The following is a 70,544-nucleotide window of genomic DNA, read 5'->3' as shown; positions in this document are numbered from 1 at the left end:
ATTTGCCCTGAAGCTCGCATCTTATGGTTGGGTGACACCTCAGACACCAGCTGGCCCTTGGCTCCCACCTGTGAGGAACGGGAGCTAGTCCTCCAAGGGGACAACCTGCTCTGGTCACCAGTAGGAGGGTGGCTGAGCTTTGAGTGACTGGGTATTGGAACTCCCCGTCCCAGGCGCTTCCTTCCCTGCTGCCGCCCGCCTCCGGAGCGGACTTCCCGGAGACAGAGGGCACCCGGTGCTCATTCCAGAGCTCAGTGTCCAAGGCTCTGGACCCTCCGGGGCCATAGGCCTGGATTCCTTGATAGGCACGCACTCAAGAGTGGAGCAGGAATCCCGACCCATCACCTCCTCCCAAGCTTAGCTGTGAGGAGGAGACGTGAAAAGCCCTTAGGACAGTGCCTTCTGCACACCAGGCAGGGTTTTCTTGTCAATTATGCTTCCCTTGGAGGAGAAGTCTCCAGAACCAATCAAGGAGTAAGTGGATGTGGAGAGGCCGGGGTGGGCCTGGGTCCTAGAAACTCCCAAATCTGTACCTTGCAGCAGTGTGATTCAGGGTGCAGGGGGAGAAAGGGGCTGGGTGGTTGGGTGGGAAGAGTTTAACTCTACAGATTCAGTAAATGTGAATACTTTTGACCAGCGATTGCCCCAGAGAGCACACCTGGGCTTAGGAATCTAATGAATCTTCATCCACATGGGGGATGTGTCCACTCCCCTGGACCAGGACCGCACTCCCTCCATCCTTGCAGTTTCCACGCACCCCCTCCCCCGACCCCGCCCGCTGTCGGGACCCTCACCATCCGTCTGGGTCTCCTGATCCACGAGGAGGACGCTGCCCCGCGCCCTGGCATTGTGCCCTGTGCTGGCGGCGGGCTGGACGTCCAGGGCGCAGTCCGAGCGGCTGGGGCGGAACACCGCCGTGTGCACCTCCACTGAGGGGCTGTGCGGCGCGAAGGCGCTGCAGAGCAGGGTCTCCATGCGGCGGCGCGCCTCGGCCTCCTCTTCCGGCTGCGGCTGCACCACGATCCCGACGAGCGCAGCAGGCGGCTGGCGGTGCCGCGCGTGCACCTGCTGCAGGAGCAGCTGCAGCCGCGGCAGGTTGGAGCGGAGCGCCGACGCGCGGCACAGCACCAGGAGCAGCCGGGGGCTGCGCTGGGGCGCGGGGCAGGGCACCCAGCCTCCCGACTGCGGCTCCTCCGCCGCCTCGCGGCAGGAGGTCTCAGACCCAGCCGGAGCCGCCCGGCACTCGCACGGGTCCGTGGCCTTGCACCTGTCGCACCGCCTCTCTTTGGCGCAGCGCCTGGACTTGGCGGCGGGGCAGTCGGCGCCGTCCCACCCGCTGTTACCGGGACGCTTGCGCTGCCGCGTGGCGCAGCTGCTGTGGTAGCTCGCGGCTCGCGTGAACGAGGGCCCGGCGCAGTGATCGTCCGGAGCCTGCTCCAGAACGTCCTGCACGGTCAGGCAGCCCTCATCCCGCTTCCAGAGCTCGCCGAACAGCAGTATCCGGCCGTGGCCCTCGACGGGCTGGGCCCAAGCCTGTTGCTGAGACTCCGCCTTCCTGTCCTTCGGGGCCCTGGAGGGCCCGGCCCCAGGCTCCATGCCCGGTCCCGGCTCTCTTGCCCCTCTGGGCCCCGGGCGTCTGTTGGCCACGGGACAAGCCGCCCTTCCCTGGAGCATGTCACAATACCCCTGCGCCCTACCTCTTCCTGTCCTGACCCAGGGCCTCCGCCCTCTATTTTTTGGAAATCTTCCAACATAGGGAAGTCGCTGCTGCTTGCCGCGGAAATGCCAGCTGTGTTCAGTTTCTCTTGTCATTTTGTGTGTCTTCGGTGTCAACAGGGGAAGTCCTTTTATCTTGGGGATGGACCATTATGCCCAAGCCTCCAAGTAAAACAGATTTTCCTGCACCTCACAGGTACTTAAAAAGCAGTGGGGGAAAAAAAAAAAAAGATAGCAAAAGGCAATGGATCCTGGTGCTCACTGCACCTTGGACACCTGAAAAGCTGTAAGGAACAGAGCCTGGGCTACGTGCTGGATGAACTGGGAGCCAGGGTCCTGGTTCCTGCCCGAACTGGCTGGGGCTGCAGGAGATGGTTCGCAGTCCCCTTCTTCTATGGGTATGTATTTGAAAAATCCAGTCTTTTCCTTCTGTATTTCTCCTTCGCTCTTTACACATTCGCTCTTTACACAGAACTGTACTTAGCCATTTCTGGTCACCAAATATGTGTGTGTTTTCCCCACACTGAGCAATTCTGTGACACCAGCTGGGTGTCCTGCAGTTTAACTCAGTTCTGACACTGTCTTCCTAGGGATAGCATCAGATCCTCAGATCAAGGGTGGTGTCCCGAAAGACTGCCCCCCACTTTCAGATGCCAATTACAAGTCCAGGTTGTTACCCCTGCTTCTGAGCAATTGGCTATAAATCTGAGATTCCCACAGTCCCCTCCTCAGGTTCAACTGATTTGCTATGAATGGCTCACAAAACTCAGGAAAACAGTTTACTTACTGTTGACCAGTTTATTATCAAAAGATATATAGAAGGAGTGCCTGGGTGGCTCAGTAGGTTAAGCGTCTGCCTTCAGCTCAGGTCATGATCCCAGGGTCCTGGAATCGAGTCCCACTCGGGACTCCCTGCTCAGCGAGAATCTGCTTCTCCTTCTCCTTCTGAGCCTCCCCCTGCTTGGGTGTGTGTGCTTGCTCGCTATCTCTCACTCTCAAAGAAATAAAATCTTTGAAAAAAAAAAAAAAAGGATCTAGAGACCCAGATGAATATCCAGAGGGAGGAGACTCACAGGGCAAGGTGTGTGGGACAGGGCGCAGATCTTTCATCCCACTTCTGCGCATTTCCCTGAACTTCCATGTGTTCACCAGCCTGAGAGCTCTTGGAATCCCAATACTATTGGGATTTTATGGAGGCTTTCTCATGTAGGCATGATCAAGTATTAACTCCAGCTCCAATCTTCTTGACCCTCTCTAGAAGATGGGGGATGGGGCTGAAAATCCCCAACTTTTAATCATGGCTTGGTCTTTCTGGTGACCGGCTCCCATGCAGGAGCCCATGCAGAGTCACCTCATTAGAAAAAATCCACTCCCATCACCCAGGAAATTCCACCAGCTTTAGGATCTCCATGTCAGGGACAGGGTTAGTGACCAAATATTAGAACAAAAAATGCTCCTAATGCTCTTATCACTTAAGAAATCAAAGGGTTTCAGGAACTGGAGGCAGAGACCAACAGGTACCTCATAGGGCACCAAAAAGCCAGAAAGATCTTTAGCAAAATCAAAACAAAAAAGCATAAAACTCCTTATCTGCCCTGGGGAGGTGGGACTGAGGTATTCAAGAGAGCCACAGTTATTGGAATTCAAGGGTAGGGAAAAAATTTTCCCTTTGTTAATTGTTAAAAAATGACCTTTATTAGGTTGTTTTAAAATTATTTTTAAAAATATAAAAACTAGGGGCACCTGGGTGGCTCAGTTGGTTAAAGCCTCTGCCTTTGGCTCAGGTCATGATCCCAGGGTCCTAGGATCGAGCCCCGCATTGGGCTCTCTGCTCAGCGGGGAGACTGCTTCCTCCCTCTCTCTCTCTCTGCCTGCCTCTCTGCCTACTTGTGATCTCTGTCTGTCAAATAAATAAATAAAATCTTAAAAAAAAGAGTGTTCCAGATTATTTGTTTTGTATATATATATATAAAAAACTCTGAGCCAGAACCTCTAAGCAGGGATCCTGCTGAAAGCTGCAGGACCCCTTGGGCCAGGGAATTGGGAAGGACGGGGTAAAGGTAGAAGACCCCACAGCTTTGCAGAAGCAGTGTGGACAGTATTGGGGGACTCTTTCCCTATCCTGGTTTTTCAGCCTTGGACCAGAGACTCAGCTCACCTTTCATCTGGATAATGTTGGCAAGAACACTTCCAGCCCCTTCCTCCTCCCTCGGCAAATCCAAAAGTTCAGAGTCAGGGACTCATGGGCGACCTTTCCTTAGGGTGCTGGGTCACTGTGTTATAAATTGATGCTAGTTTCATCTAGGATGAATCAGATCCATCAACCTGGCCACACAGGTGTCTGTTCACCTTTCCACAGGGAGACCTGATTGTGGGAGTCTTTCTTTTTTTTTTTTTTGAAGATTTTATTCATTTGAGGGAGCACAAGTGTGGGAGTTGGCGGGGAGGGTAGTGGGAAAGGGAGAAGCAGACTCTCCACCGAGCAGGGAGCCCCAGGGCTCCATCCTAGGCCCCCGAGATCATGACTTGAGCTAAAAGCAGATGCTTAACCAACTGAGCCACCCAGGTGCCCCTGGATGTGGGAGTCTTAAAATTTGTATCACCGTGGGGAGGAGGCGACCCTGCCTGGGCTTGACCTGAACTTTCTTTCTTTTTTTTTTTTTTTAAGATTTTTTAAAAAAGATTTTATTTCTTTATTTGAAACAGAGAGAGCCAAAAAGCATGAGCAGGGGGAGGGGGAGAAGGAGACTCCCGCTGAGCAGGGAGCCTGACATGGGGCTCGATTCCAGGGTCCCCGGATCATGATCAGAGCTGAAGGCAGATGCCTAACTGACTGAGCCACCCAGGTGCCCTTTGACCTGAACTTTCTAAGCCAGCTTTTATCAAGTTCTGAACTGGGGAGGACCAGTTAGGAAGGACTAGAGGTCCCAGACTCCCAAAACGTAGATTGGAACTGAACTGTAAGGAGGGAAGACTGTTTCCCTCTCTAGCTCTGTCCCCCTTGACTGGGGTGAAAGCAGCCCGAGGCTGCCAGGGGCAGGCCAATGCTGTGTTCCTCACCCTCAGCTCACTGAATCAGACAGTTATCCGAGGACCCTCCTATTTAACTGTCTGACATGGTGGGCTGTCCTTATTCAGAAGGTGAAGACTGAGGTACCACTGACAAAGGGCCCACGTAGGCCACGCCCCTGGGCACAGTGAAGACGCAGCATGGGGACAGGAGCAGGGAGTGGCCCAGCTACCAGCTTCAGCGTGACCTTACAGAGGAGGAGGATGGTGCTGGAGTCCAGGCATCCCTAGCAACCCTTCTGGGTTTTTGTTTTTGTTTTTTTCCCCTGGAGGGAGAGAGACTTATGGCAGAAGTGGCCCTAGAGGCGGGCCCTAGATGTATGAGTGTACCACGTGAATTCTAAGACTCCTTAGCATACACTCGGGGAGGGGGGGAACAGAATACATCACCCCTAAATGTGTCACTTTGGCATGTGGATTATTTTGAGCTGAAGGCAAGCAAGACCCAAAAGACACAGGAAAAGCTTTTTCCCTCTCCTTTAACTGCCTAGAAGAATTTAGATAGGGGGCCTGACCCAGAAAGAGAGCTATTACCAAATAATTTTTTTTTTTTTTTAACCAGAGAGAGTTTTCCGCATGACAGAGCCAACACCCGATTAGCAAATACCTGCTTTTCTCATCTTTCTGGGACTTGTCCTCCTCCCTCTGGAGCCCCAGGTCCCTTGTCCCGTTCCTCAGCTCAGGACGGCATGTGAGCCTCAATTGCCCGACTACCTTTGAGTCTCCTATTTTTATGGGGCTCCCATATGTAAAAAATTAAATTTTTTTTCTCCTGTTACTCTGTTCTATGTCAATTTAATTTTTGGACCAACTAAAGAACCCAGAAGGGAAGAAGGGAACATTTTTCCTCCTCAACAACTTTGGACTCCTTCATGGTTCATCTAAGTTGATGTCACAAAGAGATCCAAGGATATATTGGCTTAGAAATGACATTTTTTTTTTCTATTGAGGTCAGCCATAGATGCTCTGCCCCCTTCACAGGTGGCTTCCTTTCCTGTCTCCAGGGTAGCTGGCCCAGCACTCTTTAGCCCCCAGACAGAGGATGCAAAGATGGGAGGGAGGGAAAGGTCGCGTCCTTTCTAGGGCATGATTTGGAAGTTGGGTGCATCAGTTCCCCTCATGTTCCATTGGCCAGCACTAGCCACGTGACCACCTTGGCTGTGGGAGAACCTGGGACTTGTGGCCTCTGGTCAGGCACCCAGTTAATCCTTCTATTACAAAAAGGAAGAAGGGATAAAAAGATATTGAGGGACATTTAACAGACTCCCCTTTGTGTCTAGTAATAATTGTCCCCATTAATTGAGGTCTTTCCGTGTGCTGGGTATACGCATATGTTATCTTTTTCTGCAATCCAGCAATGGGTAGGCACCACCTCCAAGTTCTAGATGCAGAAACCAAGGGTCAGAAGGGTTAAGTAAGTTGGCCAAATTCAATCAGCTTGTGAGTGGTAGGTCTGGATCTAAACCCACATCTGACTGGCCACAAATGGCTGGGATGCAGGAAGGAACATGACATCCTGAGGCTGAGATGGGGCTAACCCTCCATCATTCTGGCTTCTGGAGGCTAATCCAGATATAGGTCATGGGGTGAGAGGGAGGGAAGGGAAGGTTGGGTGAGGAAGAGGGAGAGGGAATCGCCTGGAACAAGCACCCCCTCCCACCAATTGTTTTAGGCTCTCAAATGGTAAAGCTTCTGGGCACAGAGTTTTAAGGGCACAGTGAGAAAAGGTTGGTTCTAACCTAACCAACCTGTTCTGACCAAATGACTAACCCTTCCTTTCTTCCTTTGAAGGTGGGTAACTTTCTGACTAAAATATTTATAAAATATTTTCATAATAAGGGATATTGAGAAGAAAGATTTACTATTTCAAATATCATAATTCTTATTGCCAACCTTGAAAAGTCAGAAAGGTCCTGCTTGGATACGGGGTTGAACCCAGAGGTTTGCAAACAAGTGTGAGAGGTGTGTGGCAGGACTTGCATTCATTTAAGTCCCTTGCCTTTGCGTCTGGTTGCCATATTGGAGTTCCCCATAAAATTTCATTTAAGGAAAGGATTCTGCAGATAATGCTTGGAAACTTCTGAACTAGACCAAATAGAATAATGTTATGCCTGATTCTTACTTATTTTGAAAAATCATTTAATTATTTTAAATAGGTAATAGAGATATATGGCTAGATTGAACAAAAAAGCCCACATTGTAGCTTCTGTTTGGCTCTCTTGGACTGCTCTCTAGGGGAGCCAGCTGCCACATAGTGAGGACACTCAAACAGCTCTGTGGAGGGGTCCACATGCGAGGAAGTGAGAGGCCTCCTGCCAACAACCACAGAGGCAGCCATCTTGGAAGCTTTCAGCTCTAAGCAACCTTTCAGATGACCCGACCCTTGACTGATACCTTGTGAAAGACCAACCCTGGGCTACTCAGCTAAGCTGCTCACTAATTCCTGACCCTCAGAAGGAGGTGAGATAATAATATTGTTTTATGCCACTAAGTTTTGGGGTAATTTGTTATTCAGCAATAGATGACTCATGCAATGTCATCCCTGAGCCCCACTCTAACCATCATAGGAATTCCACTTTATAGAGAAACAGAGATGCCAACAGACACATGAAAAAATACTCAACATCACCAGGCATCAGAGAAATACAAATTAAAACCACAATGAGATACTACCTCACAGTGGTCAGAATGGCTAAACTTAAGTCAGGACACAACAAATATTGGCAAGGATGAGGAGAAAGGGGAACCCTCTTGCACTGTTGGTGGGAATGCAAGCTGGTGCAGACCTTCTGGAAAACAGTATGGATGTTCCTCAAAAAATTAAAAATAGAGCTACCCTATGACCCAGCAATTGCTCTACTAGGTACTTATCTAAAGGATACAAATGTAGTGATTTGAAGGGGCACGTGCACCGCAATGTTTATAGCAGCAATGTCCACAATAGCTAAACTATGGAAAGAGCCCAGATGTCCATCAACAGATGAATGGATAAAGAAGATGTGAGATATATCTATATCTACCTATCTATATATTTTATATATAAATAAATATTATGCAGCCATCAAAAAACCCCAAAATCTTGTCATTTGCGATGACATGGATGCAACTAGAGGGTATTATGCTAAGTGAAATAAGTCAATCAGAGAATGGCAATTATTATCTCACTCATATGTGGAATTTAAGAAAGAAAACAGGAGTATAGGGGAAGGGAGGGAACAATAAGACAAAACAGAGAGGGAGAAAAACCATAAGAAACTCTTAACCACAGGAGACAAACTGAGGGCTGTTGAAGGGAAGGGCGGTGGGAGGATGGGGTAACTGGGTGATGGGCATTGAGGAAGGCACGGGATGTAATCAGCACTGGGTGTTACATGCGTCTGATGAATCACTGAATCCACCTCTAAAACCAATAATACAGTATATGTCAATGAACTGAATCAAAAGAAAAAAGAAAGAAAGAAAAGAAAAGACACAGAATCTTAGAAGTTATGTAATTACTCTAGGTCACGATGGGTCACGATGGGCAGCATAATGATCCCCCTAAGATGCTGTCCACATCCTAATTCCTGTAACCAGTGACTTTGTTAGGTTACCTGGCAAAAGTGAATTAAAGTTTCAGATGGAATCATGGTTTCCAGTCCCTCACTTTAAAATAGATTATTTTGGATTATCCAGAGAGGCACAATATAATTAAAAAGTCCTAAAAGGGAGGCAGGAGGGATGAGTCAGAGGGAGGTGTGACTCTAGAATGCCGAGAGTGTTGACTTTAAGGATGGAAGAGTGAGGCCATGTGCCAAGGAATGTGGGGAGCATGCAGTGGCTGGAAAAGGCGAGGGAATGGTCTTAGTCATCTTGGGCTGCTATAACAAAGTATCACACACCCCCGGTGTGTGATCCCTGGTTCAGGGATAGTCATCTTCTTGTGTCCTCACATGGTGGAAGGGGTGGGGGAGCTCCCTGAGGTCACTTTCAGAAGGGCACTCATCTCATCCACCCTCGAGACGTGACCCCCTCCAGAGGCCCCACTTCCAAATACCATCACATTTGGGTTTGGGATTTCAATTTTCGAGGACCACAAGCATTCACTGCACGGGAGAAATGGATTTTCCCCTGAGCTTTCAGAAAGGAACACAGTACTGCCAATAGCTACATTTTAGTCCAGTGAGAACTGTGTCCAACTTCCACCCTACAGAACTGTGAGATGACAAATTTGTGTTGTTTTAAGATGCTAAGGGTGTGGTCATTTGGAGCAATAAGAAACTACTAGAACTCACATAGCCAGAAAGGGGCAGAGCAGGGATCCACGTCTGGATTGTCTCATGGGGAGCTCACCCAGACATTGGACAGACTTCCCCTTTCCTCTGCAGGAGGAGCTCTCAAAGCTACTGATTGAGTTACCTGAGCCGGAAGTATGGGAGCTGTGTTGTTGTGGGGAGAGGCAAGGTAGGCTAATCTGGCTGCTCAGGAACCTGTGGTTAGAATGCAGGTCAGATTTGTTCAATTAATTCAACAAGGAAGCCATTAAGCTGGTGTGTCTCCAGTGCTGTGGCAACCTATGTCAGCAAACCAAAATCTAAACCCATAAATGCCTCAGGGTTAAGAAATCAAAATCCTAAGGACACCCAATCACGAACAGCCAACGAGGCTTTCAACTACACTCAATCAAATAACTTCCTTTCTCTGCTTCTGCACTTTCTCTGTCTTCTGCATGGCTCTGACCAGCTAGGTGCCATAACCACTTCCGGTTTAGCGCTGCCCAATGTGGGTTGATTTTTTGCTCAAATAAACGCTTAACATTTTTTAAAAAAGATTTTATTTATTTATTTATTTGACAGATCACAAGTAGGCAGAGGGCAGGCAGAGGCGGGGGGAAACAGGCTCCCCATGGCGTAGAGAACCCGATGCGGGACTCGATCGCAGGACCCTGAGATCATGACCTGAGCCGAAGGCAGAGGCCTAACCCACTGAGCCACCCAGGTGCCCCAACGCTTAACATTTTTAAGTCGCCTCAGTTTCTCTTACAACAGATCCTAAGAGCTTTGTGCCATCTCCCCTAGAGTGGACAGTCATACTCCTTCCTCCTGTAGGAAATCATCTGAAATTGGCTCATTTGGTCAACACATTTTTTGAGTGCCTATGATGTGCAAGCATGAAATGTATTCTATCAGGATATGGTGGTGACCATGATGGATCTGGAAACTTCTTGCCCACCTGGAGGTGATCGGCTCATGAGGCTAATCATCCCAGTAAACCTACCATGATTGCTAGCCACACTCTGCAATCAGGGAGGCTGCCGCGGAGAAACTCTAGGCAGTGTCCAAGACCCTGGTGCTGTGGCAGGGAAGGTTTTGACCCTGGAGTCTAAGTTCTGAGCCGGAGCCCTAGTGTTTCTCTGAGGAAGGACGCACTTGTTGTCACCTGTGTTAAAGTGTTCAGGCTGGTTCCTATAGCAAGGGCGGAGGACAGCGAGCCCGGTGGTGAATTCCTGGGAACCAGGGAAGGACCAGGGAAGTCAGGTCTTTGAAAAAAAGAAGGGGATCAGGACACTATAATTATGTTCAAATGTCTAAGAGTCTTCTAGTACGTCGGCGTGGAAAACTAGGCTATAAGAGAACATTTGATGCTATTAAAAGAGGTTCACGGGATGTGGCTAAATAGAAAAATGAGGTTGTAGAACAGTCTACCTTATGAACCTCTCTCCGCTTTTTGGGTAAAAAATGTACATACAGAGATTTAAAAAAAGCTGCATAAATACACTTCAATGTGTTAACTTGAGTGTAACTAGGTTATGGTATAGAGATGCCGGGTTTTGCAAATAAAAAAATAGGACATCCCGTTAAATTTGCATTTCAGATGAACTGTGAATAAGTTTTTAGAACAAGCAAGTCCCACGCAATTATTCGTTGTTTATTCGAAATCCAAATTTAACGGATGTCCTGTTTTTTTTTTAATCCAGCAACTGTCTATGTGAGATTTTGTTTACCAGTGTGGTTTTTTTTTTTTTTATGATGAATATACACTACTCTTGAACTAAAGAGGGGGAATCAAGAGGAGTCCTGCTGCAGTAAGAAGAGTTAGTTACAGAGATGTGCACGGGGGATTCCTGGATTCGCAGGGACCTAGTCACCTGCAGTATAAACTCTGTCCTCGCACACAGGGGCCCTGGCCTGCGCAGTCTCCCCACGAGATCTGAGCTACGCCGAACACCAGGTGGCGCTGCCGGGCTGCGGTCCCGAAGGACCCAGAGAGGGAAAGATCAACAGTGCCTCCTCTTGGATCGGGTGGCTTTTGGTCCAGCTGGCCCTGAGGAGTCCCCAGCGGCAGGGCTAGGGGTTCAGGAAGAGCTGGGTACAAAGTTGGAGCTCTGTCTCCAAAGCACACTCCTCTCCCCTTTCCCCCAGAATTGCTATTGACTGTGGATGAGTCCCAGAGGAGAACCGAGATGCAGCCACCTCCCCCCGCCCCGTGTTTCCTGTTCCCTTTCCTCCAACTCCACCAAAGGTATCTCCTCAATGACTCAGCTCAACAACCTCCGGGGACTCAGGCCTTGCCCTGGAATGGAGGGCAAGGACTAATCTTGTTTCCTGCTGGTCCAGGCTGGCAGTGATGCTGTGGGGAAGGAGGAAGAGGAGGAGGGGGCAGGGAGAGGTACCCAGGCACAGCCACCAACTCTTGATTCCATCTAGAGGGACTTTTGGGGGAGAACGTAATTCTGGGAACTGCCAAAGTATTGGGAACTGCCTGGCTGGAAAGAGGCCCAGGAATAGGAGTTCAGGTACCTGGACATCTTTGGATAGAATAGGGCGTGGTAGAGCCTCAGGGTCAGCCCAGCCTGAAAGGGAGAGGCAGAGAGAATGAGAGGGAGAACCAGAATCCTCAGTGATCCCCAGAAGGCCTTGGCGGAGCAGGCGTTGGGGAGTGTGATGGCTAATTTTATGTGTCAACTTGGCACCCATATGTTTGGTCAAATATTATACTAGATGCTTTTAGGAATGTATTTTTTAGATAGGCTTAACATTTATATCAGTAGACTTGGGTAAAGTAGACTGCTGTCCATAATGTGGGTGGGCCTCACCCAACCAACTGAAGGCCTTAAGACTGACCTGACTCAAGAGAGGGGGAATTTGCCGGCAGGATGCCTTTGGACTCAAATGGCAGCATCACCTCTTCCCTGGATCTCCAGCTTACCCTGTAGATGTTGGATTGCCAGGTTCCAGAATCATGTGAGCTAATCCCTTAAAACAAATCTCTCTCTCCCTCTCCCCATCCTATTGGTTCTGTTTCTCTGGAAAACACTGCCTGATACAGGGAGCACCAGGGCCCTGACTGAGATTGGCAGACCTGAGAATTCTCTGGGGCAGTCAGCACTGGATGAGCATCTACTATGTGATGACTTCTATGTCAGGCACCGGGCACAGTGACTTTCTGGAAAGGCACTGGACCTGGGCAATGACGTGAGGAGAAAGCCCTCTCTTGGTAGCTCGTCCCAGAATTCCTCTTGGTGAGAACAGTCTCTGCGTGGGAAAATATCTTAGAGTCACTTGGATTAGTGAGAGCCACGGGCGTGAACATCTCCCTTCCTCCCTACTTTGCCTCAGTGACTTTATGAAGCACCCGCTCTGCTCAGCCTTGCACAGAATGTTCTTTGGCCCATCTGAGGGGGGGAGATTAGGGGCATTCCTTCTGCACTCAGGGAGTTTGGGTCAGGGTCATGAGAAGAATAATACACAGGAGTTGCCATGCATAAGTGTATAATACAGGGAAGCCAACTGTGAAATCTGGAAATTGAAAAAGAAAAAGAAAAAGAGAGAGAGAGAGAGAGAGAGAAATCCCTCTTCCTTCCCCCCACCACCATTTGCAAATTAGATCTGTCCCAGGGCAAGGAATAGCCCACTTACAATGCAAGGAACAAATTGAGTTTTGGTTTAGAGCCTCAAGTTCTGGCATTTGGTGGTTTAAAGGTGATCTCTGAGCATGGTTCTGGCTGAAGGAATTTTAGTTTCCTGTACTGACCTTTGAACCTTCTGCTCACCCCTCAGGAAATCTGGGACTTCACAGAACACAGTCCAAGGCTAGCATGCCGAAACCATTAGCAGGATTAATTGCCAAATGGGTTTTCTCAGAAGCCTGGGTCCCGCATAAAGTGGGAAGCCTGCAAATGCAGGTCCAGGGTGGGGGTGGGGGGGGTCAAACAAGACTCTATGGGCCAAGGTCATAGAGTCCACTGGAAGATGAGCTAGCTGGGGTCTGGGGTGGCTGGCCAGAGTTGGGGGGGTGCTTGGAAGTGGGCCCTGAAGAGGGGGTATCATTTGCATAGCTGGGAAGGGGTTTGAGGCCCAGAAGCATTTCCCAGAATGCCTTCTGTTTCTTCTTGAGAAGTGGCGAGAGCCCGAGGGAGCAATGGGTTTCTCAGCGCAGTTCTGGTATGAGTGTCCCTGACCACAAGCTGCTAGTACCACGCCAGAAAGAAAGAAAGAAATCGTAACCGCTGCCTCCCATCCCCCGTGTCCTGTGAGAGTCTCATCCTGTAGTGGGCTGAATGGTGGCCCCCAAAAGATATTGTCCACATTAGAATTCGTGGGACCTGCGAATGTGACCTCATTTGGACAAAGGCTCTTCGCAGACATAGCTGAGGATCTCGAGATGCAGAGATCTGTCTATGGGATCATTATCTGGATGGGCCCTGAATCCAATGACAAGTGTCCTCGCGAGAGATGCACAGAGGAAAGACACCGAGACAGAAGAGGAGAAGGCCGTGGAACATGGAAGCAGAGAATGGAGTGCTGGAACCACCCGCCAGCGAATGCCCAGAGACCCCCGAAGCTGGGAGACACAGGAGCAGTGTGTCCTCTAGAGCTTCCGGAGGGAGTGTGGCCCTGCTGACACCTTGATTTTGGGCTTGGCAGCCATCCCAGCGGCAAGCCATTCACTTGCTGTGGTTGTGAGACTCCAAGCTGAGGGTCGCTGGTTGCAGGAGCCCCGGGAAATGAATTCTCATCCCAAAGCACATCTTCTCCGAATTCCTGGGGGTTCGTGCTCCTGACACTCTTCAGCACGTGTGTCCAATTTTGCCCCATTTTGCTCCATGGCCACCTGCAAGTGAGATGGTCCCCTCATCCTGCTCCTGCTCCGCGTGAAATGTACTCGCACCAAGAATTTCTTGTTCTTAGGAAACCGTGGGGCAGGAGTGTAGCAGAGACGGCTTCCATTCTCCAGCACAAACACTGAGTCTTCCCTCCTCCAAATTTGGCTAAATGAAACCATCCCCCACCTTTATGGAGTGAATCTGACACCCGTGGGCTAGCAGGTCCTGAGAAACGGAATCGTGCACACGAGTGTGTGTGTGTGTGTGTGTGACAGAGAGTGTTAGCGTGTGTGTTCCCCACGCCATTCCCCCCCTTCTCTTCCTCACCACCCTTGCTTCCAGGGGAGGAAGGAAAGGCATCCTTTCCAGCCAGGAAGCCAGAGCCTGGCCATGGGGTAGGGGATGTGCCCAGAGTCTGCTTCTGAGGACAAAGAAAAGGGAAACAAAAGAAGACTGCCCAGGACTGAAGAATTTCATGTGTCATTCTGGCCGTGGTGGTGGAGGTTTCTGGAAGATCAGGGCAGGCTCTGGCCACACAGAGCCTCCGCGATGACTCGCAGATCCGCGGCTCGGCTCATGCCTCCCCTTTGTGTGCCTGACTGTCATGTGGTGGCTGTGTAGCTGTTGGTCACCCCACTTCACTGCAGGCCTTTTCCAGGATGTCCCTTTGAGGCTACAACCATTTTGCTGGTTATACAAGTCAGAACCCTGTGAGTGCCCCCGAACCCCTCCTCCTTATCATCCCCCAAGTCCATCCCAGCCCCAGAGCCCCAGATTGTTTATCTTGCTTGTCACCAAAATGTCACCTCAGCAGCTTTCCTCTTATCAGCACTGTTGGCACCTTGTTCCTCCCTCCGTGACCCTTGTGATGGTTGCTGTTCGCCTTGAGAAGGGAAACCAGCACTGCTTGTTCTCTGCGAGTGTCCCTAGTGTCCCCAAACAGTGCCTGGTGCTCAAGAAGTACTTGTCAAATAATTGAATAAATGAAGTGAATGAATGAGCAAATGCTATGTTGAGCCAGGGTGGTCCTGGAAAGAAAGAGAAAGGCTTCCCCCGCAGAGTCCGAGATCCACCCAGGAAGAGCCCCAGGTGCCCCGGATGATAAGAAAGGGGAACCTCAAAAAAAAAAAGGGGAACCTCTGGCATGATAGGTAGACCCCTCCCCGCAACCTGAGCACAGGGCTGGAACCAGCCAGAAGCCTCACAGGTCCCAGAAGCTGGCACAGGTGTGGAATGCCCATCCCAGTGCTTGGGGCCTTGGGAAACCCTCTCCACCTGGCTGATGTTTGCCAGCTGTGTTTTCCATTCATTAAACTTTTCCAAAGGCTGTTGAGTTCCGAGTGTCTGTGAATAGTGGGTGCTGAATGGGGCAAGGGGGCTCAGGGAACGTGACATGTACACCCTTCCTGCTGCCTTCAGGAAGACTTCAAAGGAGCGTTAGTCCAATATAATTTAGGGAGTCCTTCTAACCTTCCGGTGTGGGCTGCAGCCTGTCTTGGGTCCAGCAGCAAGCCCTATTACAGCTGGCTCCGCCCACTCTGCAATTGTGCGCACCCCGACATTTTATTTTGAAATTGTCAAAATTGAAAGAAAAGTTGAAAAAAAGACTACATGAAATAACCCCCCCTACACACACCCTCCCCTAGATTCTCCAACTGTTAACATTTTGTCGTATTTGCTTTCTCTTACTCACCCCCTTTCTCTGTGTATTTTACATACTTTTATTTTGCTGAACAATTTGCAAGCAAGTTGCTGACATCTTGATACTTCTCTTCTGAATATCTCAGCATCTCCTCCTAAGGATGTTCTGCCACAAAACCACAAGACCATTTTCACAACCATAATAGAATCCAGTGTACTATCTGTATTCAAATCTCTACTGTTGTCCCCCAAATCTCGTTTAAAGTTGGATTTTTTTCTGCCACCCAGAATCCAGTCGAGGTTCCCGTATGATTTTGGTTCTGTCTCCTGAGTCTCCTGGGATCTAAAATCGTCTGTCACCTCGATGTCGTTGCTGTGGCTATTGGTTTGTTCCAGTGACCTTGGCTCTTTTGAAGAGTCCCGGGCGGTCAGCATGTGGGATACCCCCCATGCCAGATTAATCTGCTTATTTACTCATGGTTACATTCAGGTTTAAGACGTTGGACTAGGGTACGACCTAGGTGACGGTGTTTACCACTACTTGAATCACACCAGAGGACAGATGACGTCAGATTGTGCCCTCTGGGTGATGCTGAGTGATGTTCTCCAATTCCTCCTTTGCGATTAAGAAGTAGCTTGTGGGATCCTCATATGGGCCTGGACTCTACTGAGTGTCCTGTTCACCTAATAGTTTTGGAGACATCAGCGGCGAGCCTTGCCTGAATCATATACCACTGAGGGGGGCGGGCATTGCAAAGTGGTGGTGGTTCATTCTTTCATTCCTTCCACCTTTATGAGCTACAATTTCCCCCATCTCTTTCCCTAAAAAATCACTGCAGATTCATGGATTTAAAAAAAAAATGTGTTATAACCTGACACTATCATTATTCATTTGGGCGTTGACCTGGTCCCACATCGAGCAGCGGGAGTCCTTCAGGTCAAGCTCCCGTTACCTTGCACGTGATCACAATTTGCCTTTGGCTCCCTGAGATGTTCTGAGCTCCCCCTGTACATTTTTAGCTCCAGGCCTAGAATTAACCATTTCTTCAAGGGGTCCTGGAACCTAGAACGACAGCTAGAACACAAGAACACAGGGGTGCCTGGGTGGCTCAGGTAGTTAAGCATCTGCCTTCGGCTCAGGTTATGATCCCAGTGTCCTGGGATCAAGTCCCATATCAGGCTCCCTGCTCAATGGGGAGTCTGCTTCTCCCTCTCTCTCTGCCTGCTGCTCCCCCTGCTTGTTTCCCCTCTCTCTGTCAAATAAATAAATAAAATCCTAAAAAAAAAGAACAAACAACGCAGTGGGATGTGTGGTCATTGGTATAGGAGTGTTGTTCCTTCTAGGTCTGTCAGTGAACAGAAACTGGAAGCTCATTTTTACAAGATTTTTTATATTTATGTATTTGAGAGAGAGAGAAAGAGAGAGAAAGGATGAGTGTGTGTGGGGGTGTTGGGCAGAGGGGGAAGCAGACTTCCCGATGATCAGGGAGCCCAATGTGGGGCTTCATCCTAGGACCCCAAGATCATGACCTGAGCTGAAGGTAGCTACTAAACCAACTGAGCCACCCAGGCCCCCTGGAAACTCATTTTTCAAACAATCATGAGTTCAAACTGATATTTCCACCTCAAATTTAACATCGTAGGGTTTTTCTTTAACTTCTTTTACTTATTACTAGTTTTTTTTCTCTTCAGTAAAATATGTATCTCCTTAATACTATATTATGCATAAAAGAATTTCAGAATTACAAGACCAATGGTATTACTAATAATATACCTAGCAAGTAAAACCTATATAATCAATTTTGTTCTGTTTGTGTTTGTACTCTATGGTAGGGTTTGCTTTATCCCGTCCTTGCAAAATTTAATTTTATTTTTTTGTACACATGAAACATTAATAAGGTTCAAAGTTAAAATGACATAAGAAGATATACAAGAGAAGTCTCACCACCATCCCTATTTCCACATTGTTCCCTCCCACCAACATGGTTAGCTTCTTTTGTCAGTTTCTGTTACACTTCCTGTGTTTCTTTTAATGAAAATAACACATTTTCTTTTTTTTTTTTTCTTTCTTATACAAAGACAGTAGTGTAATTTTCCTCTTTGTGTATTACCCTGAACTTTGTTACCCATTTAAATAGACCTCCTGTGCTTACTTTCATTTCCTCCTGTTTGAGAACGTTCTGACTTCACATGGAATCCATTCAGTGTTGGTTTTTGTTAACTGGTGCTGAGAATTAGCAAGGGCCCTCGCTAATTTGATACATTTGATACCAGGGCATTGGAAATACCTGGGTCTTCCTAGGGTTTGTGTGCCCCCAGACTCCGAGAGTGATGGGAAAACAGTAGAACGGAAGCCCAAGTTCAGGTGAAGGTCACGCAGCAGGCTGACCTTTCCCTCTTCTGGCCTCTCTTGGGATGTGGTGGCTTTAGAGATGGGGCGCTGACCCCAGAGGATTAAGATTAAATATTGCAAGGAGAGAGGTACCTTCTGTGACCAACACTTGCGAAATAAGTCAATCGGAGAAAGACAACTATCATATGATCTCCCTGATATGAGGGAGAGGAGATGCAACATGGGGGGTTAAGGGGGTAGGAGAAGAGTAAATGAAGCAAGATGGGATTGGGAGGGACATAAACCATAAGTGACTCTTAATCTCACAAAACAAACTGAGGGTTGCTGGGGGGAGGGGGGTTGGGGGGGATGGGGTTATTATGGACATTGGGGAGGGTATGTGCTATGATGAGTGTGGGGAAGTGTGTAAACCTGGCGATTCACAGACCGGTACCCCTGGGGAAAAAAAATATATGTTTATAAAAAATAAAATTAAAAATAATAATAATAATAAAAAAATAAATAATAATTTGCTCTAAAAAAATTTGAGATAAAATTCACATCACATAAAACTCAAAACTAACCATTTTAAAGTGTGTACTTTAGCCGCTTTCAGCACATTCACAATGCTGTATAACCACCTTTTCATCACCTCCAAAGGAGGTGATTTCATAGGAATTTCATACCCACGAAGCAGTCATTCCCCATTTCCCCTTCCTCCCAGCCCCCGGCAATCACTAAGCTGCTTTCTGTCTTTATGGATTTGCCTATTCTTGACATTTTCTGTAAATGGAATCATAACGTATGCACCCTTGATGTCTGGCTTCTCTCACTTGCCTTAATGTTTGCAAGGTTCGTCCACATTGCAAATGTATCGGGACTTCACGGCTTCTCATGACTAGACACACCACGCTTACCCATTTCCCAGCTGGGAACAGCTGGGCTGCTTCTGCCTTTTGGCCCTACAGACAGCGTTGCTGTGAACCACGTTACATAAATCTTATACCAGTCTAAACACCTGTTTTCCATTCTTTTGGGCATATCCCTAGGAGTAGAGTGGCTGGGCCACACGGTAAGTCTACGTTTAACCCTTCAAGGAGCCTCCAGACCGTTTTTCACAGCAGCTCCCCGGATTTCCATGCTCACCAGCGACGTAGAAGGGTTCTGGTTTCTCCGCATCCTTGCCGACGCTTTTTTATTCTCTGTGTTTTTGGTGATAGCCATCCTACTGGGTGTGAAGTGGGCAAAGTACGTGCTTGTGTCATGAGCTTGAGATGTACGTTACTCGCTTTCGTCATGTTGCCCTTTGGTTCTGCCTAAGGTTTCTATTTCCCTGTAAGATGTGTCTTTATTGTCTTTTAAGCTGGTGATCCCGGGGATCCATGGCTATAGGAGAGGAATGCTGGTGTATACGAAGCATGATGTCAGCTGAACGTTTGCAAGAAACCTCAGATGGAATCTTTACTGCATAGAGTCACACCATGTACTATGGGGGTACAGGAACACAGAGGTGATATTGTTAACTTGGGGTTTGGGGTGTGAAGTACTGAATGAGATAGGTGACCTTTAGGACTGTTTTTGAATCTACAGCAATTGCTGTGATCAAGGTAACCTGGCCCAGGCCTGAGGTCTCCAGGCTCCTAACAAAACCACATGAATGGGTAGAGTAGCGCTTCTCCAGGCCAGTTGGCTCCCCACTGGGGGAGCTTTTCACCCAGTCAACTTAACTGTGTTGCTTGGGGCCTTAGTGGCAAGGAGGCCATGCCCTGGGGGCTGGGAGACCCAGTGAGTCAGAGACCAAGACCAGGGAGGGTGAGAATTACCACTTCCTGTATATGAAAAATAGTCAGAGGGATGTCGGTTGTGTCCTTTCCTTCCTTCCCCCTCAACCCCCCGCCCCCGACTCCAGGCTGTGGCCAAGAATCAAATTGGATTCTTTCACCAAGACTCAGCCTTAAGCTTTAAGCTCCCCACAAACTCCTGGAAACTCAAGGAGTTTGAATAGGGGAGGTCCCAGGTAGTTTTCCTTATGGCTGTTAATGATTTTAATTATGGCTATTTTTCAAGGTTGGCGGCTGAGCAGATGAGCATAACATTCATTCAAGAATCGAGGTCTTGGGTGCATGGGTGGCTCAGTCGGTTAAGCGGCTGCCTTCTGCCCAGGTCATGATCTCAGGATCCTGGGATCGAGTCCCACATCAGGCTCCCTGCGAGCGGGCAGCCTGCTTCTCCCTCTGCCTTTGTCCCTCCCCCTGCTCATGTCTTTCTCTCTCTCCCTCAAATAAATAAATAAAGTCTTAAAAAAAAAAGAATCGAGGTCTTATCTCCTGTAATTCTCATGCCAAGTAAAGTCCAGTGAGGTGTGAAATCAGAGGAATTCTACCTCGTGGATCAGGCAAGCCTGGACAGATGTGAGGGGACCCATGTGGGGGGGTTCTACCATAAAGGATGGATGAGATTGAGATGGAATTGAGGGGAGTAAGGACAGGAAAGAGGCAGGAAGGAAAGGTGGGCACCGCATCCGCATACTGACTGAAGCTGAGAGTCCCAAAGTAGGAGGGACTTCTAGGATAAAACTGTGAATCTGAAATATACGTAAAAATGATTGTGGCAATTTTATTCTAAAAGTTTCACAGCCAGTGACGCCTGGATGGCTCAGGGGGTTAAGCAGCCACCTCTTAATTTCAGCTCGGGTCATGATCTCAGGGTCCCAGGATCCAATGGAATCCCAATATGGGCTCTATGCTCAGGGCTCAGTCAGGGAGTCGGCTTGAGGATTTCTCTCCCTCTGCTCCGCACTCCATTCACGCGCAAAAGAAAGAAATAAATAAATCTTTAAAAATAAATAAAAGTTTCATGGCCAAATTTGGAAGTTATGAAAGAGGAATGATTATTTCTTGGTGTTGTTAATTGTGAGAGCCCTAGTTACTTCTACTGAACATTTGCCAGACTAAAAAAGACACTCCCTTTTAAATGAGATAGGTAGTTATTTTTCAACTGAGATCAGAGCAGGATATTTGAGGGATACCGGGGCTTCCCAGGTCAGGTCACTCCTGCTGTCCAGGTCTAGTTGTTAAAAGCATCTACCTCCACAATCCGAAGTGTCCTGGCTTGGACAATAATTAATACGGCTCCGCTGTTTATCATGAATTATTATTATTATTTATTTAAAACGTTGTGATGGAAAAAAAAATTGTGATGGAATATACATAATATAAAATTTACCATTTGACCCACTTTAAAGGGTACAGTTCAATGGCATGAAATTCATTTTCATTGTTGTGAACCATCACTACCATCCATGTCCTGAACTTATTTTTTTTAACCTTGCAAAACCAAAACTCCATAGTCATGAACCATTAACTCCCATTCCTTCCGCCAGCCCAGGCCCTGGAAACCACCCCTCTAAGTCCCGTGTCTGTGAATCTGGTAGCTCTAGGTACCTCATGTAACTGTAATCATACAGTATTTGTCTTTTGGTGACTGCCTTGTTTCACTTAGCATAATATTTTCAAGATTCAGCCATGCTGTAGTATATGTCAGAAAGTCCTTTCTTCTTTAAGGCTGGATAATATTTCATTATATATACTATGTATATATGCATATATATACATTTTTACAATGTGTGTGTATACACACACACACACACACACACACACACTCACTTCCTTTATCCATTCATCTATAGAGGGACAGATCGCGTCTACATTTTGGCTATTGTTCCTAATGCCGCGATAAACATAGGCACACAAGTATCTATTGTGTCTCTGTTTTCAGCTCTTTTCAATTCCTGAAATGTAACTGTTGGATCATATGGAAATTCTATTTTTAACCCTTTGAGGAACTGCCCTACCGTCTCCAGTAGTGGAGACACCATTTCACATTCCTGCCAGGAAGGCACAAGTGTTCCACTTTCCCTGCATCCGCATCAACACTTGTTACTTACTGTTAGTTAGTTAAACGATAATAGCCGTTCTAATGGTTTCTCACTGTGGGTTTTTTCCTCTTTTTTTTTTTAAATTTTATTTTTTATGAACATATATTTTTATCCCCAGGGCGGGTTTTTCCTCTTTTTAAACAGTTTTTTATTTTAGCTCTACTGTAGTTAACCCACAATGTTTATATTAGTTTCAGGTGTACGATATAATGATTCAACGATTCTATACATTACTGTTGCTCATCATGGTCAGTGTCCTCTTAATCCCCCATCACTGATTTCCCCCATCTCCCCACCCACCTCATCTCTGGTAATCAGCAGTTTGTTCTCTGTAGTTAAGAGTCTCTTTCTTGATTTGTCTCTCTCACTTTTTTTCCCCTTTGCTCATTTGTTTTGTTTCTTAAATTCCACACATGAGTGAAATTGTATGGCATGTGTCTTTCTCGACTGACTTATTTCACTTAAGCTAATAAACTCCAGTCCATCCATGTTGCAAACTCCAGGATTTCATTCTTTTTTTGTGGCTGAATAATATTCCACTGTACATATACACCACATCTTCTTTATCGGTTCATCTATCAATGGACACATGGGCTGCTTCCATAATTTGGCTATTGAAAATAATGCTGCAGTAAACATAGAGGCGCATATATCTTTTTGGAATTACTGTTTTTGTATTTTTTTTTTAAGATTTTATTTATTTATTTATTTGACAGACAGAGATCACAAGCAGGCAGAGAGGCAGGCAGAGAGAGAGGGGGAAGCAGGCTCCCTGCTGAGCTGAGAGCCGGATGCGGAGTTCGAACCCAGGACCCTGAGACCATGACCTGAGCCGAAGGCAGAAGCTTTAACCCACTGAGCCACCCAGGTGCCCCTGTTTTTGTATTCTTTGGTTAAATACCCAGTAGTGCAATTACTGGATTATAGGGTATTTCTAGTTTTAATTTTTGTTTTCCACAGGGGCTGCACCAGTTTGCATTCCCACCAATAGTGCAAGAGGGTTCCTTTTTCTCCACATCCTTACCAACACTGGTTTCTTGTGTTTTTTATTTTAGCCATTCTGACAGGTGTGAGGTGATGTCTCATTGTACTTTTGATTTGCATTTCCCTGGTGATGAGTGACATTGAGCATCTTTTCATGTCTATTCCCCATCTGTATGTCTTCTTTGGACTCAGTGTTTGTATGTATGTTTAAGATTTTGTTTTTAAGTAACCTCTGCATGGAACACGGGGCTTGAACTCACAACCTTGAGATCAAGAGTTGTATGCTCCATCTTCTGAGACTGCCAGGTACCCCTGGATTCACTGTGGTTTCGATCGCATTTCTTTAGTGGTTAGCGATGTGGTGTATCTTCCCATGTGCTTAGAGGCCATTTGTATATCTTTTTTGGAGGAATGTCTATGCAAGTTGTTTGCCTATTTTTGAAACAGGTTTTTTTGTTGTTGTTGTTCTGTTTTTGAGTTTTAGGAAGTGTGTATTTATTTTGAATATTAATCCCTTATCAAGTACATTGTGGATTTTGTGTTACATGAGTTTGCAACTTTTTAACCTTGCAAAATTTTGAGATGTAAATATATAAGATATAAAGATATAAAGAGATATATTTTGAGATACAAAGAATCCCCAAACTAGGCTTTTGCTTGAGTGATTCATAGTGTAAATGTATAATTGAATTGTATAACTAGAGCCCATCTTAATGGTTATTTAGTTTGATGTTACAAATGCAAGTACACAAAACAATTTTTTAAAGATTAGAGTTATAAAATTTAATCTGTTATTCTGCCTAATATTCTCATTTAGATCTGCATTATGTGTTGCACTATAAAGGATAAGCTGTTTTTTAAAAATGTATCTAGCCCACACATTCTCTCAACTATCAATCTACTTCCTGATGTATGCATTGGAAAGCTCTTGATAACTGTTTTGGTTTATAAAATAAATGCCTTTCCCAGCCATCATTAATTCTTGCAACATTTTTCTCTGTCAGTTAGATCATGTTTTTTTTCCTTAAATGTTTGGCAGAGTTCACTAGTGAAACCATCTGGGCCTGGTGCTTTCTTTTTTTGAAAGGCTTTTGATTCCTATTCAACTTCTGAGAAGAGATTTATTCAGATTATCTATTTCTCATGTGAGTTTTGGTATATCGTGCTTTAGAAAAAAAGATTTTATTTATTTATTTAGAGTGAGAGCACAAGGAGGGGGAGAGGCAGAGGCAGAGGCAGAGGGAGAGGGAGAGGTAGAGAGAGAATTTCCAGCAGATTCTACTCTGAGCATGGAGTCCAATGTGGTGCTCAATCTCAGGATCCTGAGATCATGTCCTGAGCTGAAATAAAGAGTTAGATGCTTGACTGACTGAGCCACCCAGGTGCCCCTAGATTGTGTGTTTTAGGAATTGGTTCATCTCATCTAAATTATTAAATTTGTGGGCATAGAGTTGTTTGTAATAGTCCTATATTCTCCTTTTGATGTTCATTGGATCATTAGTGACTGCCCCTCTTTCTTTTTATCAGACAAATAAACTCAGAATAGTTTCAAGACCTCAAAGGAAGACCTGAAACCATAAAAACCTAATATTAATTAGTAATTATAAATATATAATATTTATTATTATAATTAATATATAATATATAATTAATATTAATCAATGATAATGTTATAATTAATTATATAATTAATTATATAATTAACTATAAATCAATAAACATGATTAATATTATAACTGATATTAGTTAATTAATATTAATTAATTAAGTTACTAATATTACAAATATTGGTAATTTGTGTCTTCTCTCTTTGGTTAGTTTGTCTAGAGGTTTATCAATTTTATTGTCTTTTCCCCCCTCCAAAGAATTAGTTTTTGGTTTTAGTGATTTTGTCTATTAATTTATCATCTTTAATTTTATTAACTTTTACTCCAATTTTTGCCATTGTTTTCTTCTGCTTGTTTTGGGTTTCTATTACTCTTCTTTCTCTAGTGTCTCTAGGTAGAAGCTTAGATTATTACTTTTAGATCTTTCTTCTTTTCTAATATGTGCATTCAATACTATAAATTCTCCTCTCAGCACTGTTTTTGCTGCATCCCACAAATTTTGGTAAGTTTTCATTTTCATGTACAATATTTTCCTCAAAATAATTTTTGAAACTTCTTTTAGCCATATGTCATTTAAAAATGTGTTGTTTAATCTTCAAATATTTGGGGATTTTGTCGCTATCGTTCTGTTATTGACTTCTGGTTCAATTTCACTGTGGTCTGAGAACATAATTTATATGATTTCTATCCTTTTAAACTTGTTTAGGTCTGTGTTATGGCCCAGAATATGGTCTACCTTGGTGACTGTTCCATGTGAACTTGAAGAACGTGTGTGTTATGCTGTTGTTGGGGGAAGTATTCTCTAAATGCCAACTGGATCCAGCTGATTGATGGTGCTCTTCAGTGCAACAGTATCTTTATTGTTTTTCTTTCTATGTGTCCATGCGTATCCATGTGTGCTCACTTCTTATGAGCACACCAGTCATTGGATTTAGGTTCCACACTAATCCAGTATGATCTCATAGTTAACGTGAGCAATTACAATTGCAAAAGTTCCTATTTCCAAATAAGGTCACATTCTGAGGTTCCAAGTGAATTTGAATTTTGGGGAGACATTATTCTACCCACTACACTTACCGCTGCATCAACAGACTCCAGTATTATAAAAGTGGATTATGGGGGCACCTGGGTGGTTCAATTGTTAGGCATCTGCCTTTGGCTCGGGTCATCATCATCCCAGGGTCCTGGGATCGAGCCACATCGGTCTCCCTGCTCAGTGGGAATCCTGCTTCTCCCTCTCCTGCTCCCTCTGCTTGTGTTCCCTCTCTTGCGTGTCTCTGTCAAACAAATAAACAAAATCTTTAAAAATAAAATAAAATAAAAAGTGGATTATGACTGAGAGAGCTGCAAGGCACAGACTATTTAAGACGGGGTTCTTAAGGAAACCCAAAACAACAGAAGAGAGGGAAAACAAAACAAAACAAAACAAAACAGACATCTAGAGGAAACTGAAGTCTTTGGCACCAACAACTACAGCAAACACTAAACACAGCCTAGATCCTCATTAGATTAACCTAAAACCACGTTCTAAAAGTCTGATTAGCTCAGGTCCTATTATCACATACATCACATCTGACCTTTGACAACATATTACAAGCCATGCTCAAAGGCAACAAAGTAGCCCGAAGAGACAAAGCAAGTATCCGAACCAGACTCAGCTATGACAACGATTTTGGAATTGTCAGGGAATTTAAAAGGACTATGATGAATGTGTTAAGGGGTCTAAAGGAAGGGGTGGACAGCCTACAGGAACAGATGAGTGATGAAAGCAGACTGGAAGGCTGGAGGAGTTGTCCTTGTCTCCTTGCCCTTCCCCCAGGGAAGATAAGGGTCTGGTAAGGCAGTTTCTCTGGATTCATGCCTTTATTAGAGAGAACATAATGCTCTTGGCTTTCAAAATGGTTACATTCCCCCTGAGTGTGTTTGAAAATGGTTACTTTCCCCTCCACTTGGTTGACGCATGGAGATTTTTATCCAGAACCTTCACAGTGAGAGCCTGGTGGAGCTTCTGGAAGTAAAGCCCAGACAAGTTTGGGACTCCAGGGATTTTTAGCTGTCAGGTTAGTCCACACTCTGCCTCTGGCAAGTCATCAGACCGTTCGAGTGTTCCTGTTCCTACGGACTGTGGGCTCCAATGGCGGCTTCAGCTCCTGGTAAGTCACATTTCTCTGTATCCCCCCCCACCCACCAGATTTCAGGCTGGTGGGTTGCTCTATGACCTCAGTTCTCCAATGGATCTAAGAAAAGCTGTTGATTTTCAGTTTGTTCAGATTCATTTCTTGTGAGGATGGAAGGAACTGACTCCCAAGCTCTTTATGCATGAGAGTTGCCTTTTGGAGGCTTTTTGTTATTCAGAATTATTCAGTTTGGTGTCACGATTCTTATCTTCCCACTAATTCTTCTTTTCTTCCTTCTTAAAGGCACCCCCCCCCCTTTGCTGAAGACTATCAGGAAACAGATGTGGAGTAACAAAAATAAGAAACATGAGAAAGTTATAAAGGGTCGGAATCTTACAAACTCTCTCAGAGTAATGACTTTCTGGTCTGTGATTTTGACTTCTCCCTCTAGAAATCTGTTGAAGCCTTGGTAATTCTCCTGTACCTGACCTTCAGGGATGATGGCCACTGCTCTTTCCTGTTGCCAAGTTTTTCTTATCTTGTCCTTCTATAAAAGTGTTTCTGATGTGTTTTCTTGTATTGCTGTTACTTTGTAAACAACTTGAAGTCCAAGCCTCAGTCTCCTCTATTCTTGGTGGTTGTCTGCCATCTTGCACAAAGCCAGGCTGTGATTAGGACTCGGGAAAATGGACTATCAGTCGGATTGGAGTCTTTCCCCAGTTGGTTTGGTGTAGCATGAATCACCTATGTCACTAAAAGGCCACTTACTACCACATAAACCCAGACAGGTGTCCACGTGTCTGACCCAAGCCTGGCTCCAACAGGGACAGATTACTCCTAGGAAGAGCCATTCTGAATCTGACAACTAGGTATTTGACCAAACCATCAATGCACCTTCATTGTAGAAAACCTGAGAAATACAGCTAAATATGAAGAGGAAAAGGAAAATGATCCATAATCCCATGGTCACTCTTTTTACTCCTCCGGAATTTTTGCTGTGCACGGCTAATACTCAGGGGGAAGGAGAAAGTGTTCTTTAGGAATCAATAAAAATCAAGGACTGTTACTGCCTGAATTGTTCTATGTGTATACAAAAAGGGATAACACAGTGGTTCAGGAAAGCGGCTGGACAGGAATATAGCCTTTTTATTCAAACGTATCTGCGTTCCAAATCTCAGGTCCACCACTTACTAGATGACCTTGAGCCAGCTGCTTCTCTCTGTCTCAGTGTCCTCCTCTGTGAGATGAGACTGCTCCCACCTAGTCTTCAGGGTGGTTGGGAGTTAATTCAGGGATCTGGTGTACCTAAAGCACTGTATACAGCACTGGGCACCAAGCGCCCAACAGGGAGCAGTTGAAGGGAAAGAAGAATGAGGAGAAGGAACTAGAGACCACCTAGTACATTGTGCTTAATTGTCTTCCAGCAGAGGATTTCCTGCTGTTTTAAATGGAGTGTATGACAGAGACCCAGGTTTCAGATTGTCTTCCCAGAGGAATGCCAGCTAATAAGGAAAGAAGGAGTAATAGAATTGTATAATTGCCATTCTGCAGAATCCTGTAATAATGAATTCCGTCAATATCATCAGATGCTAAAGCCATTGAGTGAAGCTCAATACCCAATGCTGTTGGGTATGAGATGTTCACACAGTATCAAAATATCCTTTTGGGGGCACCAGGGTGGCTCAGTGGGTTAAGCCTCTGCCTTCCAATCAGGTCATGATCTCTGGGTCCTGGGATTGAGCCCCACATTGGGCTTTCTGCTCAGCAGGGAGCCTGCTTCCCTCCCGCACAGCCCCCCCGCCGCCTGCCTCTCTCCCTATTTGTGATCTCTCTCTCTATGTCAAATAAATAATAAAATCTTTAAAAAGAAAGAAAGAAAGAAAGAAAGAAAGAAAGAAAGAAAGAAAAGGAGAAAAATTAACTTAACTTTTAAAAAAATACCCTTTTGCAGATTGTGTATTAAGGACAAGGGTGAGGTCTGTCAGATCTCACCTTAACTAAATGATCAAAATCAGATTCATAAATAGTGGGACAGACTAACGTTCTGTGCCTCCCGATGTGATCTATTAGGGAAGGACATAGCATCACCTCCAGTAGCATCTGGCCCCAAATAGTTCATCTGAATTACATCATGAAGAAACAATTATGCAGAGATTGGGGAATAGTCCATAAGACTCTTAAAGAATGTCAACATCATGAAAAACCAAAAATGGAAGGACAGCTGTACGTGAAAATACATTAAACAGTGTGTGAACCTTAATTGTATTCAAGATGATAATTTTTTCAAAAAGGATATAAAGGACATTTAGGAGATCATTGGGGAAATTTGAAAAAGGACTGTCTGTGACATAATATGATTGTGTCCCTGCTACCTTTCTTGTGTGCAATGATGGTATTTTGATTTTGTAAGAGAATTGTCGTCCTTATTATTTTTTTTTTTTTAAGAAGCAGACTAAGTACTTAGGGGTGATAGTAATCTTATGTCTACAACTAATTTCAAAGCATTCAGCAAAAAAGGTGTGGTTATACATAGATATGTGTAGCTAGAAAAAGTTGGTGAAGGGTAAATAGGTATTTGTCTTTCAAAGCCAACCATGAGATCTCCTCTTTTGCAAGTTCAATATTTTAAAAAATTAAAAATTTGTAATAAAACACAGCTTCCAGATGAATGCTAGGACAAGACTTCCCAAGGACTGAGGCATTGGGACTCCCTCCTTAGGAAAATAAGAGAGTGTCTGGCTTGAAGACATAGGCGTCATCTTTTCTGGCCACATTTTCTTGTGTCTTCTTTATGGACATCTGGTCCACAAAGGTATGTATAACCATCCTGTACACTTGAATTATATTTGGTTTTGCTTTACAGTTCCAAGAAGATTTCCCTTGAGCTAATGTTTACTAGAGTTGTAATACAACTAAATGTTCTACTATATATGGACACTAGAACTGCCTCGAACAGGCTCAAGAAAGAGCGCAATGAAAAAAACCCTATGTTCATGTTGTGGAAATTTCACAATTATGTGGGAAGAACAAAGAGTCTGTGTGAAAGCTACTTTCCTTCCCAAGAACATCTGACCTCCCTGTCACATGTGACCGTAACCATGACTCAGACCCTTGGTCACATCAGGGAAACATAGAAAGTAGGAAGTTAAGATCTTTTTACTGGAGGATCCCTAAAGAAATAACACATAACAAATAGACAACTGACAGTGTCTAGGTTGGTTTGTACTGTCTTACATGGTGTCAATAGCAGACTACGAATTATTCTTTTCTTTGCTACTCAAAGCAGATGGAGATGATCATGTCACAGGAAGGATGAATGAGATGGAATGCCAGCTCTTGGTGACAGAGGAAATTACTCTCACACAGTAAATGGGGAAGGAGGATGGGGGAATTCAAAAGATGAATCCGTCTCTAACAGTACCTGCTCCAAGGGACAGTATGTTCATTTCTTCTCACCTGCCCATTCCAATTGTTTGATGAAGACTGGTTCTAGGATGATATTAAGGCAGATTCCTGGTTCAGGGAGGCAGAGGGTGATAGTTGATTAGTGATGTCTATGTTATGATTTTTGAAAGACCATCTTGGCTTGCCTGTCACTCAGCTATCTTTGAATTCCCAACACTAAACTGAATGCTGGAAAAACCCTAAAGTCTTCAAAAAAGCTTTCTTAAAGTGATGATTATAACAATATCTAATATCTGTAAAGCACTTACAATGGGTCAGGCTGTAACGGGAATGCTTTGTGTGTATTAACTTAATTGATCCTCATGACGATTGATGAGGTAAAAGCCATTATTATCGTGCTCACGTTACAAACAAGGAACTGAAGCAGGCTTCCTCAGGTCTTTCCTCACCATCTCAGTAAGCCTTTTCCAGTTATCCTATTTCAAATTTAAACCCCCATCACTTTTCTCTGCTCTAATTGTCTCCTTGGCACCTGTCACTGACCTTGTATGATGGTAGTTAGTTATTGTCTCTCTTCTCTCCCTGGGATGTAAGTTCCTGGAGGGGTTTTTGTTGGTTGGTTGGTTTGGTTTGATTTGTTCCCTCCATCTTCAAAGCCAGCAATGAGGAACGAAGTTCCCTCTGACTTTCTCTTCTGTCTCCCTTTCCTGCTTTTAAGGACTCTTGTGATTATCGGACCCACCTGGGTAATACAGACTAATCCCCTTATTTTTAGGACAGCTGATTAGCAAACTTAATTTCATCTATAACCTTGATTCCCACATGACTTGATGCCACATGAATCAACACATTCCCAGTTTCTGGGAATTAGTATGGGGATATCTTTTGGGGGAGGGTGTTATTCTGCCCACCTCAGAAGCCCGGAGGAGTGCTTGATGATCCACAAAACCTTCCTGGTTGCAGCTGGTGTTTCTACTTCCTCACCTCTGGCCCCCTCAGAACCAGCTTCCTTGGGGTATCCATTCTCCCTGAGCTCTGTAACCCAAGGGTGGGCCTAGGCATTGCCCAAATTCCCCAAGGCTCATTTAAAACAGGATGAAAACATCACTGTCACAACTGGCACTGAGACTCCTCTTAGCCAGGGAGATATCTTGACAACTGTTAGGTCAGAAGGTGGGGCCCGAGGGTGGAGGTGTCAGCATGAACCCAGGCCACAACTCAGGGGCTCGAGAGACAGAGAGGGGCCAGGAAAGCAGTGGGGTGAGAGGAGCCTGCCAGAAAGAGGCTGTGGCCTGTGTGGAAACAGACTTGAGGATATCCCCTAGGAACAGAGTGCCCATAGCCATTTTAGCTTGGGAAATGCTTGGCTAAGAAGCCAAAATTTGTGTTTCTGTAACATGAATCCTCCCCATCTCCATGTAGCCCACCAAACTCCAGAAATACCCAGGACACTGATGACTACCTGTAGGCAGGAAGTCTTGGGGGATCTCTGGGAAGAGGCTAACAAACATGGTGGCCAGAGGGGGTCCTGGAGGTGTCAGCTACCCCTGCCCTGGGAACTTGCTGAAAAGCTGGGAGGGCTTTGGCTGTCTCCAGTCCATGGAACAGGGCATCCCAGGGAGGGCTTTGTCCCCTTCCCCAGACCCTTGAGGTCCAGTGGAGCCCATCTCATCTAGACCTCATGGGATGGCGAAAGTCTAGTAGACTTCTAGATCTCATAACTAAAGCCAGGTTGTACCTGTTAATTGTATGTTCTTGAAGGCGTGGGGATAACAGGAGGGCATTCCAATTGAAACACCAAAGGTGGTCAGCAGGTTTTCAGGCTCCTGGCACCCAAGCTGCTCTCCCCCAGGTTTCCCCCTCCCTGTAGGCCTACTGCCCCATAGAGGACTCACCTTTGACCTTGTCGTCTCTATCTGAAGTCCAGTAACCCCCTCTGTCCCCAATTTAATCTTCTCAGGGCCCAAAGAAAGGGGGTAATGTTCTTTCTAACTCTCACTTCTTATTTTCCAAGCCATTCCAAGCTGCATCTGGCACAAAGTGGAACCAATAGACGTTTATGTTCCTTGGGGTCAAAGTGTAGGCTGTTTTTAAGGTTTCTGATACATGTTGCCAAACCGCCTTCCAGAAACCTGAGAAGGTCCTTCTCCCTCAACTTTTGCCAGCACCAAGAATTGCCATTTAATAAATTTCTGCCAAGATAACATGAAAAAAACACCTCATTTTCAGTTCTTTGATTACATGTGAAGATGGGTTTTTAAAGTATACACATTACCTCTTCAAATGGGATGAGTAATAATGAAAAGCCTATTTTAAATGTCATTAAATCTCTATTTAGATATGAGAAAATTTCAATACATACGAAGAAGGGAAGGTATTGTTATCTGTGCCACTTTCATTATGAGAGTTTTGGCTAGGGAAGGGGAAAGGAGAAAAAAACAGAGAAAAGTGAGGAAGAGGAATGGAAAGAGCAGAAGAAATAAAAGAGGGAAAGAAGAGATAAAAAGGACAAAACTTAGAATTGGGGAAAAAAAGGGAGGTTTTCTCTTTTAAATGGAGTACAGGAAAGGGAGAACAGAAAAAAACAGTATGAATTGATCCTTCCATGAGACTCTTCAAATAAACTGTAAATAGTACAATGAACTAAAAAACCCAAACAAAAAAACCCCAAAGACATCAAATCCAGTAACAGACTCCGTGTGAGTGGAATGGTCCCGGTTCTCCATGAGCTGAAAGTACAAGGAAATCCCTAATGACACCTTGTAACTTAGATGCACTCTTCCAGGATTGTGCTCGAGCGTTGGGATTGGGTTCTTGTCCTTCACACTGGGGCATGCTTGGCTCATGTCCCCAGCACGGCTGGCTGAGGTTCAAGGTTGGCCGCTTCTGCACATCTCATGACTCCCCTCTCCCTGCGTTGTTGTTTCCTACCCTGGTGTCAATGCTTTCACTTTTCCATTCACAGTCATGAACCAATAAAGGCTAACCTCAGTGTGATAGTCCCAAAACTACGGTAGCGCAGACCAAGGGGCAGATGTACCATCGGCTGCTGGCCGCCAGGCAGGGGTTCCAGGCGACAGTTCAAAATGCCCATTGGATAGCAAATGGCTTTCTCTGGTTGGGGGGTGTGAGAGGAGCAGTGGGTGTTGGTTTGTCTGGTGGTCAAGGGTGATGAGGCTGTTGGAAAGTCAAATATACCAAAATCAGCCATGGGAAAGTTGACAGTAGATAAGGTCAACCCCAGTTAAGTATGAAGCTACCTCGTGAGAGTAGCTTCTTTGTGAGAGTCACTAACATAGGTGACTAAGGTGTTCAGTCTGGGAGCGCATCTCAAGGAGCTCAAGTAGAGTTCTAAAGAGCCACACTGAATACCCACCTACCATGCCCCTGACTGGCCCAGGAGGTCCCCAAGGGACCGGGGGGCCAGTCCTGTTTGCTTGCGTTGCCGCCAGAGCAGAAAGTGCCCCCCACCCCACCGGCTGCAGCCTGGTCCAGGTGTGGTCAGCAGCCAGGCCTCACTCCACCTCCCTGGGGACAGTGTGTCCAGCTGCCACCATAGTCAACCCCCACCAAACTTTTCCATGGATTTCTTCCCTTCATCCACTCCCAGTGACCGCATGACATCTCAGCTCAGTACTTTAGGGTGCATCTTTTAAGGACTTTTTAAAAAAGATTTTATTTGTCAGAGAGAGAGCAGAAGCAGGGGGGAGTGGCAGAGGGAGAAGCAGGCTCCCTGCTGAACAAGGAGCCTGATGTGGAGCTTGATTGTAGGACCCTGGGGTCATGACCTGAGCTGAAGGCAGATGCCCAACTGACTTAGCCACCTAGGTGCCCCAGTTAAGGACAATTTTTAATGCAACCACCAGGTTCCATCATCATGAGAAAAAAAATTAAAAGTCAGTTCATACTCGGATTTCCCCCTAGTTGTCTAAAAGTTGTCTTTGTACAGCTGGTTTATTGGAACCAGGTCAGGACTCAAATGACGGCATCTTTGGAGGGAAGTGCGTTGCGTTTTCTTAACAGTCTTCTGTCCCTTCCTTTCTTTCCATGTCCTTGGTTTGTTGAGGAAACTGAGTCACTGGTCTGGGAGGACCTGCTCCTTGCACAGCAAATAACTGGGATCCTCTCCCCACTTGGCCCCCTGGAAACGCTCCACACTCAGGCACCTGCCTCCCCGACCCTCCTCCCTCTCTGGGTCTCCCTCTCAAATCCCAGCCTCCCAACAACAGTCCCCCCACTATGGGTTCGGTCAGGCCTTCCTTTCCCCCTGCTGTGTTTTGCACGGATCACCTAAGCCTCCCTCTTCTTTAGGGTTCTCTCCACTTGCCATGACCAGGATCAGTGACCACAAAGGAGAGCCGGAGAGCTGAGTCAGCAGGCACCCTCCTGCTGGAGGAAGCCGGGGCAGGCTCCGGCTGTGCAGCGAGAACGCGGGGAAGGATACGGGGGCATATTATCTGTGCGGGTATCTGCCTTCTGCGCCAGGTAGCGCCTGTGGGGGGGGCTGCATCTGAAGGCCGAGCGCAGGGCATCTAGAAGGAGCCTCCGTGTGACTACAGGCAGTGGGCCTTCTGTATTGCCTTTGGGCCAGTGGCCTGTGCCTGAGGAGTCGTGATGGGCAAGTCGGATGTAAATGTGTGACGACAGAGCCTTCAGGTACATTCTTCCCACTCCTGAGAGAGAGTCTGAACCTCTTGGCTGATGTCATGCGGTGCTGAGTCATTTTCGGGGGGGGCCCCACTCACGCTCGGCATACTCACTCTCACTCTGAGGAGTAACTCTCGTGCCAAGGCCCAGTCATCTCGGCTGTGGGCTGTGGATGTTTCCCTCTGAGCTAACCGCAGTGGTTATGGGAACTGTGTCCCCTCTAGTCCCCTCTGCAAACTTTCTTCCCTTCGCCTCCAAACTTGTGGGGTACCCCTCCAACCCCAGGGATCCAAGTCTTCACGCTTATGAGGCCGGGACACATCCCTGCTCACAAACTCAGGCATGAGGGGACCACAACATCTTCATTGTTTTCCAGGACTTAACTTCTGTTTTGAGGACCCCCAACCTCCATTAACTTAGGATTCTCCTCTGTCCCCAGGATTGCATGAGTGCGGGGGTGAGGCTATGTAGGGAGTGTGGGGCTGGTCAGCCTCTGGTCCTTGGGACATCTCCGATCCATGCTGAGTCACATCCGCGGTGATGCTCTGGCCCCACGTGGCCCAGGCCGTCAGCTCCCACGGGTGGTGGTTAACCTGTCCCCATTTCTTCTAACTTGGATGATCAGTGACTTCCTCCCCCGCTCACGAGATCAGGGTTCTTCTGTGGTCCCTAAAGTAGAACCCCCTGGGGTGATAGGATGAGGCACTTCTTGGTTTCCCACTGCCTCCCCGCTTTGGTGTGTGGGGCTCAGACAAGTGCTCCCATGCGGGGCTGGGCTGCTGGGATCTCTGTGACTTTCAGCAGGCTGCCCCTGTCTCTACCTGGGCAGGGGGAGCAACCCATCCATCCTCGCTCTCTGATCCCCACAGCTTACTGGGGGCTCTGTCATACCCTCCCCTTGGGGTGCTACTCCCTCTGTGGGCTCCCTCTCAACGACCTGCCAGCATCTTGGGGTGTTTGCAAGGAGCCCCTTTAATGAGGTCAATGGGGTCAGGAGGGGTGGGGAGGTTGGTGAAGAGCCGGCAGAGGAAAGATAGTGGCCCTGAGGCCTTGAGATTGTTGGACCGTGGCTCAGAGCCATGGCGGGGGCAGGGGGGTGGGTGGTGGAGGAGCGCATGACCCTGGGGGAGGCCGGAGGGGTTCAGGATTCCTCAGGCATTTGCTAAGAGACAAAAAGATCTAGAGGAGAGACTTGAGGGTCAGCTGGTACTGCGAGGGGAGTCCACTAGCTCCCTCAAAACAAAGTTCTCTAGTCCTGATTGTTAAGCTTGCAAAAGTTCAAGGAAAAACCATTCGGTCACAGGTGGGAGAGAAGTTGATTCACCCCTTTGCCCATCAGGTTCGCTGCGGGCTGGTGTCCAGTCTCCGGTAATTTCCATCACTGTCCTGGGAAGGTTTCTTGAGGTCTGTCTTGGAACCCGGCAACAGAGGGATGTTACTGTGTGAGTGACGAATGACAGAAGGGGTCCTCTCAGAGAAGTTTCTTCTCAGTTGTTCTCACTACTGGGCCTGGGGGAGGAAGGCGGGGAGATGGGGGGCAGCCTGGGGCACCCCTGCCTGGCCATCATGTGCCAGCACAAAGCCCAAGGGGTGCTCATCTCTCCAGGCTCTTGCGTCTTGACTCCACTGTCGTCTCTGTTGTCAGGATCTCTGCCTCCCCGGGCCGGGGATGCCCAGAGACAGACATGGGTCCCCTGTCCTTGCAGGGAATTGCTGAGTCCAGACATCTTACAGGCACCCAAGCTCGGGGACTGGCTGAGCTTCTTGATCCCCCCATGGGGGGGCCTCCTGGGGTAGGGAAGGGGTATACAGGAAGGTGGGGCCGTGCTCTCAGGAAGCGTCCCTGGAGGGAAGCAGCCAGGATGCTGTCTCTGGTGTCCCGTACGGAGCCTCACATGGGCTGGCTCAGGTTGTAGAGTGGCTTTGCCCTGGGATGAGCACACCTGGTTTCAGCCCGGGCACTGCCGCCTGGGACCCCACAGAGCCTCAGTTTCCTCATCTCTGCAATGGGCACAGCTGTGTTGCAGGCAAGGCTTCCGGGTCTCTCTCTCCAGAATTCTTTGCCTCTGAGGTCCCAAGGACCTCAGCAATCCTAAAGGAACAGAGGCAGGCAGACTCCAGAACCCTGGGTCACACTCTCCCCTGTTCCCTGGCAGTGAGGAAGAAAAATAGCGTTATTATCCCGCTGTGTCTAGCCCACTCTCTTCCCTTCCCCTTGCCCTTTCCTTGTCCCTTTCCCCCTTCCTGCTGCCCTCCAGCCCTGTCCTCTGCAGACCCCCACTCTGGGCCCTGGTCCTGGCCCTCCCCCTGCTGGCCTAGCTCACATAGCCCAAGCTCTCACCTCTCACCCGCTGGCCCTCCCCTCACTGGGAAGCCCACAGGGCCCGCTGTCCTCACAGGTTCCCTGGAGCCCCCTGCAGCCCCCACGCTGCTGGCCTCCATTCCCCATCCTGCCTCCCCCCTTTCTGCCTGGCCTCCCTCTCTGTCTTCACTCTGCCTTTGGCCTGGGCCTCCCTCTGGTCCTGCGCTGGCTTCCAGCCACCTGGCCAGATTGGTCAGCTGCCCCTACTCCCCCCCCCCCCCCCCCCACGGAGTCACCACCCCCCACCATCTCCCCACCTTTGAGCCATCCTGCAAACCGGCCCAGGGTCCTGGCATCCCCGCCAGGGGGCACCTGCCTCTCTGGGAGCCCCAGGGGTCCCTCACCTGCTGGGCATAGGTAGCAGCACGTGCCTGGCCACTGTGGGGCAGCCCCGTGGCACCCCCCATCTCCCCAGTGAGTTCTCATCCACATGAGTGTCCTGCCCGGGTCACCCAGTGGGTGCCCCTCTTTGGGATCAGTCCACAGGCCAAGAAAACATGACAAACTGCTCCGTGTCCACGCTTGCCTCCCGCTCCAGGCTCTCAGAGATCCCCCTGGGAGAGGGTGGCTGGGCTCAGTGGACTCAGGGTACCTTTCCTTGCAGGGCTGTTCCCCTCCCTGAGGCCAAGCACAACACCCCCTTGTTCAGAAGGAGCAATGATGCCTGGTACTTACCCCATTCCCTGAAGCCAGCCACCCCAAGAGACAGGGACCTGGGCTCCCTTTGGCAGAGGGAGGCTGTGGCAGCGGGAGGAAGGGTGAAACTCTGGTGCAAGGGGCTGGGCCCATGGAACCCCGGGAGTTGGGGCTGGGACCCTTTGCTGAGCAGAGCACGCTGCTCCCTGTGGGTCCTGGGCCCTCAGAGGGCAACTGCTCGGCTGTGCGCCTGAAGCTGGCCCTCGGCATCCTGCTGGGTGAGGACTGTGTTCCCACAGCTTCCCTGGGGGCAGATGGAGGCTGCGAAAGAGAGTTCCAGCAAGAGGGGAAGGCTGTCTGGAGGGGCTTTTCTGAGCCTCCTGGGCCTCATGGCCTCCACGCTCTCCATGACTCCCTTCTCCGCAGGCCCCCGTGCAGCCAGAGCTGCTACTTCTCCCACCCAGGACAGAAGCAAGAAAAGGCTGGACCAGCCAGATACGGGGGGTACCCATGTTTATACTCTTCTGTCTGACCAGATGGGCCAGACACCCTGAACTGGGGTGGCCCCAAAGCAGCAGCACACTCCCTCTAGGAGGGTGAGTATTGGCTAAGTATGGGGGGCTCTGACCCCCAAGAACTTGCAGAACACAAGCTCCCTGCCCTCCCCAAAGTGGGGCAAGGCCTGGCATGGCCAGCCTCCAGAATTACACTTCCTTTTGGTCCCTAGACTTCTTAGTCTTGATAATGGCCTTCCTGTGGGGTGAAAGTTCATAGTCTGAAGACAGATCCTCTGACTCGTGCCTCTTTTCTAGGATTTACGGGTCAGGGGGGAGCCCAGATTCCTCTAGCTGATGGCCTTGGGTTTGCAGATGATTGTAAAGTGAATGTGGTCTGCCGGGAAACCCCAACCTTGAGTTCTACATTCTAATGCCAGGGGCCAGTGTGGAGATGGGCAGAGTGGGAGGACCCCCTCCACAAGACCCTTCCTGAGCCCAGCAACTTCTCTGGGGGTCGGTCCTACCCTGAGTGGAACCTCTGCTGGGCCCTGGTCCAGGCACAGGCCAAAGAACATGCTCCTGGGAGGCCCCATCTTCCCCAAGCCATCTGCGTCCTCTAGGCCCAGTGTGGCAGGAATCCGAGGTGCCCACTAGATCAAGGGTAAGGAGACTGGCTCTTTCTGGAGCCCAGAAGGACCCTTTGATCCTGGGTCTGCTGGACATAGCTCTGAGCGCTGCTGGGTGGGGTTGGCAGTCCTGGGAGCTGTCTGGGGGTGGGGTGGTATCCTCTTTATTTATTTGGGGTGGGAGTGTTAATCTTTCCCCAGACGTACCCCCCTCCACTAAAGTCCGGATTTCTGGGGCTCTGGGGAGCTGGGTAGCCTGGAGGTGAAGTCTTCATAGGGCAACACAAGTGGGCCACTTCTGTGCAGATCACCCTGGAGCACTTGTGCTCTTTTCGGTTTGAGAACTTCTCTGGGATACATCTAGTGCTTGGCATTCCCAGGCTCCAAATCACCTCCCACCTGTGGACCTTCCCCTCTCGCTATGACCTTTGTGATACCTTCTCCTCCCCTGGGCACCAGCATCTCAGACAGGGCTGACCGAGGACAGAGCTGTGCAATGTCCTCCCAAGTAAGGAAACCAATGACCCAACTAGTTGAATCCTTGGGAAAGGAACTCTCTCACCCAGGGCACCCCAGGCTCCTGCCCGGGGCAGTGTAAGCACTGGGTTCTCAGAGGCTCAGCCAAGACCTGCAACTAAGAAGGGCTCATTGGTAGCTGGTCCATCGCTATCCATCTTGCACCTTGTCCCCTTAAGACAAGCTTCCAAGATACGTGATGCTTCCAACCTCAGGTGGGGTGATGGAAGTCATGTCCTAGCCGATTTTCCTTTCCAAGTTCTATTTGGAGGCAACGTTGAATGAGCTCTAAAGGAAGGTCAGGCCCTCCCGCTTTAACTGGGAGCAATTTACTGAGACCCAGAAGAGATACACCAGCAATCAAGGTTCTCATGAGCAAATGATTAGACTTGGAGGTCTATTTTCTTCCACTCCAAATGGTATCTTTTAACGGCTCAAGGGGAATGAAATGAAACAATGTCCTGAGATTCTATGGAGAGCTTATGGCTGCCCCAGTGCCATGGGCCTCCTCCAAGGCCTGCCCTTGGCCTGCTGCTTGGGATTCTGTAGAGTTTCATAGTTTCCAGAGCTGGTAGAATTAAGCCATAGGAGTACCTGAAATCTTCACTTACTCTCCTCCTGATTCCAGTAGCCCCAGCACCGGCTAAGCTGCCCTGCTTTTCCTTCCTTCAGATGAGATGCTCTCAGGAAATAGCAAGGATTTTCCAAAGCAATATAAAATACTTGTTCAAACCATGTCATAGAAGAACAGGGCAAAAGGCTAAGGTATGGAGGGCTGGCTCAACCGTCTTTTGGTCATCTGGTTATAGAAAGAGAACTTTGCACTTCTTACGTACTTTAGAAGGAGTAAACAGCATTACATGGTCTATGGTAAAGAAAACCAGCCCCGTATGAAGCCCATCTTGATAGCCTCACTCCCTCGGGTGGCTGTTCAGAAGGTCCTTGCCTGGCCAGCTTTTTACGTGATGTCTTACATGACCTCCCACACCCAGTTATTTATTTTTTTAAGGATTTTATTTATTTATTTGACAGACAGAGATCACAAGTGGGTGGAGAGGCAGGCAGAGAGAGAGGGGGAAGCAGGCTCCCCGCTGAGCAGAGCCTGATGCCCGATCAGTCCCAGGACCCTGAGATCATGACCTGAGCCAAAGCAGAGGGTTAACCCATTGAACCCCCAGGCGTCCCCTGCCCCCAATTATTTATTTTTGTTGTTGTTGAAATCAAGTATTTAATGCTGTCAGGATCAGTAATTTGGAATATGGTAAGCTTTCTGGGGCACATTTCCCATTCATAGATCCACAGATGGTAGAGCTGGAAGGAACCTCACAGATCAGCCGGTTCCACAGTTCTCAAACTTGAGCATGCGTCAACGTCACCTGAAGTCCTCCTTACAACACAGATTGCTGGTCTGTCTCCAGGAATTTCTGATTCAGTAGGTCTGAAGGGGCACTGAGAATCTGCATTTCTAATTTCTGAAGTGATGCGATGCTTCATCACTTTTGAGAACTACTGATTTAGTCTAACTAACCAGAAAGTTTAAGTGACTTGTTACTACGATCCTACATAATTGATCTAAATATATATTGATTTTAACAATTGCCATTCATTTTTTTTTTTAAGATTTTACTTTTTTATTTGAGAGATAGAGAGCACAAGCAGGGGGAGCAGCAGAGGGAGAGGAAAAAGCAGACTCCCTGTTGAGCAGGGAGCTCCATGCAGGGCTTGATCCCAACACCCTGACATCATGACCTGAGCCAAAGGCAGAAGTTTAACGGACTGAGCCATCCAGGTGCCCACTGCCATTCATTTTTATACTATAGTTCTTTTTTTTTTTTTTAATATTTTATTTATTTATTTGACAGAGAGATAGAGAGAGCACAAGCAGGCAGAGAGGCAGGCAGAGGAGAGGGAGAAGCAGACTCTCCACTGAGCAGAGAGCCCGATGCGGGGCTCGATCCCAGGACCCTGGGATCATGACCCGAGCCGAAGGCAGCCGCTTAACCGACTGAGCCACCCAGGTGCCCCGATACTGTAGTTCTTAAGGTGGGTTTAAATTAAATAAATTCCAAGGTCTTTTACAATTTCTTTAAGGAACTAAGATATAAACTTAAGATTTCAGTACCTTGTGATTATAGGTCAAACTTAAAGCTGCTTAGACAAAATACCACATAAAGGGCTAATTATTTACTGTGAGAAGTTGTTGTAGTGAGGTCAGTTCTTTATTTAAATTCCCTTTACAGTCTGCATTGTTTAAATTTAGTTTTATTATCCGTGAACAGATCCTTTCTTATAATAGCAGCTAATATTTTTGGAGTAATGTGTGCCAGGCATTGGTTATACTCTTTATGTCCGTCCCCAATTATTAAGACGAGAATGACTCACCAAATTCTAAAGGAGTCAAGCGTCTTGCTCTCCTTGGTCAATTCTCTATTTTATTTGGCCATTTCAACAGCATCTACACTGCATAGTTTACAGATTTTGAGACATTAGCATTAATGTTCTAGATGAGGACTTTTGCCACATAATGTTCCCTTTTATTAACAACCTAGAGCAAGACTTTCCATGGCTCACATTTTCACTCAGAACCACACACAAAAATTTACAAATTATTATATACTAACTTTTTATTTAATGTTTCCGGTCTGTGTCGGAAGGCCCAACCTAGAATCAGGGCCATCTTTTTCAACGAAACCAATTTGAAATTTTTAAAATTTGTGCTTAATTTGTTAACATGTGTTTTAAAATTTATTAATAAACTTGGGAGACTAGAGAGGCAAAAGGAAAACCAGGGAAACCTTTTTTTTTTTTTTTTTTTTTTTTGGCGTAAGAGATCTGGCTCAGTTTAGAACAAAGAATTAACTACTTATATGAGGGAATCATCATAAATATTGATTACTTACCACTTGGTCTCCAGCCAAACCACCTAATAAGCCCAGGGTAGCTTGGCTGATAAGGAAGGTTCTAGTAATTCATTTTTATATTATGATAAGCTTTGGCCAATTTACCTTTTGGGATCATATTGGACTCCAAGTGTTTATTATAGACAGTTGATTTCCATAAGCTGAAACCTATTTCTTGATGCTCTCCTTGGTGCTCTGGGTGGGTAGGACCTTTAAAGGCATCATTGTCAATAAATGTTCTTGATGTCCCCTCCCAAGACTTTGTACCGACCCCATCTTACCTTTAAGACTCTTTCGCATGTTGGTTAGCCCTTTGCCTTGACCCTTCCTTTGCATTTTGTGACAGGTAGTTCTACCTCTGACCAGCTCCTGTCTGTCTTCATGGGTTCCAATCTTTCCACCAACCCCTTTACTAGCTCTCTTCCCTGGAGTTAGCTCCTTGATTATTTTCTTACACTATGAATTATTTTCTACAAACCTACAAGCTTCCTCCACTATCTTTACCCTGATCACTCTCCCTTCTATAGCTCCATGGAGAGTGGGTGGCATTTTGGGGTACTCCAAACCATTGGGTCCAAAATGGAACCGCTTTCCCCCCAGCCCCATCCAGAAGCCCCATGCTGCCTCTCCTTATGAATTCCCCATTACCCATCTAGTCCTGGTGTAAGAAGCCTCAGAGCCACTGTTGGCTTCACAAGCCCCTCCTTGCTTCATTTTGTCCCCTGGTCTCCTAACCACTGCTGGAATCCACATGTCCTTCTATGTCTCCTCCAACCCAGTTCCAGCACCATCTCCTCCAAGAAGCCTTAGGGTTTAAAGAAAGTTTTCTTCATCTGTGTGACCCCAATTACATGCACATGGCAAGTCCTCATTAATGCTTTATCCGTGAACTGCCACATCCCACATAAAGCTGGATCTTTCCAAATTGACAAATTAGCAAGCGGGTGTGTCCTCAGCATCAAACTCGCTAAACCGGACTCCTTCTGCTTCTACAAAGAAGGTATCTCTAAACGCTGGAGATGGTGACCTTATTCTCTGTGGCTAGCTAGATTTAATTTTTATTTGTCCATTTTGCAGAAGTCTGGGAAAAGGGAATTTCCTCCCATCACTTGCATTTTCTTTCCTATTTCCCGTTGTCGACTGCTTGTTTACTGGCATCGTTGTAATCCTCATAAAAAATTCCATCCAAGTTTATTTCCTTAAAGCTATGATATAACTTACATATTTTTCCGTGTCGCTAAACATCAAATACAATTTTTTCGTGTAAGATACATCCTAATTAGCCAAATGTTTCACTTTCATAAGCACTGCGTTGTTCACTTCTCATATGTAATTCTCCATAGGGTTCTTTCTTTAGTTGTTTTGATTGAGTTGGGGGCTCTTTGAGAACCAAAAGACTTTTGGAATGCAGCCTGCAGGAACATTTTCAAATTCTCCAGCTGCATCCTCAGGTGGTGGGAGGTGTGCGGGCTTTCCCCTGGCCCATGGGCCACCATGAGTAAGTTGGATTCAGCCATATGGCAGGAAGGTGACTTTTTATGTCACTGTCACCGGCTCTGGCCAAATTTGCCCCCTGGCTCTTTCCTTTCTGGGAGCCTCTTGAATGATCTGCCACCTTTTCTCCTGCTGAGGGCTCTGGCACAGGGTGCTTGGGACACCGGGACCATGGTCATGGGCAGCGACAGGAGGCCGTGGGTCAGCTGTATGGTTGGACAGAGCTGCATAGAATTTGTATGTGGTTCGGGACTGGTCATCTGAGAGTGTTAGGTCTGTGTGTGTGTGTGTGTGTGTGCATGTGTGTGTGTGTGCACGCATGTGGTTTTCTGACTTTAGATCTCCTTACACACTTGCACGATTGGTCTGCGGATTTTGTGTGATTAGCCAAATATGTGTATTTTTGAATGTGAGTGTGTGTAAGGGGGAGTTAATGTGTGTGTGTGTCCTTGGGGGCATGTGGAGGGGGTTGGTCCTTATGTCTCTGCACATGTATCTTTGGATGAGTTTGTGGTGTGTGTGTGTTTGTGTGTGTGTTTCTAGGTTAGGGCGTGTCTCTGCGTCTGCATGTGTGTGTGGGGGAGGTGCATACCCACATGCTTGTGTGTCTATGACTGTGTGTGTGTGTTTCAGGATCGGTGTGTGTAATTCTGGCTGTGAGTCATGAAGATCTGAGGAAAGACCACAACACCCAGCCCAATGATTCTGGACTTGGGGACTGAACCAATTGGGCAAAACCCCCTTTGATGGCTAAGTGATGTGCTCCCCATTTGTGGCCCGCTAGGAGTCCGTTAAGAAGGACCGACTTCCTGACAAAGAAAATAATGAACAGACATCTGGGGTGCCATCATCCCTCAGCGCCTGGGCCTCTCATACCCACAGGAGCCTGGGCCGGAGCTGGGGCTGGCTGCTGGGCCTGGGACCACACCCTCTAGCCTCCACAGCCCCGCTCCGTGTAACCTGAAGCTGCTTCTCTGGTAGGTTCCAGACATTTCCTCAGCCTGACAGCCAAGGGCTGCCCCAAGTGACATACAACCCCTTTGTCTCGCTGTGGCTCCAGGAGATTTTTCTCGGAAACGTGGTTCCCTGTAGTGTTGAAAGCGGGGTGCCTGCCAGCCATCTGTGATGACAAGAGGAAAAGTACCTGTTCCCCCCTCCCACACACACACCTGGTTCTCAGATCCAGGAATCTCCTCAGGGAATGCTCCTGCGTGTGCTCATTCATCCAGGTGGGACACTCATGCATCCCGGAAGCCAGAGTATCAGGGTGGCCTGGACACAGGCAGCTAGAAACAGGGACCCTGTAGGGAGAGAAACCCGAAGACTGGAGACAGGACCAGTCCCCAAACTTCCTCACCGACCCATGGTGACCATTAGGGCCATGTTTGTCAGGGACTGTCCTGGAGGTCCCCACAGCCCCGGGCACCCAGGATACCTGGTCACCCTCACCCCACCCCAGGTAGCACTGGGGTCTCCTGAGGGGAAGCTGCCTCTTGCCCAGGAAGTGTCCTCACTGAATGAACTGGATGGGGCCCCAGGATTGGGGCAAGACTGGGGACTTTACTCACCATGCTCAGACTGGCCGAGCCTGGGTTTTCCTTCTGCGTCTGGCCTGTGTCCACCTTCCCTGATACCAAGAACGTGGGGCTGAGGCTTTCTGTGGAAGATTCAGGCTGTGAATAGCTGTTGGTCACCTCAGTTTGGTCTCCCACAGTTTGGTCACCCACACCTACCTCCCCGAGGTCCTGGGGCAGAAAAAGCTGGTTGAGCTGGGGTTGGGAGGGTGGTGGTGGGTGGTGGGAGTTGTTGAGAGAGTGGGGACCAACATCGAATTTGAGATCGTTGCCCGGCTTTTGGTGAGAGAAGAGCAGAGAGGTCCTGGGCCTTTTGAAAACTGAGGTTTTGTGATTCTAGAGCCAGGCTGGGTTAGAAGCTTCCGAGTTCTGTCACCAGAGGAGGAAAGCAATGAGCTTTCATTCAAGGAGGTTCAGAGAAGAAACAGCCAGGGTGGTGAAGGTCCCCCCTTAATGGGCGGCCCAAATGCTGAGGCCAGTGCCCCCCTGAGGGCAGACGAGCTGTTGACACTGAAGGGGAGTTTTCGAGGTGGACAGGGAAGTGATGAGCAGGGGAGGTGCATGGGAGCAGGACAGGCTGACCAGAGCCCCTCTAGGGCTAGGATGCTGTAGGGTGGCTACAGGTGTGACCTCAGAAACCAAAGTCAGGGACTTCTGAGGCCAAGCCTGGGTAAGGAAGACCTGATACCTGATAAGGAAGACCCCGAACTTCCCAGACATCCCTTCTTCCTCCCACCCTGCAAGCCTCCAGGCCCCAGCCCCTTCTAGCAGGGCTTTACCCCTCCTGTGGTGCCACAGCCTCCCTCTGCCAAAGGGACCCCAGGTCGCTGTCGCCTGGGGAGACTGGCTTTGGGGAATGGGGTAAGTACCAGGCACCCGGGGCTGTTGCTCCTTCAAGGGGGGGTTGCACTTGGCCCTGGGGAGGGGCACAGTCCTGCAGGGAAAGGTACCCTGAGTCCACTGAGCCCAGCCACCCCCTCCCAGTGGGAACTCGGAGGGCCTGTATGTGCCCAGTATGGACACAGAGCAGTTTGTCACATTTTCTTGGTCTGTGGACCGATCCCGAGGAGGAGCACTGACTGGGTGACCCTGGCCGGACCCCCATGTGGGTGAGAACTCACTGGGGAGTTCATTTAGAAGAGGTGTAGGTCCAGCTACTTTGATGAATACTTAAAACTTTCCCTTCCGTAATGGCTTTCTCTTCATACAACATCACATTCCGCATGAAACAGAACTTAATGTCCTTCTACAGAAGTCTCTGTGGTTTTTAAAATGATTTAATGTAAATGAAAACTTCTGGTCACCTTAGAGCAGGTACCCAGCCAAGTCATGAATAATTTTCTACCTTCAAAATCAACAAGTAGGGGATGAATTTCTGTTCCTGGGACATCTGCTAACATTTTCTGGGGGCTGAGGGCACCCCTCATCAGCAGCAGTGACAACTGGAGGGAGGGAGGACATTCTCCTGAGGAGACAGGTGGGATGGGCAGCAGGTATGGCTGAGTTCCCTGGACAGCCTTGTGCCAGGAAAGGGATCCTGGATCTCCACAATCACCATTTTTAAAAAAGATTTTATTTATTTATTTGACAGACAGAAATCACAAGCAGGCAGAGAGGCAGGCAGAGAGAGGGGGAAGCAGGCTCCCCGCTGAGCAGAGAGCCCGATGCGGGACTCCATCCCAGGACCCTGGGATCATGACCTGAGCTGAAGGCAGAGGCTTTAACCGATCGAGCCACCCAGGCGCCCCGATTTTCTTCTATTTTTTTTAAAAGATTTTATTTATTTAATTGACACAGAGAGAGAGAGATCACAAGTAGGTGAAGAGGCAGGCAGAGGGTGGAGGGGGGCGAAACAGGCTCCCTGCTGAGCAGAGAGCTGGATGCAGGGCTTGATCCCCGGACCCTGAGATCATGACCTGAGCCGAAGGCAGAGGCTTAACCCACTGAGTCACCCAGGCGCCCCTCCACGATCACCATTTTGAGTGCGCGACCCTTTCCAACTCCAGCTCTACTCTAACCTCCTGGGGCCCTTGTAGGCTCATGACTCAACCGTGCTGCACCTCAGTTTCCCTGTCTGTAGATGAGGCTAATGATAGTCTATACCTCATAGGCGGTTTGGAGAATGAACTGATTTTATTTGTCAAGAGCGTTGTCTGCTGACTGATCCTTAGGACTCTTGGTATGAATGGTGGAAGGTGCTGTCGCTGTCATTAATGAAGTCTCCTTGTGGGGGTTGGGATGATGGCGGTGGATTCTGAACCTGGCTGGACAGGAAGGGCAGGTATTCAATGACAATGAGTCAGCAGAGGTGGAGGACTCCGAGTCTGGGGGCAGGAGCCCCCCCCCCCCACTAAGGGCTTTTGCATTAGAATGGGAATGTTGCCTTCACCCCTAGAGAGGAGTTGGGGGGGTGCCTGCGACCCCACCCCCAGCTCTGACCTGCCAGGCGTTTGGTATTGGAGAGGACTTTTTTTTTTTTTTTAATCCTCCAACCTAGGATTAAAAGAAAAAATCAATGCAAAGATTTCCAGGAACGAAATGAATACCGTACTTTAACTGTGGCAGAAGGAAAATACACACATTATTAGAGTGCCCAAGACAGTTCGTGGGAACAAAAGGACGTACTCTTACACCCAAATGGACAATTTCCATGCAGTAAAACAAGTATAAATATGTGTGCACAAGGGGTAGGGGTGGGAAGGTGGCATGGGGAGAAAACGCTCACGAATAATATGGTAACATTTAATAACGGAAGTGGGAAGGCAATTATTAACCCCACGATAGACACGTGGGCTAGAGCTTTGTACTTTATGCAAAAGGAAACATGAAGAACAAAATATTTCAAAAGCATCCACCCTTCCCAACCCCCAACACGTCCCTAGGAAATATACTAGTGGCCTCTGACAGGTGCTATGGAGCCCAGGGCCCAGGCAGGGGGCCTGAGTTGCCAGGTGAGCAGAAGAACGTCCTGGGAGATCCTTTGATGCCCCTCGCAAGGCATCGGTGAGTGAGCCCAGACCAGGGAAGCCCTTGTGTTAACCTGGGGCGGGGGGTGTCTCTGCTTAGAGTTCTGAGATGTTGGGCTGCTCCCTGGTAGTGGGACGTCTTTCTGATATAAATAACAAAACCTCTCCTCTCGAGTTCAGCGGAGAGGAAGCTTTGCATGTCTGTCTTTTCCAGAAACCCGGGGTCTTTATAATCCCATCAGGACCCTACCTGGCTACAGGCAGGACGATGTGGGGAGCGGGAAGCTCAGAAAACCATTTACTGAAGCGGTGGTGGCAGGAACGGAAGGAAAGCCCACACCCAGCTCTGAGAGTCCAGAACTTTATGCCTTAACCTCACAGCTACATTTCCAGTGAGAGCCGGAGGGGGCGTGTGGGAGGGGAAAGGGGCCAGTTCTAAAGGGTTGCAGTCCCCCTCCCCGCACCCCACCTCCCACCATGTGTTTTACCCCGCCTTGCCTTGACATTGATGCTGTCAACTGCCCCGTGCCCACGTTCAAGGAGGCTGAATGTTTTGGATCTCTATGGATGGCTGTTAAGGTCCATCTGTGTTTTGGAGCAACTAGAGGGAAACACGGGGATGAGGGGGTGGGGAAGAGCATCGGGGACTTGGTTCAGACCCCAGGAAGCGCCTCATTTCTGCTCCAGTGGGGTCGTGCAGGCTGAATGCCTAGGGCTGGCTTGGGGACAGAAGATGGCAGAGCCTGGAGGTTTGGATCAGAGGGTGGGAGGGGCTGGACCCATCTTGCTCTCCCTGCCTTTTGGTCCTCAGTCTCTCTGTTGAGACCTCTTCTTATATCTGGGACCCCACCCTCGGCAATGAGGAAGGTCCTGTTCTTTATGTTGCTCTTTTTCCCAAGACCCTTGAGGCTGACATAATGTCACTGGGAGCTGGGGGACTTGGGGTCATCAAGTACTGGACACTTGGCCAGTGCCTTCACCCGCCCTTGTCATGCCAGCTCCTGAAAACAGTTTTTGAGAGAAGTGCTACCATCTTGATCACCACTGTCTGGTACACACTGGTGACCGATAGACACTTGTGGACTGAAGGAATGTATGGCTGCCATTCACGGAAGTTAGGCAATGAGTCAAGTTTACAAAGCAGCTAATAATGGCATGGCTCTCACTCGAATCAGACTGCCTCAGATGATGGCTACCCTTCTCTCACACACCCTCTTTTAATCCTGATTCCTTCCTGTTTCTGCTGTTGTCCACCCCCCAACCTGCTCTGGCCCTGCCACATGAGGGAGTCTGTCTTGTGTCCATTCCCTGAACTGCCCATCCCACTGTAGCTGGTCCTGATTTGGATGGGTGTGAGAAGAAAGGCATCATACCATTCCAGAACTTTCTCTGTGATGGGATGGCTTCCGGTCCATTGCACTTGTCCCCTAGGTCCTCTGAGCACCCCTGCCCTTCTCTGGTCTAGCCAGCCCTCCAGCCTCAGCTCCTGCCAGTCTCCTCCATCCCCAGGGTTCAGCTGCACAGAGCCCCTTGGCCCTCACCCAGAGCATCACAGTTCTCCTTCCTCCTGTCTGCATATAGGCTGTTCTCTATGCTTCTAGCATCTTCTGTCTGCACTTCATCCCTGTCTCTGGTCCCTGAGCAGCTCCCCCATGGTGGGATTGGGGGGCATCCCAGCTCTGATGCCCTGTGATGCACCCAGTGGGCAAGCCCAGAGGCGATGGCCCATGTGTAGAGGGAGAACTTTAATCACTAAGGGAACAAATTCAAGCAGCGCATCAGGAGAGGGTGTGGCGAGTCCCCAAGTGCCGGGGAGCCGCTCTTTGGCAAACCCAGTCAAAGTGGCTTGTTCCTCGCCCTACACGAAGTGGCTCGTGAAGCTCAGATACTGCCCAGGACACTGGTCAGGTTGGAGGTATGAGCCCCCTACTCTAGTCTTCCCAACTGGTGGGCAGGTGGAACCCCCTCCCCCGCTTCCCCTAGGCTCCCACGGCCTTAGGTTTGTTCTGGAAGATGAGAGGGTGGGCAAGACCAGGGATGCTGGTTCTGGGAGGCATAAGGAACCTCTGAGAAAAAGAGTTTTCCTATTTGTGACTTCCCAGGGGCAGGGCGGGGGCAGGGCACGGAGAGGAGCTGGCTGGACAGGCCGGAGCCGTGGGTGAGGCCTTGGGCGAGTCCCTGCCTTGCCTACTGCTTAGGAGAGTTTCTCAGGCTTACACTCTCCTGCCGGGGGTCCACCGTTATGCCCTTGATGAGGGTCATTAGCAAAGCTCTTCAAGAGGGGAGGGTGAGAGATGACTCAGACCCACGTAGGACTCAATCTTCTGTGTTAAAAGAGGGAGAAAATTGGAACACAAATGTGCATATGTTGGTATGACGGTTGGGAAGAAGCTGTCATCAGTGGTACCCTGAGGGGGGTGGACACTGGACTGGGGGGTGGGCAGTGGTGGGGGGCAGAGACATCTTACTGTCTGTGTTTACCAATGTATTTGAACCAGGAGCATGTACTCAAAATTTTAGGTAAAAAGCAACAGCAATACAACAGAAATATTCGTGAAAAGAGAAGATAGCTAGAATGGGAGGTGGCCAAGGCTCCCTTTGGGGAGGGGCAGAGTGGGGAATCCATCTCTGGGGGCCCCTCAGTGGGGGACCCCTCCCAAGCCAGCTGGGGGCCCAGGGCAGGGAGTGAATTTGGTTCTGCCCGTAGCACGAGCATGGGCACGACCAGAGCCATAACGACAACTTAAAAGGGGGTCACAGTCAGTTCTGTCAACCCCTTTGCCCCACGACAGGGAGCCCATGCTCTGGGGGGCCAGGTGACCTCCCCACAGTCACACAGGGTTGCTATTTCTGCAGAGATGACCATATGCTTGGATGAATGACCCAGACTGACTTTGGGGAGTTTAGATTCCTGTAGACACCCGAAAGTCACTGCATGCCTGTGCTTTGGTCTCTAATGGGATCTCCTGCTCCCTGTGCCCCTCTGTGTGTGGGCAGCAGTCCCACATCCTAATCCCCCAGAAGGGCTGGGAGTCAGGATAGTGTTTTCTCAACATTGGCTGTCCTTTGGTGACGCCCGGCTTTTCCACAAGCTTCTTAACACCCCTGCAAGCACCCTGCTGCGCTCCTTGTACCCCCACGAGCCCCACCTGCTTTTTGGAAGCTGAGTGAGCAAGAGAGGTCCCAGCAGGGAGATTTTCTTCCTGGAAAGAGGCTCCCCCTGCCCCATTCTGGTTCTACTCAGTGGGGAGGGACCCCCTCTCCAGACCAGACCGGAGAGCCACTTGAAAAGCATCTTGGTCCCACCCCCCTCATTTTACTGATGAGGAAGCCAAGCCCCAGAGAGGGAAGTGGCTCTCTCCGGAGCAGGCTGGTCACCAAGCTGGGAGGACAAATGTCGTCTCGCAGCTCACTCAGCTGCACTGGACCCCCAGCAGGTAACAGCGCCACCCACCCCCCTCGGGGCCACTTACTAAAACCCAGGCACAGAGCCACGGACTGACCTGGCTTTCCCGGACAGCAGGTAACTTTCCTGAGGCCAGCGGTGCCTCCGTGGTCTGGGTTCTGTCCAGACCTGCGCAGACCCAGCATCCCCGATGGCCGGAGGGCCAGCAGCCCAGCAGCCCCCACAGAGTCTCTGTGAAAATAGCAACGGCAAGCAGAGGACTCCTGATATTAGTGACATTTCCTACCAACCCTCAATTTCCTCCTGATTTGACTCAAGGTTGCAGCTTCTTGCTGGGGTGGAGACATCTCACGGTACGTAGCCCAGGAGCTTTCCCCAGGGGAGCTCGGCTTGCGTGCCATCACCTCCTGCTGGCCTGGCTGCCTGCTCTCCCGGAACCCGGCCTGGAAAGCACCCACAGCCCAAGATGACACACTCGAAGGAATCACCTGACAGCCCCCAAGCAACGGGCTCCAGGCAGGCCACAGCTGGGCTTGGGATCCCCGGCCAGCCCCTTACCAGTTGTATAAACTTCCTGGCCTCGATGTACCTCTCTGGAGAATGGGAGTAATGATGTTTTTTTTTTTTTCCCCCCTCATGGGGCTCTTGAGAGCAGTGAGTGATGGAAGTGCTCAATCGTGCAGGAAGCAAGAGGGCAGCTTTGACTGCTCTGATGTGTTATGACTGGATTATTTCCTATGGGTACCCCTATGGTACCCTGAAGGACGGCCCCATTGGGCCATGGTGATGCAGGTAGATCAGAGAAGTGGGCATTTGAAGAAAAGAATGAGGTTCTTAGGAGGGAAGGGGAGAGTCTGCAGAGAAAGAAGAGATGTTAAGTGGAACTGGACATGCCAGAAAGTAAGGAAGAGGGAACTGGGGGGCTCCTGGTTATATTGGATATTCGGGCTGGTGATGCTGATGGGGAGCTGAGGTGGGGGTGGAGAAGATAAAGGAGAGACTCAGTGAGCGCCAGTGAGACCCCTCACCACCTGTTTGCTCTTGGGTAGACTCTAGCTTCTCTGAGCCTCAGTGTCCTCATCTGTAAAATGGGCATGATTATAACAACATTCCAGGAGGGTGCCAAGTTCCCATTGCAGAACACTTAGCATAGGGACAGCCACATCTCAAGTCCCTGAACTGAACCTCCCGCTCCCCCAACCCCACTCCAACCCGCGAGGCTCAGGGTACAGCTCCAGCAAAATCTTGGAGTCTGGGAGATTCTGTGTGGTCTGTCCCCTGTGTGTCCTGTTCCTTTTTGCATCGTGTCTCCCAGAAGCCTAGCTCAGGTGTAGACAGATGGCTTTATTTACACTATGGTGTTAGTGGCAGATAACCACATCCAAGTAAATATTTATATTCTAACCGTGGACTTCAGTGCCTCACCCCAAAGGAGATGGGAACTGCTGGCAAGGAACCTGGATGACACTGGTCCAGGGGAGTGCTCCTCCTCAAACTACAACCCTCGGGCTGTATACCAGCTCTGCTCAGTCATGGCTGGACCTCCCTTCTCTTAGGTGGTTCATACCACAGTGCTCCATGTGGATGAGGAGTCTGGCAGCAAAAGAGAGGGGGATGGGGATCCTTCTCAGCCCTCAAACCTTGTTAAGTTCCATTCTTACTGTTGCTGGTGTTTCTGGAAAGTCTGTCTGCTGCTGGAAGAAGGGTTGGCTTGTTCTGAGCCACACAGCTGGGTTCAGGTGCTGAGGCTGTGCGTAACAGCTCTGGGGCTGCCCTGGGTGGGAGCCGGGCCCAGGCAGCTGCAGGAATCAGAGCCCAGAGCCTGACCCGACGGCAGGAAGAGAGCCAGCTCGGGGAGGCCACGGGCTCCCAGCTCGCTGTTCGGAGGAGAGAACCCAGAACCCAGATGGAGGCCCCACAGCCAGAAAGAGCCAGGAACCGAAGCCTCTGGACTGCCAGGCCCATCCCTCTTCACACACAGACTATTTTCTCTCCTCTTCACCAAATACAAGAAAGTGTTAATATATTGAGAGAAGATTCCATTTCAGGGTTGGAAAAAAAAAATCCTTACGTATGTGTGAATCCCCCTGACAACATTCTGGATAAACAGATCTCCTACCTTTGCTTACATACCTCTGGTGATAGAGAGCTCACTACATAGAAAGGCTGCTCTGTCTGCTCTCAGATACTCCGTTAGCAAGGCTGGTCCGTCTCTGTGGCATCTGGAGCCTGTTCTGTGAAGTCATACAGGGGAGCGTGTCTTGAGCACTGGGGGATGCTAAAATGTCTATTCTTTTATAGATCACGAGCGACTCTAGTCCTTTCCCCATATTCTCCTGGGCTGTGGCTCTCTAGCCCGTCCACAGGCAGCCCCAGCAGAAAGACAATCCCCAGCATGCAGGTGATCAGAGTGGTGCAAAGGCCACTGTCACCCCAAGTTCCTCTTCTAGATCCTCTAAGTAGAGCCTGTCTCCTCTCATTTGTCACCATTTTTCCTGTTTGCGAGAATACTTAAGAACGCCCATTTCCCTGTAAGCCGTGACTGCCTCTGTGTTTTGTGTATACATAAATAAAAAAAGAACAAATTCTTTTCCAATATTTTAGTAATGTAGTTCCGATTTTATCTGTGACTCACACATTATTTAAGAGACCATTTAAGAGATTGCATAAAAGTACCAATTATCTATTATTAATGTCACGGTGTTCAACAAATAGTTGTGCTTTCTTTATGGTCTGAGGGAGAGAGGATAGACTTGCCATTGTCTTGGAGACCCGGGCTGGGCCCAAGAACGGCATCCGTTTGGTGAAAAGATCCTTGTCGTCTCCCAAAGAAAGCATAGTCCTTTGATTTATGATTTGGTCCTCACTGATCTGCCTTTTTAATTGGGCTAGGAGGAGTTCGAAATTTCTGTGTACTTGATGGATGATACTTGGGGAAGGGAGGACCAAGGTCTCTACCTACAATTATATTTCTGTTTCTACTTCTTTTTGCATTTCTGGCATGTTCTGTATAGAAATACATTATGTATTTCCTTGCTATGCGCCTTGGAACAGAAATTAAGTGTTTTATGTTTTAATTATTCATTGTAACTTTTACCTCTGTAAAGTCTCTGTGTTACTCTCTCAATTCTTTCTATGAAACAAAAATTACTTTGTCATATTCTCTTTTTTTTTTCCTAGAGTTCTGTGTGCCTGATAAGCCAAAATTGCCCTATCATTTTACTCTGTCCATGCCTTTTTTTTTTCCTCTGTGTTTCCTATGTGGGGGTGGGGGGAAAGGTCTGGGCTTTTTTAATGAATGCCCTTTTTCAGAGGGAGTGTTAACATGGTCAGGGAGTGCTCTAATTCTATTATGTAATTGTTACATTTGTGTAAACCTCCTCGGGGTTACCCCTGCTGTCTACACAGAAACATGGTAGTTTTTCACATTTAGTTTCTATTGTGAATTTTCTCTTCCTTGTGTCCCTTTACAATAGACAAGATAATTTAACCTGAAAAATCCGATTTAGAAAATATGTAAGTTTTCACTCCAGCATTTGTTTCTCTTTACAGCTGTCCAAGCTTTGGGAGGATTTATGTAAATATCTTCCCTTCCCTTGACCCTCTCTCCATGGCTAATCTGCATTTTGAATGTCTTTTTGGGTCTGTCTTCATTCACTCCTCATGTTAGGCACAATTTTTATGATGTGATGGCTGACCTGTGGACAGATGAAGACTTTTTTTTTTAAATCACCGATCAGGTTCTTGTGGTCATTGCTCATCTCTGAGGTGGCATCTGCTCTCTCATCTGTCACTTCCAATTCTGTCATGCCTTGTCCCCAGGTCCCTCAGATGCTGTCTGTTGAAATGTTCATCCTCGGCCCTGCAACACTGATGTCTCACCAGCTGAGCACGGGTTAGACCAATGCCATCTTTTAAATTTTATGTGAACCTCACTCCTACCTCTGCCATGTCTCAAACACTCTCTCAGACTTTTCTTCTTTTAAGAGAAAGTCAAAAGCTGTTCTTATTTTTCTCCTTTTCTCCCAGCATTTATTACAACTTAAAAAAATTAAATTGTTTTCATATCATCATTAATTAGAAAAATATACACACGGTGGGGTGAGAGGAGAGAGAGAGAGGGTGATTTAAAAGACTGAATACATTGGGGCATCTGGATGGCTCAGTGGGTTAAGCGTCTGCCTTCGGCTCAGGTCATGATCTCAGGGTCCTATGATAGAGCCTCAATTCAGGCTCTCTGCTTGGCGGGGAGCCTGCTTCCCCCTCTCTCTCTCTGCCTGCATCTCTGCCTGCCTCTCTGCCTACTTGTGATCTCTGTCTATCAAATAAATACATTTTTAAAAAAATCTTTAAAAGAAATTTAAAAAAACTGAATAGGGGGCGCCTAGGTGGCTCAGTGGGTTAAGCCTCTGCCTTTGGTGTGGGTCGTGATCCTAGGGTCCTGGGATTGAGCCCCGAATCGGGCTCTCTGCTCAGCGGGGAGTCTGTTTCCTCCTCTCTCTCTGCCTGCCTCTCTGCCTACTTGTGATCTCTCTCTGTCAAATAAATAAATAAAATCTTAAGAAAAAAAAGAAAAAAAAGACTGAATAAATACCCACCATCTAACTGTTAGAATGTAACCAATGTTGGACATATGGAAATTTTTTTCTAGTTTTTTTTTTTTTTCTCATGTGTGGGTTTTTTTTCTTAAATCATAGTTGAAGTCATTCTGAATGTATCGTTCTGTAGTTTGTGGGTTTTTTTACTTAACACAGTCAGCATAAACATAACATAATCAGACAGAAAAATTTTCCATTGAGTAGATTTACCATCGTGAAATTAAGCTCTGGGTGGCATTTAATGCGTGTGTGTTTTTTTGCTAGCACAAAAAATGTTCAGGTAAACACATTTTCTGTACACGACTTTTTTTGCTTTTCCGGATTTACTTAAAGTAAATTTTTAATGACTGGATAAAAGATTAATAAGGTTTCTCTGACTTGTCCTCTAAGTTATCAAATCTAGAAGCTGTGTACACTCAGCAGCATATCGATGACTGTTTCATAGAACCCTTACTAGCTTCTTTGTTGAAATGATGAGCAAAAATTTTATCTCTTTGTAAATCCTCTTCTGGGAACTCTCCGTCCTTTGTCTGTTTGTCTCCTGAGGATCTTTGTATCATATAGTTTTTATACTCTTCATAAAGAAAGAACATCATTCATCTGATGTTTCTGTGTATTTTTCCCCCCTGGTATATTACTTGATGTGAAAATGTTTTAACAAAATGTTAAAAAGAAGGTTTCTACATATTGTGGTCAGAATATACCCAACATCATTTCTGCCTTTTTTTTTTTTTTTTTTTAATGGAAGACTTTGTTCTTGATAGGGAGATAATTCATTTTGTTAACTGTTTCTTGGATACTGGAGAAAAAATTATCTGCCCCCGGAAGCTTCTTTCCTTCTCTCCGTCCACAGATGTCAGACCTGCTCTCCCCTGTATCCTACACAGGCATTTGTCTCTCCAACATGGAACCCTGTCTAAGCATCGCTTCCCAGCCTCCCACCCCCACGCCAGTGGACCCCTGGGTTGACTGGCTCAGGACCTATCTGTGGCAACAGGTCAAGTGAGGGGAGCTTGCTGGTTCCCACCACAAGGGGACTGGCTTTTACTGGCAGCCCATCTTTGAGAAAAATGACTTTTTTATCTCTCGCTGCAGCCTGGATCCTTTTTATCTTATTCCAGAGAAGTTCCTGGTCTTTTTTTTAAAAAGAAGACTTTCAAAAAGATGGTTTCTTTGAACTTTCAGAGGGAATTCAGAGGATTAATTTTTCAGATTTTCTGCTTACTCTGCCATGAGGTGGAAGTATTTTTTTTTTCCAAACTAATTTCTTTTTGCCAGTCCATAGAATGCTTTCTCTAACTTCAAAGATTACCTTTTGAAAAGTTCCCATTTGAAGTCTGTCAGTAATTCAGATGTGACCTTTGGGATGGTCTGGGTGGAGAACCCTGAGGGCTAAGTTGTGCCTTTTTCCACATATCCATCTGGTACCATCAAGTCAGAGAAGCCCCAGCATCTGTCAGACCATTTTCTCCCGTCCTTTTTTTTTTTTTAAGTTTTTTTTTTTTTTTTTTTAATATTCATTTGTGAAACAGAGGGAGAGAGAGAACATGAGCAGTGGGGGAGGCAGAAGGAGAAGCAGGCTCTCCCCTGAGCAAGCAGCCCGAGCAGAACTCCATCCCAGGACCCTGAGATCATAACCTGAGCCAAAGGCAGACAGTTAACTGACTGAGCCACCCTGGCACTCCAGGTGGGGGAGGCCTTCTTTAAATAAAGGAATACAAAGCTAGCTATAAAAGGGAACACCTACTTTAGAATGAGAATGAGAAAATAAATCACAGTGAATTCAAATTTTAAGAATTGATAGATACTACAGACAGAAAAATAGTTTTTTTATTAATTGGCTGCTTTGTGCACCTCATAGGAGACTTAAAAAAAAAGATTTTATTTATTTATTTGACAGAGATCACAAGTAGGCAGAGAGACAGGCAGAGGGGTGAGTCCCATGCAGGGCTAGATTCCAGGACTCTGAGATCATGACCTGAGCTAAAGGCAGAGGCTTTAACCCACTGAGCCACCCAGGTGCCCCTCATAGGGGCCTTTTTAAATTTTTGTTTTATGTCTTTCATTGCCTCTACATATATGATCATGAGTTCGTAGTATTTTCTACAGAAAGAAAAGGAAACTAGTCCTTCTTGTAATGTATTTGATCAAATTTAGTCAAATTTAAAAATGCCCAAAGCCTTCCTTCCCCAAGGCTTTCAAGGGAGCTATGCTGATGAGAAACAGCAGCAGAACAGGGCTTCTCTTGCTGACTGAAATCTGTGTAGCAAAGAAATAAGTCACGGGGATGCTCTCTGTGGAAGTTTTTATTTCCCAGTAAAACCCTATGAAACCTGAATGTTCGTCAACAGGCTGTTGGCTAAATGGGTTGAGGTATTCCCACACAACAGGATGTAAGTGTGCCATTAAGAAGAAAAAGCCTATTCATACACGCTGATGTGGAAACAATTTCCAAGAATCGTTACAAAGTGAAAAAGCAAGGGGCAGTACTATGGGTGTAATATTTTCTAAATGTAAAGAAACATCGTTTGTGTGTGTGTGTGTGTGTGTGTGTGTGTGTGTGTGTATCCTTGGAAAATTTCTGGAAAAATATGTACAGAACTGTTAACCACAGTTGTCTCTGGAAAGGACAGCTGAGGCCCTGGGGTACAATGGAGGCTTGCATCTATCTATCTATTCTTTCTTTCTTTCTTTCTTTCTTTCTTTCTTTCTTTCTTTCTTTCTCTCTCTCTCTCTCTCTTTCTTTCTTTCTTTCTTTCTTTCTTTCTTTCTTTCTTTCTTTTTCTTCCCTTCCTTCCTTCTTTCTTTCCCTTTCAGTACTGTCTGAAGATCTTATTGAATGCATAGGATATTTTCTCAATAATAATAATAATAATAATTAGCTGGATAACAGATACTCAGCAAATGACTGCATTGGTCGCTAGCGCAGGATTCTGGGTAAAGAGTGATGTTGGCCACTTCTCTCAGCTGTGCCCACATTTTGGGCCCCCACCCCTGCTGCCAGGAAGTCCCTGAGGGCAGGAGAGGCGCAGTGAGCCTCCCTGGGCTAGCGTGACTGGCCTCTCCCATGCAGGGGCCCTGTGTGCTCCTGGGCCTGGCACAGACCAGCCGCGTCAGCAGAGCTGTGCCCTGAAAGGAGAGGTGTGTGCACGGAGTCTGGGTCATCTGAATTCTCTGTCCAGCCTCGTTGGTTCTGGAGGTCTGGGTCAAGTGAACATCTCCTGGGTTTGATCTACTCCAGGGCCACTGTTACAGACTGAATGTTTGTGTCCCATCCCCCTTCCCAAATTCACATACAGAACTCTAAATACCCCCCACCCCCACCCCAAGGTGGTGGTATTAGGAGGTGGGGCAGTTTGGGAGGTGATCAAGGCTCATGAATGGGATTAGTGCTCTTAGAAAAGAGACCCCAGGGAGCCCTCTTGTTCTCTTTCTGCCCTTGGCAGAGGGCCCTCCCCCAACCGTGCTGGTTCCCTGAGCTCCAACCCCAACCGATGTGGCAACCTTCCAGGATATGGGTGGCAGACAGCAGAGGGACAGTGTGCAAAGAGGGTCTGGGTCCTGGAAACAGCATTTGAATTCCTGATCAATCCATAGCTCAGGTCGGCCCTGCCCTGGTTAGTTTTTCAATTATGTGAAACGGTCCTTTGCTGAAGCCATTCTGGGCCAGGGTTTGGACTTTCAGCAGGAGTTCTGATTAAAAACAAGGGACAGATGTTCACACACACTTCCATTTTTGTAAAAGAGAAAGGCTTGCGTACACCTGTGCATGCGTGAGCGCCTGTGATACAGAGAGAGAATTTGGAATGAAATATACAAAAAGGTAACAGCCCTTATAACTGAGCAGCAGGATTAGAGGTATTTTCTTTCTAGCGTTTTCTAATTGTGATTCAGTAGGCACGAATGACTGTGTGATACAGTCCTTTGGATCTGTCACCTGTAGAGAACGAGAGGGACTTCATCTCCTATGTCGTTGGTGTTGTAGGAAAGAACATGAGCCCGCAGCTCAACAAGAACCAGAGCTGTTCCTTCAATGAGGTGGACGAGCTGATGAAAACCGTGCAACTGGCCGTCCACATCCCAACGTTCCTCCTGGGTCTCCTCCTCAATGCATTGGCCATCCGAGGCTTCAGCTCCTTCCTGAAGAAGAGGTGGCCGGATTACGCCGCCACCTCCATCTACATGATCAACCTGGCCATCTTCGACCTGCTGCTGGTGCTGTCCCTTCCGTTCAAGATGGCGCTGTCCAACGTGCGCGCCCCCCCTCCTTTCTTCTGTACCTTGGTGGAGTGCTTCTACTTCGTCAGCATGTACGGGAGTGTCTTCACCATCTGCTTCATTAGTCTGGATCGATTCTTGGCCATCCAGTACCCGTTCCTGGTCAGCCATCTCCGGTCCCCGAGGAAGATCCTGGGGATCTGTGGCACCATCTGGGTCCTGGTGTGGGCCGGGAGCATCCCGATCTACAGCTTCCATGGGAGGGTGGAGAAGTACACGTGCTTCCACAACATGTCCGATGGCACCTGGAGTGCCAAGGTCTTCTTCCCCCTTGAGGTCTTCGGCTTCCTTCTTCCCATGGGCGTCATAGGTTTCTGTTCCTCCAGGAGCATCCGCATCCTGGTCGGCCGTCGGGACCTCACCCAGGACTGGGTCCAGCACAAGGCCTGCATCTGGACGATCGCAGCCAGTCTGGCTGTCTTCGTGGTCTCCTTTCTTCCCGTCCATCTGGGCTTCTTCTTGCAGTTCCTGGTGCGGAACGGCTTCATCGTGGAATGCAGCTCCAAGCAGAGCATCAGCTTGTTCTTGCAGTTGTCCATGTGTTTCTCCAACGTCAACTGCTGCCTCGATGTCTTCTGCTACTACTTTGTCATCAAAGAGTTCCGCATGGACATCATGGCCCCCCGGCCTTCCAGGGCCCAGCTGGTCCTCCAGGATACCATGACCACCAGGGGCTAAGGAGAGAAAGACTGATGCAGAGGAAGGAAACTCCAGCCCCAGATTCTGGTAGCAGATACCCTGTTGCAAGGTTTCTGATGTGATGGACGAATGTGGCATATTACTGGTACGCTTTCCCTTTCGATGCTCACTGAACACAGTGTTTGCTCATTATGCTCCAAAGACCTTTCCCCCGCACCCAGACAGCTCAACATAAATCACCCAGTATTTGGGAATCTTTGAAGGACCTGAGAACCATGTGAATTCTTTACTTCTGCGTGAGGCAGAAGAATCGAAAAGACGGAGACCATCTGAGCGAGGCTGTTTCCCAGCTCCCCCCATCCTTCTGTTAGACTGGGAGATTCTGGAAAGGAAGAGAGAGGTGTTAGGAGAGAGAACCAAGAGGGTTGGTCAAGGAGACTTGTAGTTCCCAGTCCCTTCTCAGGCTCTGGAGGCCAGTAACTTCACAGCTAGTGGGGGTGATGAGCGCAGAACAAGGACATACAGAGAGCCCCACATTTCCTATGGGGAAGAAAGACCCAGAAAGCCAGCCAAGCCTTCCTATGCCCACAAGAAAGCGGCAGAAGGATGAAGGAAGCTGAGGTGAACCGGGCCGTGGTGAAACTATAGCTTGTGATTGACAAGCCTAGGAGAGGGGACTTCCCTGAGCGTGACCGGCTTGCTAACTTGAACGGACTGGGAGGCTGTTCGTGAGGCTGTTTCACTGAGAACGAGGAGAAAAAGGCTTGACTGGGGTCCACCAGAGGAGAATAAGGACCCTGTGCCTGTCTCGCCCACCCGAGTCCTGTCTGGGCGGCTGGCCGGGTGGCACTGTCCACAGGACTGTCCCTCTCCTGGGGTTGGGAGGGAGAAAACGAGCCAGCCGGGGATCGGAGAAACCATTTGATGGCACGCAGCTCCTGGCGGTTCCTGGCTGGAGACTGTCAACCATGGAAATCACGATCTGGCCCTGGCTTCTCGAATGATCTCGAAGAGGGTCTGCCAAGACCACAGCAAGCCTTCCGATGACTCAGACTGCTCCAGAGAGCCGACCGATTACAAGGATGAACTGTGGGGTGGTTTGGCAGGACGGGGTGAGTGGGATGAGATGGAAGAGGTGAGCTTCGTGTGAAAAAGGGGGAGGTTTGGAGGAAGCAAAGAACCACTTTCTACCTGTAGGTAAAGAAGCTTCCACCGCTAAGTGGTGGACGGAAGGTAGGGTGGCAGGGTGGCGGGGAAGAGGGTGGTTTGGGTAAAAGCCTGACAGGAGGCGGAGGCGGAGATCGGGCGATAACCCCAGGCTTGCAGCTCCGGGGCTCTGTGAAGGAGGCGGGGGTGGAGGGACGGGGAGGAAGGATGGAGTGCAGAGCTGCTTCCTGCTTGAGAATCCCCGGCTCGAACGAGGGCCATCCAAGGCTGGAGCCTCTCTACCTCCTGCTTTGGCCACAGCTGACTTGGTGGTCAGGGGCAGGAAAGGGCGAGGAAGCAAGTGTCAATGCTGGGGTGGAAATGGGTGCGGAGGTGTGATCCCAGCCAGGATCAGAGGCTCCCCTCCTGCAGGCAGGGCCTCCAGGGGGCAGCAGCCAGGGCGGGGGTCCTGCAGACCCAGCCGCCCCAAGGTGCCTACAGCGCCATGGCCATCCGGCCCAGAGGCTCTAAGGAAGCCAGGCTGTTACATACAGCAGATGCTGGTGCCAGACAGGGCTCAGAGGCCCTGGATGTGTGCGATCAGTCCTCTCCTCCAATTTCTGTCTGTCTTTGCACTGGGAGCCCATCACGAGGCGCTTACATCTCCTCGTGTACTTTGGGCCAGACAGGCATCCTAAGAAGAGGAGACAGCAATGCCCTGACCACCTGTCATGCCTGTGATGTTCATAAACATAAAATTTTGTCTCATGGGTAGCCTGCCCCTGCCAGAGCTGGGTGACAGAGGAGGCGGGAGGGGAGGAGAGGTCTGTGAGTGGTGTAAGTCCTTGGAGGGGGACAGCAGTATCAGGTCGGTGTGGTGACTGTGGGCTTGTTGGGGAGCCTTGGAGACCCCCTGACTGATGCCAACACACTGGGGGAGAACACAGGCCTCTTCTCTCTCTCCTTGCAGACCACTCCTAGTCTGCAAGTCACAGAGGACTCATCGGGGCCTGTGGGAGTGGGCTTGGACCCAGGACCTCCGGCCAGGCTGCTCTGCCGGGGGCTTCACACTCAGTCCACCGGGCATGGAAGGGGCAGAGGTCAGGGCCGGGGTTAAGGCTGGGTGCTGAGGCATCCAGGGGCCCTCTCCTGCCAGCAAGGGGCGGTCAGTGAGTTGGAGAACTCTGAGCTCAGCTGTGGAAATGGCTGAAATGCCTGTCAGTAAAGGAGGCTTGGGGATATTACTCAGCCGTCAGTGTGACCATAGTTTTCCTCCCAGTCTGGAAAAACCCAAGAGATACTTGTAATAGGTACATGCATGAAAGTAGCACAATTTATTGGGAAAATGATCTGATCAATCGGATTTACCAAATAAACGGATTTCTGTGGTGCTGTGTGACGTGGTGATGGGGAGCACTCGGGCAGCCCTGGCTTCAGGGGAGAGCCGGCCGCTGAATCCCTTGCCTGGTGACACGGCCGTCTTGGCCAAAAGAGCCAAGAAGGGCTCATGCTGGAGCGGCCGCACGGATGCCGAGTATGGGAGTACGGGAGTACCCCGAGACTGCTCCCAGCGCAGCTCCCTACACCCCTACACCCACTTGTGTACTTGGCTCCCTGTGGCAGCAGCTGGGCCACAGAGAACCCCCGCACCCAGATCCAGCTGCTGTCCCTCCAGGACTGAGCCCGCCACACCCACTCCCTCCATCATGTCCCACTGCCATCGTGACTCTGGAGCTGCTTCCAAGGGCCCAGGCTCCTTTTACAGACATTGTGTGGCCCAGCATAGGTGGCCTGCTGACCCCCAATGGGCGAAATACACAGGGCCAGCCCCCCAGAGGTCCTTCACTGTGCCCCCTCCCTTCACCAACTACCTGTGGTGTGAGTCTGACTCTCCCAGGTTAAATCTGAGTTTTCTGTCATGGCTCCTGACAAGAGAATCCTGCTCGCCTATCCAGAGCTTCTGGAGAATGGGAGCTCTTAGGTGCTGGCCTGGACCACCTCTTTCTCCTAAATTTCTCCCAACCTCGGGCATAGCTAAGTTGCGGCCTGGGTGCTGCGGGCTGGCTGGGGACATCCCCACTCTGGACAGTTGTTATGTGTCTTCCCTCAACCCCCAAATCCATATTTTGGAGTCCTAACCCCCAGTATGACAGTATTTGGAAATGGGACCTTTGGGACATACTTTGTTTTAGATGAGGTCCTGAGCTTGGAGCCCTCACAATGGGATTGGTGTCCTTACGAAAGAGCCACCAGAGTCTTTTTGCTTTCTTCTGCCCCACTGCATGCGCGGAGAAAGGCTGTGTGAGGACGTGGGGAGAAGGTGGCCATTTGCAACCCAAGAAGGGAGCAGACGTCAAACCTCGATCCTGGGCGTCCAGCCTTCAGAACAGTGAGACATACTCCTGTTGTCAAAGTCTGTGGTATTTTGTTACGACAGGCCAAGAAGATCAATGCCACAGCCATCTCTTCTGACCCAGGAGCCACCTCCCGTCTTTGCCGTGTCCCCTCCAGGGAAGGATTGACCTTCCTTTGGGGATATCAGCCCCCGGGGGACTTTTGACAGGCAGAATGCTGGTCCGTGAGCTCCATGGTCCTCTTGCATCCCTCTCTGGGGAGCCTGTGAAACTGAAAGACCACAGCCTTGTAGCAAGTTGCCACAAATAAAGCCTAACTGCAAAGATGCTTGAAAAGGCCGAGGGCTGGCAGGTGACCATGGAGACCAGCAGAGGCTAAAAGAGCTTCAGTTAATAGGTCGGTGAGGAGAGCCTGGTATGCAGAGCCGTCCTGGGGTAGGGACACAGGCATCTGCACTCAGGTACCACGTGGAGATGGGGGAGATTCCCACATGGAACTGTCTTCCACCGTGAGGCCACCGTGGGAGCCCTGCTGCTTAGGGGGTGGGGGCTCAAGACCCAGAAGAATGGCACTTTGGGGGGGGTTGGAAATGCCCCCTACAACCACCATCACAACCCCTTCTCTCCTTTTCCCACCTGCAGCCGGCTTCCCTGTGAGCCCAGGACGCACCACCTTGAACGGGTCTCTGTGGGAGTGTGGGCGGCAGGGCGAGGAGGACGGAGTATGGGTCTTGAAGCAGGACACAAGGACGCCCCTCCCCCTGGCCAGTTTGAGCCTGAGCATCCCATCCCCTGCCAAGAGCCTGCAAGATGTGACCTCTCCACAAAGCCGCCGCCGGCCCCTTGCTCGGGAGCTGCAACCTGAGTGTGGGCTCTGTGCTTTGAAGTCTTGGAAGGAAGATTTGAAGCCTTGTCACTTCAAAGCCTGATGTCGGTTCTGCTTGGTGGAGGGCCCCGACTTCACCTTGGGGGCGTCAGACAGCCTTTGTTCTTCGGAGACCATCACTGGGGCAAGTGTCACCAAGATGCTCCCTTTGAGGGGAAGCTGTTGAGACAGAGGTTCCGGGGGACACCTGCAGTCACGCAAACCCAACAAAGCCCAGCCCCCAGTGACAGACCTATTCTCCAAGGACAGCTCGGGCGGTACCTCCATGTCAGTGACAGTGACATGTCTGTGTGTCCAGGGGAGGCCACAGAGGATGGAGGAGAGATACGCAGGAATCAGAGGGCCCCAGCCTCCAAGATCCTAGGATCCCAGCGGCTTCTCATGGACGGTGTCTTCCCCATGGCATGATGCTGACTTGGGGACCATACTGTGTCCAGGAACCCAGGGATCATGTGGGAGGTTCGGGGCCAGACCACAACTCTGTCGGTGGGTGGTGGGGTTTCCCTGCAGGGCAGACAGGCCTTCCGAACAAGAGGCCTGGCCCCACATCGGTGGGGACACCTCACCCTCCACAGGGAGCACTGGGCTCCCGTCTCTGGGAGTGGCCACCTCTGGGGGCGGATATGGACCCTTTTGCTTGGTTTTTCCTCCACTTTCTGTAAGTCTTGGGCATGGACTTCAAAGGGCAGCTGGAGCTGAATTCTCATGGATGGGAATCCAGCATGTGCCGCCGCGTGGGGCATGGCCGAAAGGAGAAGTGTGGGCAACTTGGCAGGAGGAGAACCCAGAAATACCTGGGGAGGAGAGCCCAGCAGAAGAATGGACTCCCTGCCTTGAGGGCCTTAGAGCAGTGAGACAGTGGGTCCTCCCTGAAGGGGGCCTGGATGCACCCCATGAGTTGCACCCAGAGGAGTGCAGGCAGAATGCTTGGTGAGCAGCTCACGCCACTCGTCTGGATCTTCTATTCCAGGAGGAGAGTTTGGGGCTGCGCATGTGGCTTGGCCTGAGACATAGAGGCCGAGTATCAGTCAGGGTGGGAAGCCACAGAGGGCGGAGTGAGTGGCCTCCTTCTGGGAAGGAATGCGGAATGTGGAATGGGAAGGTAGACAGAGTCCCTGGGAGCAAAGAGAGCCGGGGTCCTTGGTGCCCAAGTGTGGGGCCTTTAGACAAGTCAGACCCAGTGTCTTTGCCTCGAAGTGCCTTGGAGACTTTCCGAGGGCATGGAGTTGGTTCAGGGCAGAGCCCCAACTTGAGGGGGCAGGCTGAGGGGGGTGGGAGCGGGTGGTGGGCTTTCTCAGCACTCAGCTGGTGGTCTTCAGCTTCCAGCACCTGGCAGGCACTGGAGGTTAGCAGAGAGAGCCTCAGGGCCAGTGACAGGAATGATTTGATTCCAAGGACAAGGCCGCACATCACCTCCCACGCCTCCCACCTCCCTCAGGAAGGGGACTGAATGTTTGTGTCCCGCCCCCCAAATTCATATGTTGAAATCCTCACCTCCAATAGGATGAAACTAGGAGGTGGGGGCCTTTGGGAGGTGATTAGGTCATGAGGGCCCTGAGGAGAGACCACAAGAGCTCCTTGCTCCTCCTGTCACCTGACAACACATCAAGGAATGTAGTCTGTGAAGAGAGAGAGGGCTGTCCACAGATCCTGGCCATGCTGGCACCTGGATCTTGGACTTCCGGCCTCCAGAACTGTGGAAAAATAAATGGCTGTTGCTGAAGGCCCCAGCCTGTGGTGTTATGCTACAGCAGCCCGAAATAAGACGGGACCTAGTGTAGCAAGGAGTTGTTCATGAGATTGAGAAAATGTTATTTACCAAACCCCCCCTGCAGGAAAACAAACAAACAAACAAACAAAAACTTATTTGGGAAAGCCCCTGGGGGTGAAAGTGGGAGAAGCTGTTCCAAGAGAGGATTTATTGCTTCAGAAAGGGAGGAAGGCAGAAAGGAGACCAGAGGTGGCCAGGGAGCCAGAAAGAGCCAGAAGGATGGCAGAGGGCATGTGTCACCTGGAAAATCTCTAGTAAATGATGGAAAGTTGTGCAGTGCCCATCATGAGCAGATGTGCAAACAGGGATGGGAGGCTTGGCAGCCGGCAGCTGATTATCAGCCCAGGAGTGTGTGGCTGTCACAGGGTTGGCTCTCTTCCCCCTCAAGGCTGTGACACTGGGGTCCCAGTCAGGCTTATATCCAAGCCTGCCAGGGGCAGGGACCTGGGGTGACCCCGGGAGAGGGAAGGTTGCTTGGTGCCTGTGGGATCAGAGCAGCTCACGGGCTGAACATTGGGCTCCCCAAGAGTACCTTCCCCCTTTGGCCAGAGCTGGCCATGACCCTGAGCTACACTCAGCCTGGGCTCCTAAGGTCTTGGAGACAGCCAGACTGAGAATGAGGAAAGCTCAGGAGCTGGGTCAAAAGGTCAAGGCTGACTCCCTGCTCTAGCCCTGTCCTTGCTTTCCTATGGCTGGCGACACACTTCAGCTCTGCCTAGGAGGCAGCCACCTGTGCAAAATATCTGGCACTGGTGAGGGCTCAATAAATACATTTATTTCAAATTCGAATTGAAATTATTTTGAATTCGAATTGAATTAGAATTGTGGTGAGTTCCTCTTTTTAAAAAAGGAAGAAGTGGTGGCTAGTTGCTGTCAGTGTAGGCCACAGGTCAGTTTTGTACCATGGATTCCTCCTGCAGTCTGGAGAGGCTTGTGGGCTTTCCCCAGGATAGCAGTTTTATTATTTTTAAAATTTTTAATTTTTTACATTTATATTTATATAAATATAAATTGATATTAATATTTTATATTATTAATATTATTTTTATATTTTATTTTTTAAGGATTTATTTATTTATTTGAGAGACAGAGAGAGCACGGGAGCAGGGGGAGGAGCAGAGGAAGAGGGAGAGAGAGAATCTCGAGCAGACTCCCCACCCAGTGCCGAGCCCCGTGCAGGGCTTGGTCCCACAACCCTGAAATGGAGCCGAACTCAAGAGTCCAATACCCAACCAACTAAGCCATCCAGGGGCCCCCAGGCTAGAAGTTTTAAAGGCATAAAGTAAGATGTATAAGATCACTAAGGAAACCCAATATACTGAAATACAGTCACCAAAATTTTAAAAAATTGTGATATGGCCACAGGTGCGCTTCTGTTTTCGGGCCTTGCTTAAGAAGTTCTGGTACCAGGCTTAATAGCTATCATAATTTGGGGTCAGCGATGAGCGGAGCTGAAACAATATTTTGAAATTTCAGCAGCAGCTGTGGAGTGATGTGACATTTGCTGTGACTTCTGTTGGTGGCAAAGTCCCAGGGACTGTCTCCATGACTGCGGTGTGATGCCTGCTCGCAAGGTGGAAGGAAATGATACTTTCAATTAGCAATTAGTGAAAATAAGTGTGTAATGGTTTTCCCCAGGCAGTTCCTGACTCCTCTGAGTTCGACGCCTGACCTCCAGGTTAAGAACTCCTGCTTTAGGCAGAGTACCTGGAAACAGATGTTCTTCCTCAGGAGAAGGATCACCTGTGTGCCCTCTTGGGTACGCAAATGTGGGCCACCAGAGTGCCATCCTTTTCCTCTTGGGGTTGTGAGCACTGGGGCTCAGCAGAAGCTGGTCCGCCCCGCCTGTTGTGTAGCCCCTTAAGGTGGGGGGCGTTCTGACAGGAGAGACACCCGTATCCCCACCCCTGATCTCTGATAGGCAGAGACACTCTGTCAGGTGTGCTAGGGGTGACCCAAGGAGCAGTGGCAGGGAAGAACAGTGAGGCCGTCAAAGTAAGTCACCTTGAGTAAAGGGGGGAGGCTGACATGATGTTCGCACTTCAAAGGGTGAGGGGCTGAGGGGCGCATGGAATGTGGATGACCCAGGAGGTCCCTTCCCCCCCAGCCACCCTGCCCGGAGGATTGTGTTTTAGGAAATGACGGAAGGTGTGTGTAAAGAACACCGTTGGGGCCGCGGAGACCGCGGTGCGAGCAAGTTTCCACAGTGACACCTAGTGGCAGCAGGAGGCAACGGCAGCCGTGGGTTCTTGGGACCCTGGTTCTCCTCGTGGTGAGGAAGCCAAGCCGACCTCTTTGGGGTGGGGAGAACCCTTGGGTTTGGGGAAAATTGGGGCCACTCCCCTGCCCAGTGACTTTGGGCAAGAAAAAAAAGGTAAAAAAATCTGTAATCTAAGTTGGTGAAGCGAGGCATACCAGTTGCTTCGCTATCATTATGTATTTTATTATTATTACTGTTCTTCCAATGTGTTGATATAATGAGTTCCACTCGCAGAGGATGACCTTGCCCAAACTTATGCCAAAGTTCTTGGGGGCACATTATTGTCACACCGTAAAGCATCTCCAAGGTCTTATCCTGCTAGCAGCTCCAGTTTTTGGCAGGATCGTGAATTGTTTCCGTACTCCTCCCTCCCACCTCCCGTGCCCCCTTCCCACGATCACTGCTCCCCACTCCACCCAGGCTATCTGACCTCTTTCTGCTCTTCATCATCTGCTCCTAGGAGTCATTACTCCTCATATAAGTGCTTGGCCATATGGTTTTTCTGTCTTGGGATATTTACCATGAAACCAGGAGAAAGCTGTAATTCAGACAGCAAAGGGGAGGCTCTTTTAGAAATACTCACCCACAGGCCCCCTCCCCCCATTTAAAGTTCCAACAAAGATATGCACAGGTGAGGTGATATGTTGTTTGCTAAGGCTGTGGGGCATCTGGAACCAGCAAACCTGGAGAGGGGTCTGCACAGGACAAGTGAGAGATCCCTTGTCAGGGGATGGGGCTCAGGTAGATTTTAAATTTCTGTGTTATAATCTGTCTCCATTACCCGTGGCTTCCCATAAAGTCCCCCACACTCAGTAGCCTTCCGACCGTTGTCATTTATAGGAGAAAGGAAACGAGATTTCCCACATGGGCTCAGACCCACAGACTTGTAGGACCAGGGCCAAGGTGGAGAATCAAGCGGTTTTCCCCCAAGACTTCTAGAACTGTGGTGGGGAGTGCCAGGGTCCCACTGACATGGGATGAAATCACAAACCCTTCCATAAGCTGAGGACTTGGGGCCAGCCTTAGGCGTGTCCAGGATTGCCTTCAAAGGGAACTGCTTTACAGATGTGGAAACACAGAAAGCAGAGGCGTGAG

At 48.7% G+C, this 70,544-nt stretch overlaps 2 protein-coding genes and 1 long non-coding RNA gene across 6 annotated transcripts in view; 1 reads left to right on the top strand and 2 right to left on the bottom strand.

Annotated features, from left to right (window-relative positions):
• Positions 1-1,644, bottom strand: part of LOC116867743 — a 17,411-nt gene extending 15,767 nt beyond the window's left edge. The window contains exon 1 of the mRNA XM_032857471.1: positions 795-1,644. Coding sequence (XP_032713362.1) covers positions 795-1,596 — 802 coding nt within the window. The 5' untranslated portion in view covers positions 1,597-1,644. The remainder of the gene's footprint in view (positions 1-794) is intronic.
• A 24,822-nt stretch (positions 1,645-26,466) lies between these two features.
• On the top strand, positions 26,467-63,574 carry GPR55 (G protein-coupled receptor 55). 4 transcript variants are annotated; one of them, XM_032857468.1, is made up of 2 exons: positions 26,467-26,524; positions 60,101-63,574. In XM_032857468.1, exons 1-2 carry the CDS (start codon positions 26,506-26,508, stop codon positions 61,069-61,071), a joined length of 990 nt encoding a protein of 329 aa, XP_032713359.1. In that variant the 5' UTR covers positions 26,467-26,505; the 3' UTR covers positions 61,072-63,574. The 4 variants fall into 4 exon arrangements, with proteins under 4 accessions (XP_032713359.1, XP_032713358.1, XP_032713361.1 ...); XM_032857467.1 differs by lacking the exon at positions 26,467-26,524 and adding an exon at positions 51,447-51,548; XM_032857470.1 differs by lacking the exon at positions 26,467-26,524 and adding an exon at positions 51,447-51,634.
• On the bottom strand, positions 44,687-51,714 carry LOC116867742. Its single transcript, XR_004382657.1, has 3 exons — positions 51,615-51,714; positions 45,140-45,228; positions 44,687-44,872 (listed from the first exon to the last, which is right to left on the bottom strand). It is a non-coding gene; the product is annotated as an uncharacterized LOC116867742 (long non-coding RNA).
• Positions 63,575-70,544: the final 6,970 nt, after the last annotated feature.

The sequence above is a fragment of the Lontra canadensis genome, unplaced genomic scaffold (genome assembly GCF_010015895.1).
Source record: "Lontra canadensis isolate GAN:19392208 unplaced genomic scaffold, GSC_riverotter_1.0 scaffold13, whole genome shotgun sequence".
In the NCBI taxonomy this organism is placed as follows: Eukaryota; Metazoa; Chordata; class Mammalia; order Carnivora; family Mustelidae; genus Lontra; species Lontra canadensis.
The sequence above is the reverse complement of the archived record's forward strand: the minus strand, read 5'-3'. Positions and strand labels throughout refer to the sequence as shown.

Excerpts from the sequence above, each read along its gene's own strand:
- GPR55 (XM_032857467.1), top strand. The coding sequence starts at position 51,506 with ATGTCGTCTCGCAGCTCACTCAGCTGCACTGGACCCCCAGCAG. Across the intron at positions 51,549-60,100 it reads CTGCACTGGACCCCCAGCAG|GAAAGAACATGAGCCCGCAG; the intron begins GTAACAGCGCCA and ends TTGGTGTTGTAG.